The 63,459-nt window shown below is 38.7% G+C and overlaps 1 long non-coding RNA gene across 1 annotated transcript; it reads right to left on the bottom strand.

Annotated features, from left to right (window-relative positions):
- Positions 1 to 11,618: 11,618 nt before the first annotated feature.
- LOC139705792 (uncharacterized) lies at positions 11,619 to 43,403 on the bottom strand. The gene is made up of 2 exons (XR_011707625.1): positions 42,948 to 43,403; positions 11,619 to 12,747 (listed from the first exon to the last, which is right to left on the bottom strand). It is a non-coding gene; the product is annotated as an uncharacterized lncRNA (long non-coding RNA).
- Positions 43,404 to 63,459: the final 20,056 nt, after the last annotated feature.

Raw genomic sequence — 63,459 nt, forward strand, 5'->3', positions numbered from 1 at the left:
AAACAGATGATTATCTGAAGTTTGTGATTTTATGCTAATCTGGAGGAGAGAAGTTGCTGGAATGTCAATAGATGGAGAATCAACTACAGACCTCCACAAGTGTCATTAGGCTAGAAGTTTGATTCGACACAGCTGAAATGCCTGTTTCCGCTCTATGAGGCCAAAGTGTCAGCCTGACATCCAGTTCATAATGTACTTTGAACACATACCACTTTATCAGAGCTTTGTGATTAGTCACATGCCTTGAACAAGGACATTGCATGAGAAATGTGGCCTCAGGGATGGTGGCTGATTATTTCCGGGTTGCTTATTAGTAAAGCTGATGCTAATCTGAATCCACTTTTCCATGGAAGAGTGTAAAAAGGAGTACTGGATTTGGTCAGTACCTCCGACCATATCAAAACTCTAAAATACACATAGTATGTAGGTCACCAGGAAGTGAGGTGTGGAGTACCTCTGCTTGAGGCCACCAGTTCCTGGGTCTATGTCCTGGACCAAAGGAGGTATTCAAACAAATGGTATTGTGGGTTGATTTACTAGCTGTGAAATTATGGAGCTAGACCATAATTAACTTGAGACAATTACCACCTCTCCTCTTAAACCAATTTTATATGAAAGCTATTATTACTAGTCATTTGCATTACTCCAGAAGCTAATGTAAATACAATAAAGTCATGATAAATTCTTTTGAAAGGTTCCTTCTTGATGATTTGAATATGCACACATCACTTCATTTACTGAGATTACCACTGGGGCATCCCTTTTTCTTCTAAAATGTGTAGGACAGATCTTAAGATGAAGATGCTGGGTCTTGAAAACCAGCATTCTTTCACAAACCACCAATCAGATCCTATCAGGCTTTTGCTAATGCAGCATGAACTGATAGAGGCTGGCGGCAGGGGTGCCCTCGACGCCCCTCCTCTTCATGAATTCTCCAACTCCCCTCCTTCTTTCATAATTTATTTGAAATACATTGCACCCATTTCAAAATATACAGTTTGGTGACATTTGACCAGTGTATATACCAATATGATTACCATTCCAGTCAGGTACGAAATTGTCTTATTGCCCTAGGTAGCATGGTGGCACACAACTCGGTTAGTTTTGAGAATCTCTTCCTGACTCTCCTGATCCTCCATAGCACACGAGTGCGGGCTCCTTACTCCAACGGCACAGGGCGCGGCAGAAATGCCTCGGGTTTCCAAAGACCTTGTTGAGGAGCGGCCAGGGCTCGGGAGGTGAAAGCCTTGCCCCCGCCCACCTGAGGTTGAGGGTGTCTGCAGCCTGGAACTCTGAAATCCAGTTGGTGCCCACTAGGCTGTGCTGCTTGGGTCCTCTCTCTTTACCTTCAGCTAGTGGGGTCAAAGCACGGAATAATCCCTTGACTAGATGCTTGCATCTCACATCTTGGTTGCAAGACAACCAGACCCCGGTACAAAGTCCACTCTGCCACGGGAGAACAGTGAGTCTGTGGGCAAGATACTTCACCTTGAAGAGCCTCGGATTCCTATAGAATGAGAATAAAAATACCTACTTCCAACAGTGTTAAAACGAGTAAGTAGACATTTTAAAAAGGCATTTATAAACTGAGCTCGGTGGTTCATGCCTATAATCCCAGAAGTTTGAGGTAGGTAGATCGAGAGTTCAAAGCCAGCCTCAGCAAAAATGAGGTGCTAGGCAACTCAGCGAGACGCTGTCTCTAAATAAAATACAAAATAGCGTTGAGGATAGTGGTCGAGTACCCCTGAGTTCAATCCTCGGCCCCCCAAAGGTATTTATATGTTAGTGTCAAATGAGAAACAAATATCCCCCCTCCTTCCCCTCCATACTGGGAATTGACCAAGGGGTGCTTTACCATTGAGCTACATCCCCAGCCATTTTTATTTTTTGAGACACAGCCTTGAGATGGGCTGACCTCAAATTTCTCAGCCTCTGGAATAGTGAAAATTACAGGCCAATCATACTGGGGGCAAATATCTCTTCTTACAGCAACACCTCCTTCATTTCTTTTCAGGACATGGCAAGACAGCTGCAGAGCTCAAGGTCTTCACCCTGGAGTTCAGGAGAAAACCAACTTCCCTTTCTTACAGCAACCATGTGAGTAGCACAAGCCTCCCCAGACCAGGGAAGCCTAATGGGCTAACATCCAGATGGAAAGTGCTGTGTGCAAACTCTCACCAAGTTGCAATTGCCCTGATCCTGGAGCAAGTGCTCCTTTGTCCAGCTTATTGGAGGCTTTGCCACTCTGAAAGAGAAGGTACAACAGGTGAGATGTTAAATAGCAAGGTGTTAAATAAACACACCCTATCCCCAAGCACAGCTTGGTTCTCAACAATGTTGGGAGCCGGGAACAGGAAAGTAACCTCTACTGTACTCTAGTTCAACTGGTTAAGTTTCTGGGTTTCCAACAAGATTCTGTCCTGTTACTACTGAGTTCATTAAGGCCACTAACTAGAGGAATCGTGGGTGTGCCTGGGGCAAAATCTGCCCCCTCCCTGAGCCTCTCTTTCTCTGCCTGGAAAATGGAGATTATAATCCCACCTATTTCATTCAGTTCTGAGGCTACAAAGCAAAAGTGCTTTGAAAATTGTAAAATGATGCATATTAATGTGAGCACTTAGATGCTACTTTATATTCTCTGATTTCTTATCGGTGTTAAAAAATAAAAGTCTCTGTCTCTACTTCCTTGCTACTAGTGATGGCCCATGGAAAAGTCTAGTTGAATTTCCACAAGGCTGAATTATGGATTAGGAGCACTGAGAAAAGATGGTATGATTGGTTCTATTTTTAAGGACCAGCTTATCCACAGCTCAGTGCTTACAGTGTGCAGATCTACTAAGTCATGCTATTGTATAGAAATAGTATTAGCTTCTATTTGTGTAGTGCTTGGAATTTTTCAAAACACTTTCATATGTATTATCCCACGGTGTCGTTAATTGTCTATGTATAGGTCTCCATCTCTCTGTTTTAGGACATCTGCTGTTTTAGGACACCTTGCTGTTTTCCTGTATCTTGCTCCTGGAAGAGACAGAAGCCCTGGGCTTCCAGGAGCCAGGTATGACCTTGGGCGATCTGCTGGACATGGCCTTAGGGGCAACAGTCACTGAGGAAATGATGACAGCCCTGAGCTGCCCAGTGGACCAATGGAGCAGACACAGATGGCGCTGTTCACAGGGAGGCAAGCATCTCTCCACGACCCCAGGCTACCATGCAGCTTTGGAAAGGACTCCCACTTTCCCAGAGCTCTGTGGCTCTCTAACAAACCAGTCCCTCAATAATCTTATTGTATGTTTTCAAAATAATTCTCAGTAATGCCCCAAGAATGTCTGAACTGCTGTGTGAACTCACTGGTTTGCATATTTTTCATCTTATTAGCAGGGACTCAGATGGACAAGGCCATAGGCAGGCTTCTGGACCAGGCATAAGGGCAGTCTCTGTGGCTGGTGAACTCACAGTGGCCTCCTGTTTTGTTCTGATTCTTCCCCACACAGTCCAGTCCCTTTCATAGCCACGTGCCCCCTTCATAGCCAATGTCAAGAAAGAAATAGCTTTGCTTCCAGTATAGGTTATGCATTAGAAAATGCCGCAAATTCTGATTCTGAATTTTCATGAAGCAAGATTTAGGAAAAAGAAAGCAGGAGTGGGGATGGTGCTGCCTTTGATGACCTGTTTGCCTGAGCTTGATGCTTCTGGGAAGGGAGCCCTCGGCTTCTGATTTCAGGATGACTGCTCACGACCCTCTTCTCATGCAGCTTGTCATTCATAAATCCCTGATATATCACAGGCACTGCCAGATTGATGTGGCCTGGACTAATCCTTCTGTGGAGATGCAAGGGAGGGTGAAAGCTAAGCCTTCATTAAAAATGAGATCTGATACTAGAAAATTAAGGCTTGGAATGGGCTATTTAGGAGTATTTTCAAGTATATGGATACATAGATTCAGGAGACACTGTTATCTTATTTTGTTCTGTGCAACTAATTCTACAGAGTCATAAAGAAGATACATATCAAACTTCATAGGTATAGGATAAGATGCTTCCCAATTCCTCCACCCAGGCTTTGGCTACATGTTGCCTCATATATTTTGATCACATTCCTCTCTGTGAATTGCTAGGCACATATGAGATGACACCAGAGTTGGGGTCCCACAACAAAGGACAAGGGTCCAAACTGGTACATAAATTTAAAAAAATCTTTCTTGAGTTTTTGCTTATGTCATCCAGTCACATATATTTATTCTTTTTTTGTTTGTTTGTTTGTTTGGTACCAGGGATTGAACCCAGAGATACTTTACCATTGAGCCACATCCCCAGCACCGCCCCCCCCCCTTTTTAAATCTTGAGACAGGGTCTCCCTAAGATACTTAGGGCCTCACCAAGTTGGTGAGGCTCGTCTCGAACTTGTGATTCTCTTGCCTCCCGAATTGCTGGGATTACAGGCATGCTCCACTGTGCCCAGCTTATTTATTCATTTTTCTAAATGAAAGTTTTTCTGAAATAGAAGGGAAACCAGTAGAGCAGGAGGGGAGGGAAGGAAGAGGTACTGGGAAATAAAAAATGACCAAATTCTGTTCAGTATATGTACAAATGTCACGATGAATTCTTGTATTATGTATAATTATAATGCATGGATAAAAATTCATTTATATTGAAAAAGAGATGCAAGGAAGTTGTTGCTTAGAAGAGCATAGGCAAAATTAGGTGTGGCCTTCATGGAAGAAGGGAAGGGACGGGGAACAGACCCACTATGAAATGGAGTAGGACCATTATTATGCAGGACCGTGGTTCCAGTAAGAACTCAAAAACATGAATTCACCATGGAAAAACAGAAAAAGAAATACAATGATAATAATAAATGGTTGCTGTTTCAAGTAAAAAAGAAAAGAAACCTTTCCTGATTGCTACTGAAGTTGAGTCCTTTCTCTGATCCCCTCTTAGATCTACATAAGAACTTTAACTACAAGTATCCTGCCTTTTCTTTTAGAACTTTTATCTCTTTGTCTTTGTTCTACCTTATGAATAATTTCTTCCAGTTTTTTGACTGTACTTAATCTGTTTAACCAATTATTTAAAGGTTTTTATTTCAATTATAACATTTTTTTATTTTTACATATTCTATTTGTTTTGCAAATTTGCAAGATCGTTACTTTTAGTCCTTTTCCCATTTATAATTTTAATATCCTCTGTTAATCCATTTTTTTCCAATTAAACACTCTTATTTTTGAGTGTGACTGATAACTATACTACCTAAGGTCATTTTGGTTTGATTCCTCTTTGTTTCTTGGATAGCCTCTATGGTGTCTGGACTGCTTGTGTGTGTTGAGAGTTTTGATGGTCAGACCATATTCTTTGTTGCTATCATGGAAATTTTTTGAGGCATGATTTGAAGGTGGTTTCCTTCAGTAAAGATCATGTTTGTTGAAGTGACTGAAACTTGTAACCAACTCAAAATAGTTTTTTTTGAGCTTGAATTTTTTTTTTAATAACAGACATAAATTTTGGACCACAAACTCCCGTGCAGGTCTGTTTGTGGTTATGAATTTTGGAATTTTCCCCCTTCCACCCAGCACAGTGGTCAAGAGGAATGTTTCCTTACTGCCTCTATCTGTGGGGTGGGTTTGCATCTAGTTCACTTTTCCCCTGAAGATGTTGCCCTTTGGGGTCCTGGCTTTACAGGGGACTCTCCTGAGAGACTTTACTTTGGTTGGGCTCTGGTCTTGGTCTCTTGTTCCCTTCACCTCATGGACCATCAAAATCGTGAAGAGGGCTACATTAAGAGCATTCTTTCCTTTCAGAATTCCCACATTCACATTGTTTACCTCTGATACACTCGCCTATCAACTCAGTGATGCATTTAAAACTAACTTTTAATTCTGATATTTTATTGAGCATTTTTAGTTGTATACAGTGGAGGAATGTTCAAAGAATTTAATTTGTCATACTGAAGCAAATGGGAGTCCTGTTATATCATTTATTGTTTTTTGTATAATTTAAGAATTTCATATTTTAAAGAATGACAATTTTAAGAAAAACTCCTAGAAGGAAATAGATACCTCCACCAGACCAAACAGGGTTAAGTTAGGGTGGCAAGATTATTGGTAAGTATTCCTTACCCTTATTTTTCTGTATTATACATAGAAAAAAATTAAAGTTAGTAACCAAATGAGTCTTTAGGATTACATCCTTTTTTCTTTTCTTTTGTGGTACTGGGGATTGAATCAATGGGTACTCTACCACTGTGCCACATCCCCAATCCTTTTTTAATATTTTATTTTGAAGCACACACATTCTCACTTAATTGCCCAGACTAGCCTCAAACTTGGATCCTCTTGCCTCAGCCTCTAAGATCATATTTTAAATAATCATTCATTTCCATAAACTGAATTGCCAAGTAATTCCAATTTAATTCAGCAAATTTAGAGAGGCAACATACCCTCCCCATGAAAAAGACCTAAGAAGTAGCTAACACCAAATATTACTAAATGTAGAAAAGCCACTATACAACTTTAAAATATATAAAGTGAGTTTATGTAGAATTTTTCCTGGAAGAGCTGAATACATATTTTTCCCTTAAGAACAGTAAGCAGGTGACTGAGGATGTAGCTTAGTGGTACAGCACTTGCCTAGCACATATGAGGCTCTGAATTTGATCCCCTGCACCATGAATACAAACAAACAAACAAACCCAATAATACAAAACAACAACAAAAACAATAAGTGATATTCATAGGAAAGACACCTGAGGAAAATAAATAATAGAATTCTTTTAAAATTTTTATTTTTTATAGTTGAAATGGACAGCATGCCTTTATTTATTTTGTATTACTTTTTAATGAGGGTCTAAGGATTGAATCCGGTGCCTCACATGTGCCAGGCAAGTGCTATGTCACTGAGCTATAGACCCAGCCCAATAATAGAATTCTTTAAAATCTCTTTTTGAATCTCTTAAATGCATAAAATGACTTTAGAGTGTTTTATAAGTAAATAATTCAAGTTCACATCTCATTAAGGACAGCATCTCAGTCTCCTGAATATTTGAGGATTAGCAAAACTTGATGGTAGCCAAGCCTATGGACAGCTCCCAGTAAAACCACAGGATAAGTGCTTTATGGTCCTTCTTCATGCTACTCCTGACCTTTTTATTCCACATTCTTTAATAAGAAACTATCAGACTTTCAAATTGCTACCTATGTGATAGGAAAAAAAAAATCTCACCATGGGTCTTTACTTACTACTTTGCCTTTTTAACAGTAGCATATTTCATTGCATGACAGTAAAATAATTTGTTTTTATTTAAATGACTTCTCTATTCATGGTTTATTATTTTCCTTTCAAGTTTTTTGTTATTATAAACAATGCTGCAGTGAACTTTTTCAGCATCTATATCTTTACACAATTAAATTCAATATTTTGCTACATGTTATTAAACTGTCTTAGAAAAATGTATTTGACCTTTGTTGTTATACAGTCTAACTTTGGGATAGATGGAAATTCTTAGTTTAGAGATAAATTATTTTCAAAAACTTCTAAATTGTTAAAGTTTGAAAACTATTTAGCTTGTATTTACAATTTTATTAGTTAGAAAGTCTTAACTAATTATATCTATAAATGTAACTTGCTTTTAGAAAAAAACATATAAACATGAAAGCCCAAACTTATAAGTTAGGGAGTAACTATTTGCATTACCAAATTATTATTTGCTTTATAAAATAGTACCAATTTAAATCAAAAGAACCTTAACAATATTTGAAATAAGGCCAGATTTGCAAAAATTCGACTTATATGACTTTTCCCGAATACATCAAGCACACATAGTGTGTGTATAGTTGAACATGATTTTATGAGTTCAAAGAGGGTTTTTTTTTGGGGGGGGGTGTTCAAGTTTCGTACAGTTTAAGAAATTTTTGAAAGTTGAACACAATTGTAATAATTATGTAATTTTTTTCTCTGAAACTCATTTTTATTATTACTAAAGCCTGTGCTTCCAAAGCAGAAAGATCCATTTCTCTTCCCTTGCTTTTTCCACTGCATGCCAGCCAACAGAGTGGCATATGGCACATAACATGCATAGTCAACCTCCCACCAGCATCTTTGCAGAACCAACAGTACATATTGAACCAAACCACACCTCATGTAAAAGACTTGTAACCATGCCTTACTCAGGAAAATGGTGGTAAGTGGGGGTGGAAGAGGGAGGCTTGATTGTTGGCCAGATAACTGAAAGGAATGGAAATACAGCATGGCTTATTCATTGGCTCTAACTCCCTTGCCAGACACATGAAATGACAATACTGTAGAGCTTAGAAAAATTGGGGCAACTCTGGGGCAGTGGGTGGCAGACAATGTATTAATGACAGCTTTCCAAGGTCCTTGAGTGGCAGATAAATGACGCAGATACACACTCCCCACATTTAACCAGCCCCCCAGTCTTGTCTAACAGAGAATTTTTATCTTTTGTTCTGATCACTCATGTTTTTTTTTTGAGCCCAGTTCTGAAATATACAGTATGCCATTTAAAAATATTTCAGGGGGCTAGGGATGTGGCTCAAGCGGTAGCGCGCTAGCTTGGCATGCGTGGGGCCCGGGTTCGATCCTCAGCACCACATACAAACAAAGATGTTGTGTCCACCGAAAAACTAAAAATAAATAAACAAATATTTTAAAAATTCTCTTTCTCTCTCTTTAAAAAAAAAAAAATTTCAGGTTTTTTTTTTTTTTTTTTTTTTTTTTTGGTAAGAAGAGTTCACCATAGAATACGTTCCGGAATTCCCACTTGCACTTTGACCATATTAGCATGTTGCCTTCAGAATGCAAGCCTAGGAGGAAGAAGGCCTGGAGTAGGCTGGGTCCTCTTGGCCCTTCCCATTTTCCTTTCCTCTTTCACCACTCCTGCAGGAGCTGCAGGCAGCTACTAGGCAGCTACCAGGTAGTCCCCAGGATGCCCTAGAGGACCAAAAGGAGGTGTTGCACAGGGGCATCTGGCACTTGCTGAGTTTATGGCCTCTGGACTAGAAAAGAATCAACCCATCTTATTTTATGAGGAGTGGGAAATTAAAGTAATTAAGTGAAAAAAGGACTGGATCAGGCATCAGAAGACCTGGGCTCACCCTTAGCTGGGCCACTATTTAGCCTTATGACCTTGGGCAGGAAACGTAATCTCTGTAGGTCAGAGTTTTCTCAGCATAACAGTGAGGTTTGAATAAAGTGGTTTAGGGAGTAAAACTGGGCTAAGCTATAGATTCTGAGTGTGTGTGTGTGGGGGGGGGCAGGGGGAATTGGCTGAACATATGCAACTGTGTGTGGTATAAAACCAAAGAAAAGTGGGTAACAGAAACTGAAGCCCAAAGGTCCCAAAGTGAAAGTAAGCAGCTGGAATAATCAGAAGGTAAAAGGCACTATGGCACTATGGGGCAGATTACCCCCAACACAGTAGTATAAACCAAAAACTAATTTGTCGGGGTATTTTTAAAGTTTTTGTGTACTGGGTACGGTGGGTCACTCCTGTAATACCATGTACTTGGGAGGCTGAGGCAGGAGGATCACAAGCTGGAGGTCAGCCTGGGCAACTTAGCAAGAGAGATCTTGTCTCAAAATAAAATTAAAAAGTGCTCGGGGTGGTAGCTCAGTGATAGATCACCCATGGGTTCAATTGCTAGTAAAGCAACAACAGAAAATTCTGTGTGCCATGAATTCAGTAAGGGCTCGGCTGATGCACCCTCACAGGGGTTTCCATGAGGCTGGAGGCAGATATGAGTGGAGATCATCTCAAAGTGCACATGAGCTGCATGTCCAAGATGGCCTTTCCATGGGCTGCTTATGGATGCTGGCTGTTTCTGGAAGCTCAATAGGTCTTCCCAACATGGCTCTTCCAGGGGGGAGCCACACATCTTGGGCTGACCAGCCTCCCCCAGAGCAAGCATCCCAGAAGGAAAGGAGCAGAAGCAGAAACAGCATGGCCTTTTCTGACTCAGCCTCAGGTCACACTTCTACCACTCCTGATCTCCATCACTCCTGACTGGAGTGGGGAGGTAGGGCCCCTTCTCTTGATGGGAGGGTGTGAGACAATAGTGGAGCCATGTTTTAAAATTGCCACAGGCAACTTCCCAGAGCACTCTGATTTTCTCAGTATCTTTGAAATAAATGTCTTGATAATATATATAATTTAATCAGCTTTCTGAGACAAGAGGCTTCCTGAGTAATCTGGTTTGCTGAGTCCTTGGGAGTTAAGTGTACTAAAAGAGTCACTGCACTTTTCAAGTAAATTATATGGCTCCAAATGGAGGATAACTTTAACCTCCACAGCTGTTTGATATGAATAAAGTTAGCTATGTAACCCCTCAGTGCAGGGAAAAGGTAAAGAACTGTTAAAAAAAAAAAAGAAAGAAAGAAAAAGAAAAAAAGAAATTCAAATAACCAGACTATGATTTCCAGGCTGATTTGAATGCTCCAGAAATAGGCCACTGTTCTCAGGGATCTGACATCTCCTATGTGGGAGATAAGTAAGCCATACAATGTGGGAGATAGAGACCCAAACTCACCAGGAGGGTCTCAGGGCCTGGGAAAACTTTCCAGAATTCCCCTCAGGCACCACATAGGCTGCCCAGACCCAAATGCTATTGATGCTGGTGGCTGGTCTCAAGCATGCCTCATATGCTCTTTGCTGGGTCTAATTTCAGAGATGATCTCTTCCCATCTTGTGCAGCAGCCATCAGACTCATTTTAGTTGCTGGGGATTAAGCAGTTTCTGAAGGTTGTTATCACTCCCCTTCAGTGGAGCATGTCTTCAAACACCTTCCTGGATAATTAGCATGGCCCAGTAATTGGGGAATCTCCACAGTGATTTTAAATTCACACACACACACACACACACACACACTCACACCCACACACAAGTGTGTCTCTTTGTGTTTGTTTTGTTTCTGCATTTTCAAAGCCCAGCGGTTCATGAGAGACAAGTAGAAGGACAAAATAAGAAGACATATGGTAGTGCTTAAATTATTCCCCCAAAGGGAAAGTGTCCAATATTAAATTATTCAGTCTTTCTACTATTCTGGGGTGGAGAAGAGGCATTTTGACCAAGAAAATCATAGTGTACCCACAATGCCCAGAGGAGACTGAATTATATTATCAACTTCCAAATACAGTCAGCAATATTTCACCAGAAAAGCTGCTTTGCAAAAATTAAACCTCTAATGTTTACACTGGGAAATACCTCTAGTTCTTCTCTGCCATCTTCACCAATCCTCCCCAGTCCACACTCACACACACACACACACGCACACACACACACACACCCTGCTTTAGTTTTTTTTTTTTTTTTTTTTCCAGGATCTTCTTTGTTTGGTTCACCTGTTTTCTTAACAGGCACACAGTAGAATTTCTCAAGATGTTCTAAGAACCTATGGATTCATCTGATATAAACCATGGAAAATGGCAGCAGAAAGGAAATCAATTAAACAATTTCTGGAAACCTCTTTTCATCTAAATTGATGACTACAGGAGACAGTTGGGGGTTGGGTTTCAGCTTCCTGTTGTTTTTACTCAGTGTCTGCCGCTCTGCTTTATTCATTCAACCCAGGCCTAGGCTTGTTACGTAAAGGTTTCATGGAAAGAGACAGCTTTGAGAAATGCTTTTTATTTTACTTTGAAAGACAGATGAAGTGTTCACATGGTGCAATATAAAAACAATATAAAAACGTATATGTCAAGAAATCTGTCCCCATCTACCACTTCCGCATCCACCTTAAGTTCAAAGCATTGTTAGTTTCTTGCATATCCTCTCAGGTTTGTCCTCCCAGGTTTGTGCTGATATAGCAAACACAAACAATTCCATATCTTCCTCTCTGCCCCACATTTTTTTTTTTTTTGTGTGTGTGTGTGTGTTACTGGGGATTGAACCCAGGGATACTATACACTGAGCTACACCCCCAGATTGTTTTATTTTTGAAACAGGGTCTTTCTCTAAGTTGCCCACACTGGCCTCAAACTTGTGATCCTCCTTCCTCAGCCTCCTGGATAACTTGGGATTACAACCTTGTGCCACTGCACCTGGCCCTTTCCCACTATTTTTGAGAAAGAACTTAGGAGAGAAGAAACTGGCCTCATTTGTCCTGGTAGTGGGAATACATGAGCAGAGAAAGCATCATGGCTGATCAACCTCTTGTAAGTATGGAATGGAAATGATTTCTTAGTTACTTAGATGCCCAGACTCATTATCTTGGTCAAACTTATTTTTTGAGACTCTTCTTCTTTTTTTTTTTTTTTTCCTTTTTTGGTATCAAGGATTGAATTTAGGGGCACTTTACCACTGAGCCATATCCTCAGCTCTTTTTTGTATTTTATTTAGAGACAGGGTTTCACTGAGTTGCTTAGTGCTTTGCTTTTGCTGAGGCTGGCTTTGAACCCATGATCCTCCTGCCTCAGCCTCCTGAGCTGCTGGGATTGCAGGCGTGCGCCACCGCGCCTGGCTCAGACTCTTCATTCTTTAAACTTTTAATATCTTTGTTGTCTGCAAAAGCAAAGTTTTAAATAATTCGGGTAGCTCCTCTTTTTTTGCCCTCAAACAAAAACCTGTGTGCATGTCAGCTTTAAGAAAAGAGCAAAACCATGACAATGATTGTGGTGCTGGTCCCTTCCAGAGTTCCCTTCACCCACATCTGACTGTTAGCATGTTGGCTCTTCCAGTTGGGGTGCTTCCCATGGCCTGAGGGAAGAACATTCATTTCCTTTAGCTTTTCTCATCTTGTACCTGCAAAAATAGAGAAAAAGAAGGCCTTAGAAATATAGTTATGCATCACTGAACTAAGGGGATTTTCTGGGAAATGCAGCATTGGGTGACTTTGTTCTCATGCAAACATCACAAGACTTTCCTTACACAAGTCTAGATGTAGCCTACCACACAGCCAGGTTATATGGTGTGTCTGTTTGTGTATAGTACAGCCTATTGCTCTAAGGCCACAATGAACAAAACAACCTGAGCTTAGCTTAAGCACAAGAGAAAATGAGACAATCAAGACCTGCGGTAAACATGAGATGGAGGAGGCAGCTGCTGTGTAACAAGACATCCTGTTTGACAGTGAATGTATTTTTGTAAGAAGGAGTTCATTCTAAAATAGCAATTATCATATAGTAAATACATAAGCCAGTAATATAGCTGTTTGTTATCACCAAGTATCATGGATGGTACCTAATTCTATGTGCTGTGTGGAAGTCTGACCCACTGTGCAGTAGGTGTGTTTACACCACCATCACCACAAAGTTAATGTGATGCATTGCACAGTGAGTAACACCACCACGTCACGAGGGCTGTGCCACCACTCGGCCATGGTAATCTTTCAGCTCCAGTTAGTCCTTTGGGACCACTGTGCCTGTGCATGTGGTCCACTGTAGACCAAAAAATCTTTGTGCAGCACATGACTGTATCTGACCTTCTAACCACTGGAAGCTCAGATAGATTTCAGACACTCTCAGAATGTGTATGTAGGCAGACAACTGTCGCAGGGCACTGTGTGGGGGCTATGTCAGACCCCAGAAACAATACAATCATTTTAAATTTGTATTCTGTAAATGAACAGACAACTTGTCTTTCAAACAAGTTGGAACAAAATAACAGCACAATTTGTTGTCATTTTTGCATGGTGTTTTATGCCAGATGCATAAAAGGTGAACTAAATTGTGAATGACATATAGAATAAACTACTGCCTGAATGCATATTTTAACAATTGCTTTACACTGTAGATGCTTTCCTAAAGTGTTACATGATAGGTAAGCTTGTGAAAATCAAATAAAATTTGATTAAATATTTAAAGAAATTCTTGAAGTGACCTATTTATTTTAATATTATATTCTATTTTTCTTATTTAAAAAAAAGAAATGCTTGAAAATTATAAGATTTTTTTATCATTAAAAAAATTCAGTAAAAATAATCCTCCTTCCACACCATCTGATGTTGTTAGGCCTATTATACCACAACTATTATACCACAGAAGTTTCTTATGTTTTCTACAGAAATATTTTGCATATTATAATATGTCAATGTCTCTGTTTTGAAAGCACAGAAGGTAGAAAACCCTCCTTTGCTTCGTCTTAGTCCACAATAGCACCTGCATTCTTCCCTCACCTTTCCCAAGGCTGCCCAATAGCTCATGGGAAGCAAGCCCATTTATTCAGCCAAGTCCTCTCTATGTGACAGCTCATGAAGTGAACACAAGTTCTTTGCAGAGTAAAATAACTTCCAGTACTTCTCTCTTTATAAATTAATTTTGTCATACCTGAGTGTTGTTCAGCTCTCCCTGGTGACATGCCTGGTGACATTTAGCCATCTTAGCCTCCTGGATGCCCAGCTCTATCCCCTTGACTCAGAGAGACCACCAAGCTCCACCAGGGGTCCCCTTCCCTGCTTTGCAGCCTGGAAACTCTCCAGGCAACCCGCTGGGGCCACTCTAAGTTGACCTCACTGGTTTCCCTCTCAGTAGTCTCTGTCCTGTCTTCCCAAGCCCACAATCTGAAAGCCACTCTTTCGTACATCATGCCCAGTGTTTCAGTTGCTTCAGGCAGGATAAACCTACTTCGTGTTACTCCTTCTCAGCCAGAAGGAGAAGTGTCATATTTTTTAAACACCAAAGTGTTTCCTAAACTTGGATGTATACAATAATCTGAGAAACTCATTGAAAATAAAGATACCTGGGCTTCCACCCAGAAATTCTGATTTGCCAGGGCTGCCTGGGAATCTGTATTTTTAACTTTAGCCGTAAGCAATACTGATTCAGGCCTGCCATGGACTGCCCTGTTATTTGGGAACCACTGTTTTAAAGGATGATTATGTTTATTTGTGAGCTATCCTCAGATGATACCACCATATGGACACTTTGTTTTCCAGATGATCAAAATAAAAATAAATGGTACGATCAGTTCCTTGCCAGGCTTAAATTACTGGGTTTTGGGAAACAACACTTCCACCTCTGATGGGAGTGTAAAGAGGCCAGAGCTCTGTTCTAAAGGGGCAGCTCTGCTCAGCACGTGACCCCACAGATGCCAAGAGCTTGAAGGCAGGTTGGGGAGTAAGTTGGAAGGGGCAGGTTTACTTGTCCATACAGAGAGGGCACCAATCCCAGCAGCTTCAGCTTAGTTAAACTCATTTTGGGAAATATTTTTGGCTCATGTGGTTTCATGTTTTAGAGTTCCATTTTTAAGCACTGGGTCCATCCAAACCCACTCAAGCTGAGCTGAAGCATCCAGGGAAGATGCTGAGTTTCACACAGCTCTCTGCTGAGTCTGTAAAAATTTCGCAGATTTGTCCAAACTGCTTTGTTGAGAAACCAAAACAAAAATCACTAATCCCAGTGGGGGTTTGTAGGGTCCTGTGGTTTTGATCCAAAGTGATAGCAAAAATAGTGGTCAGTCATGTGACTTACAAGCCAAAAGTTTTCATTATGAAAACTGAAAGAAATCTACAAGCTTAGTTTTAAAATATACTCCCAAGAGACAAACCAGAAAAAAAAAATCATCTTAGTTTTGGCCCTGGAAACACAGACTAAGGAGACAGGTCCAAACCAAATGTTGTCAGGGCTCACTATGTTTTAAAGCCAAAGCAGAATTTTATTCCACTGGGGTGACACTGTTTATTAACACTGTTGCAATCAGATTGTCTAGAAAGTTCAGGAGTGCTAGGGGCCTTCTCTTGTTTGTTCTCTGAACAGAACCAGATTGCAGTCCAAGAAAATGAGTACCAACAACATAAATTATGAGATTTTTACTGTAACTTCCTTTCCCAAGGATATGTAGACAATACAGTGTGAAATATTTTTCTATACCTTAATGTAAAATTTTATTCATTAATTGTCAGATCATGTTACAATAATGATTCTTTAAGTTATAGGACACACAAACATAGTCTGGAGAATTTGTGGTATCTGCATATTCTTGTTTGTCACTATGTAACAAATATAAAGACTTAAAACAACAGCTCTTTTATTGCATTTCCTGCTTTCACAGGACAAGAATTCCGGCAGGGCTCAGCTGAGTGATTCTTCTGCTTCATGTGATTGACTAGGGTCACCCACTAGTATTCAGCTGGTGGCTGATCTCATCTGGTGGATAGAAGACAACTAGACTCGAATGCTGGGCAGTTTGGAAGGGCAGATATAAAGCTAACTCAGTGAGCTTTGCTGTCTCCATGAAATCTCAGGGTCTCTCGTGGCCCAGAGTTCCCAGAGACCAAAGGGTAGGCCTGCAATGGGCATAGCATCCCTCCAGTTTCAAGGGTCAGAGAAACAGATCCTGCCTCTTGATAGAAGGAACATCAAAGGATTTGTGGTTAGCTTTCATCCACCACAACACAAATGCCTGAGTTCTGCTCCCCAAAATTCTGATTTTCTAATTGTGTGGTAAAGTACAAGATCTGCATTTTAGAAAACACCCAATAAGATTGTAGCCTCATAGTTTACTTAGAAAAATGTGTTTACAATTAATCTATTAAACATTGACTGATCATGTGTCATGTACCAGAGTTATGTTAGATTCTGTGGAGAACAGAAAGGAGGGGTGAAGAAAAGATCCCTGTCCTGATGGTGCTTGTGCCTCACTGGAGCCAGGTGTGGTGGTGGAACTGAATGCCAGGAGCACCTTCAGGGGAGCAGAGGGGCAGGGAAAGGGGTGAGTGCAGCCAGGGTGACTGAGGCAAGCCTGAGGCTGAGCTTTGGAAACCAGATTGAAGGGTGTGTTGGAGTGAGTGGGAAGTCAGAATTAAAGGGGAAAAGGAAACTGGTCTTTCTAAAAGTTCCAGCCAAAGTGGTGCTGGAGGTGAAGGAGCAGGAGACACAATGGGACCAGAACACATTTTTCAAAATGTACTCTTTCCTCCAGGCTTTTGTTAGGATCATCTCCCCTGGTGTCTTAGCTTGGGCTGCCATAACAAAATACCACAGACTGGTGGCTTTAAAAACAGACCTTTATTTTCTCACAGTTTAGAATCGGGAAAGTCCAAGATCAAGTTCCAGCAGGGTCAGTGTCTGTGGAGGATTCTTTCCTTAGTTTGCAGATGGCTACCTTCTTGTTGTGTCTTCACATGGCATTTCCATGGTGCATGCCCTCAGAGACAGAGAGAGGTAGACTCTTCCTCTTTTTTTAAGGCTCCTAATCCCATTCTAAGGGACCCACCCTCATGACCTCATCTAACCCTAATCACCTCCCACAGGTTCCTCCTCCAAACATCATCACATTGAAGGCTGGGGTTTCAACATATGACTTTGGCTGGAGGGACACAAATGTTTAGTCCATATACCTGGTCTCTTATTCCTTCCCCACCCTGGCTTTCTGTCCAGGCCTGTGTTTTTTGTGGCTGATGCATCAGGCCACTCAGATCCAGCAGGAGGACAGCCAGTCAGTCCAGCAAAAACGCAGACTTTCAGCACAGCACATCCTCCCCTCCTGACTCCACATGCTCTAGCTCCGTCAACTAAATAGTTTCTGGGCCCCCATCTCCAAAACAGGCTGTGGATTGAGGGGAGGGAGAAGGAGGATCTGGGGGTGGCATGCATAAGGTTGGGAAGATCTCAGGAGCTGGGTCAAGCTATGAGGAATGTTAGTGAGAGGCTGTGAGCAAACTGTCAGAAACAATGCCAAGACCAATCATTAGAAAGATGAATGGGATTCAAGACAACAGTGAGAGAACCCTGTGATTTCTGAGTAGAACAGGTGGGGAGTGAGTGCTGGAATCAGGAGGGTCCAATTGGCCACCTGTAAAGAGGTATAGGTCCAGCATGCCCAGGAAGCTGAGTCTAGCTGCTCAAGAATGTCTTATTGAGCTGGACAGAGGCCCTCCACCCATGGACGACAATCTCTTCTGTCCAGATCATAGGCTGCTGCCTGTATGAAGCCTTCAAGTTTTGAAGCCCAGAATCAAGACTGAGCGTCAGGTCTGGCAGCCTTCAGGGATAGTGTCAGCATCCAGGCAGGAGCCTAGGCACAAACAAAAGGAAGTTCAGGGCTAAGTTCAGTCAGGAAACTGCTAGGCAAGGAGCCAGGGGACAGGCGGGGGGCAGGATGAGCAGCCATAGTCCCTACTGAACAGAGTGATCAAGGGGTCAGAGGATGCTCTGCAGACAGTAGTCAGGAAGATGCAGATATTCATGAGCAAGGCTGAGAAGATACGCCAGGAAGATAGGCCAAGATCCCAGTCCTTCTGGAGGAAGGGGAATGGGAAGCTGGTGGAGAACAGGATCGAGGACAAGCATCTCCAGTGGTCTCATTGCCAGTAAGAAAGCCTCTGGCGTACTTCCTGTTGGGGCTAGAACACTCTCAGATCAACTAAGGTTTCTGGTTTCATCCTAGGGACCGGATGGGAAGGGAATATTGAACCTCTGCTAGTTAAACAAAGGGGACCCTCTGGGCAGACACAGCCCGGACTTGGCAAGCAGTAGGTATTTCTATGAGAAGAAAAGGGCCCCCTCCACCTGGCAGATGCAGGATGCAGCCCCACCCCCAAGCTTAGCAACAGAGCAGAGTACAGTCTGGATTCAGCCCCCAGTGCCCCTCAGCCAGAGCCTTGGTGTAATGCAGAGTTTGTAACCACATGTGGTCACTCTGAAGTGAAGGCAGGAATGAGGGCCTATTTTGGTCCTGGAATACTTGGGACCAAATCTTAGTGTTTCAGCCATAATTCAGGAAAACTTTGGGTTTCTCTGAGTTCCCTCTTCTTCCTCAGATGCAGGTGCTATAAAATAGTCATCACCAGAGAGTATGAAAGGTTAACACTGGGCTAATCGCTTATACCAGGGTGAGTGAGTGAGACCTGTGGTCCTGGTGCATGAACACAGAGGTGCCACCCCAGCCTGTCTAGAAAGTGGCTGGCTTGAGCAGGGGGCAAACTGGAAAATGCTACCGAAAGGCATTGCTGCCAAAAACCCTGTTCCAGTTGGATGGCAAGCCATGCTCCACGCCCTGGCAACTAGAGAACAAAAACTTCTGTGCTTTTAAGATCAGGCAAACACCACCTTACTATGGAGTCACCTCTGAAGATTCCAGGACCCTTTCATTAGAAGGAAACATTATCCATTGGCCCTGCCAGTGGACTCAGCTCGCTTCTCCAGGAGAGATTCTTGCTCCTGACCAGCTGCTTTGCCATTCCAAGTAGCCCCTCCACTCCCTCATTTACCCTTACTCCTATCCTTAAGCAGCCACACTAGCCTTCTCATTGAGGATGTTGGTTCTAGCAAGAGACTCCTGCTCTGATTGCAGTTTCAGTCGGTCTGTTTCTGAAGGTCTAACCAGTTGAGTCTTATGCTAATCTTTTGTTTAATACTTTTTTGTTCAATGTTTTAGGATGTACCAGGTATAATGTTGGGGGTGGGATGCAAAGGATCATGACATGGTCCCTTCCTCAAAGAGTTTGCAGTATGCTGGGAGACACAAAATGTGAAGTAGCAGTAGTGGACAGTACTGCATACCCAGCATCCATTCCCTCCTTCTTCTTTCTGGCAGAACCTAACACTATTCTGGAATCCTCCTTTCTCCCCTCCTACAGCCTGCTTTGGGACTATTTGGTCAATGGAGCCAGAAGCAAGATGAGTCAGAAGCTGAGTTAAGAGGAAAGAGATGGGGCTGTGCTGTAAATCTACATTGTGACTGCACTAACTGGAAGTCCAAGGCTGGCATTGTGTGGCATGGCACTGTGGACTTGAGCAACACAGGTCAGTAGGACTAAGCAGAAAGTCCACGTATAGTCCTGGTTCACCCGTTTTTCACTGATATAAAATCTATTGTATGAATACTATATATATATATATTTTTTATGCTAATAATAAACATTATTTTTTCATACAAATAAATCAATTTATTCATTTCATCAGTGGACATCTAAGTCCTTTCTAGCTCCTTAAAAACTATGTTTCCTTAAGGGTAATGATTAGATTTTTGTGATTATAAACAATGCTGCTATACACATTCCTAAATAGGTCTTCTGATACACATGCCAATACCTTTAGATGTTAATACCAAATTGTCTTTCCTATGATGGCCTAAGTGCTGGGGAGCAGAATGTGAGTGTTCCATATCTGTGTTCACACTTGTTTTATGATATTAGTGAAATAAAAAATCTAGGGATTTACATTGCAAATTTGAATTTTTGAAATGTTCTGATTACTAATGAAATTAAGCATATTATTTTGCATGCTGGTCATTTGTGTTTCTGCCTCTGTGAAGGCTTTTTAACGCCCTTTGCCTGTTTTGAGATATTTACACTTTTTATTGACTTTTAGGGGTTTATTATATATTCTGGATAATAATCATTTGCCCGTTATGTTTGTTTCACATATCTTATTTTGTTATGTATATTTTCACTTTCTTTCTAACATCTCTCAATGAATAAAATATCATGTAAAGAGATTTATAAGTGTTTTCTTTGCAGTTAGCACTTTTAGGGGGCCTTTTTGAGTAAGGTCTCTCTTATCCTAAAGTCATTAAAATATGCTCTTCTATTTCCTGCTTGAAACGTTCAAGGTTTTGCTATTTAATTCACCTGGAATTAATTGTATGCATCGTGTGAGATAGGAATCCAATTTCACTTTTTTTTTCTCTTGTGAATAATCAATTATCCAATCTTTATTTATTGAATACCCTTTCTGGTATCTCCAATGATTGCAATGTTACCTCTGTCTTATAATAGGGTTCCATATTTATAGGTCAGTTTTCAGGTTTTCTATTTGTTCTATGGTCAATCTGTCTAGTCCTAAACCAATACTACTTTGTATGTTTTACCGTAACTTTATGAAACAGTTTTTTCTTCCTTTCTTCCTTTCCTCCCTCCTTCCCTCTCTTTCTTTCATACTGGGGATTGAACCCAGGTTGTTTTATCAAGGAACTACATCCCTACCTCTTTTTATTTTTGAGACAGGATATTGCTAAGTTAGTTGCTCAGTCTGGCCTCAAGCTTGTGATCCTCCTGCCTTAGCCTCTCAAGTTGCTGAGATTACAGATATGTACCACAATACTTGGTTTTAAAATTTTTTTTGATATGTAGAAGGTCAGATTCTCCAAACTTATTCTTTATGAGTGAATAGCTATCCTTAGGCTGTGTTCATCAATATATGTTAAGATTCAATTTTCTTTGAAAAACTCCTGGGATTTTTCAGTGAAATTATGAATCTGTAGATCAACTCGAGGACAACCGGTATCTTTATATTCTGAGTTTTCCTATCCATTGAAACACTGTATCTCTATTTATTTAGGTCTTTTTTGTGTTTTCATTATTTCAAAATTCAATTGCTGTGCACCAGACACGATTCCAAGGAGCAAAAACCTCTGCCCTAATGGAACATGCATTATGGTAGGAAAAAAGACAATAAAATAAATAAGTAGATTAAATAAGCAAAAAACAAAGGAGTGAAGGCAGTGAGGAAACTAGTTATGTGCCTGCTATGGCAGGAGCCTACTGGGCAGAGGGACACAAGATTCACGCAGGTTTATTCAAGCCTGTTTGAAGAGCTGTGAGGAGTCCTGCATGGCTGGAGAGGGGACAGGAGAGATCTGTTTGTAGTAGGACTGCCCTGGTCACTGTGCTGAGAACCACTGAAGGGGAGCCTGGGAGGAGGCAGGGAGGCCTTCTGAAGGCCCCAATAGTAATCCTGAGGAGACTGATGGAGGCTTGGACCAGAGTAGTAGCAATGTGGTAGCAATGGTGTGGCAAGCAGTGGCCATTGGAAAGTAGCACCACCAGGACTTGCCAACATTGTGAGATGTGAGAGAGAGGAGGCAAAGCTGCTTAGACCAGGAGACACACTTGAGCAGCAGGAAGGACATCACTGCCATTGACTGAGATGGGAAAGATGGGAGACAAATAGGTTGAAGGGAGAATGCCAGGAGCTTGGCCCAAGACATGCGTGTTCGAGATGTTGGTTAGATATCTCAGAGGTGATCTTCTGTAGCCCGATGGTTAGAGAAGATTGGAGTTCAGAAGGGAGATACATTTTTGCCTGTAGTTCTAGTTATTAGGGAAGCTAAAGCAGTAGGATGCCTTGGGCCTAGAAATTCAAAGTCAGCCTGGACAACAGAGTGAGACCCTGTCTCAAGAAGAAAAAAGGAAAAGTAAAAAATACATGACATGAAATTTAATATTTCGACCATTTTAAAGTGTAAATTCAGTGGCATTAAGTACATTGTTGTGTGACCATCACTACTATGTATCTCTAGAAATTTGTCATCATCCCAACTAAAATTCCACACCCATTAACATATCCTTGTTCCTCCTTCCCCCAGCCACTAGCAACCTCCCTTCTACTTTTCCTCTTTATAAATTTGACTATCCTAAGTACCTCATATAAGTGAAATCATATACTACTTGCCCTGGTGATTGACTTATTTCACTTAACATAAGGTTCCTTCAAGCTGTAGCATGCATCAAAATTTTACTCCTCTTACAAGCCAAATAAGGGTTGGAGTTGTGGCTCAGTGGTAGAGCGTTTGCCTAGCATGTGTGAGGCACTGGATTCGATTCTCAGCACCACATAAAAATAAATAAGGGTCCACCAACAACTAATAAAATATTTTTAAAAAGCCAAACAATACTCCATTAAATATATGTTTATATATACTTATGTATGTGTGTGTATATGTATATATACATATACACACACACATATACATACACATACCACATTTTGTTTATCCATTCATCTGATTTTTTTGGGGGGGCCTACTGGGGATTTAACTTAGTAATGCTTTACCATCAAGCCACATCTCCAATCCTTCTATTTTTTATTTTGAGACAGGGTCTTGCTAAGTAGCTTAGGGCCTCATTAAGTTGCTGAGACTGGCCTTGAATTTGTAATCCTCCTGCCTCGGCCTCCCAAGTCTCCATGATTACAGATGTGCACCATTACACCTGGCTATCATTCATCTGTTGATAGACATTGGGATTGTTCCACTTTTTGGCAACTGTGAATAATGATGCTATGAATGTGAGTACACAAATACATATTTAAGTCCCTCCTTTCAAATTTTTACACACAGAAGTGGAATTGCTCGATCATATCATGACTGTGTGTTCATGGATCCATTCTGAAGACCCAGGAGAGGAGCATCCCAGAGAGAACAGGACAAGAATGGAACAGAGAAACAGAGAATAAATGTAGGGCATTAGTAGGGCTCAGTGGAAATTTAGCAACCTTGAATTTAAAGTGAAATTCTTCAGCATGTTTGTGTGTGTGTGTGTGTGTGTGTGTGTGTGTGTGTTTCCCCAGCCACAATCATACAGATATACAAATACAGGTACAGGTTGGAAAAGATGTTGGATATAACCATGATTTTGGTTTAGTCAGATCAGTGTGTTAAAGGAATTGAGGATATGCATGTAATTCTGAGTGGTTATAATTTTTCTTCTCTCTTTCTTTTCTTTTCTTTCTTTCTTGTTTTTTTGGCAGTTCTGTGAGTTGAACTATTCAGGGAGGGATACTCCATCACTGATCCTCAGCTCTTCTTTTAAAATTTTATTCTGAGACAGGGTCTCTCTGTGTTGCTCAGGCTGGCCTGGAACTTGTGATTCTCTTGCCTCAGCCTCCCAAGTGGCTAGGATTATAAGTGCGTCACTGTGGCTAGCTGTAGTTATTGATCTTGGAATATAAATTGGGTAAGGACTTCAAACACACAAAATTTTCCATATATTCTGGTAAAAGCTTTGTTGAATTAATTTCTAGTTTCTTCTTCCGTTTTTTTTTTTTTTTTTTTTTTTGTACTGGGGATTGAACCCAGGGGCACCTAACCACTGAGCAACATCCTCAGCTTTTCTTTTGTATTTTATTTAGAGACAGTGTCTTGCCAAGTTGCTTATGGCCTTGCTAAGTTGCTTAGGCTGGCTTTGAACTTGTGATCCTCCTGCCTCAGCCTCCTGAGCTGCTGCTGGGATTACAGGCGTGCACTAGTACACCTGGCTATTTCTAGCTTCTTAATAAATGAAAAATTTTAAAAATATGCTTTCCAACTATTTGCTGCTGGAATATAGAAATAAAATTGTTTTTATAACACAATCATATTTCAAAACAACCTGAAAGCCTCTCTTAGGAACCTCAATAATTTGCATATAGGTTGCTTTGGGTTCTCTTTTAGGTGGCCACACCCTCCAGAAGTATTGTCCATAATGTTTCTCGTTTTTTCAGTTCTGGTGCTTTTCTTTCTCTATATGCCTTGCCTTGTCAGCTAGTAATTTCAGTATAATGTCAAATACAAAGGCGGTGAAAAGTGACTTTTATTATCATTAATGGATGCCGTCATTAATAAAGATGTTAACTCTAAGTTTTTATCAAGTAAATAAAGGTCATAATAGTTGGTTGAGAGTTTTCATCATGATTAAATATTGAAAATTTTCAAATACCTATTCTATGTCTGCTGAGATAATCATACAGTTTTTCTCTAATTATTGGTTACTGGGTAGATTAATTTTATTAATTTTTAAAATATTAAATGACTCATCAATTCTTTAGATAATCCCAACTTGGTCATGATATACATTTTTACATAACTAGAATCTCTAAATATTCACAATATCAGAAAATAGAGATTATATTCAATTTTCAGACAGAAAACTAAGATAGAGAAACAAGGAATATATGTAAGTTTTATACCCAGCAGGTGGCAGGACAGGGATTCAACTCTGGCCTGCCTGATTGTAAACTTATGCTAGCTTCCATCAGTTTTTCCTCCTTGAGAGCAAAGGCCCAGACTTTCTTATATGTCCCAAATGTCCAAGGCAGTATACATACTTTTGCCCATTTGAGAATTTGTACTGAATTAATACTGAATGTATGTTTCAAGACCCTGTATCCTTTAGAAATTTCTTAGTTGGAAAACCCAAAACCAAAACATCACTTCCCTACCAACTTAGTTCATCATAGGTATTGGTCACAAAATAATGTAAATGTAAACAGAAGAGGGACTAGGGATGTAGCTCAGTGGTAGAACACTTGTCTAGCATGTGTGGGGCCCTGGGTTCAATCCTCAGAACCATAAAAATAATGAATGCTCTTCCCTATGCCACCATATAACAGCTATCCTATTAAAACAAAAACAAAACAGAAGAAAACGTCTATAAAAGTGGACCTAACTACTAAGTGATTCCTTATTTTTAAATTCTTGAACTTTTTCATCACATTGAAATGGATAAAAACAAGGTCAGCACAAGACAGAAAATAAAAATAAAGAAAAAGTCTTTTGATTTGTACAGCATTTTCCTTGGTCCATGTTTTCACTAGTGTATTCATGCTCAAGCCTTCCTTAGAGCTTCTTCATTTCTTCAGTAAAAGAAGTAGTATTTCCGGAGCAGACACATGATAGGGAGATTAGGAATCAGTCTCCCCACTCAGAAAAGTTGCCCTGCAGGGGAACAGGAGGGAAGCTGCTCTTGGACAACTCTTCAGTCTCCCCACTCAGAAAAGAAGCATGAATGCATAAGACACATCTGAGTGTGGGGACAGGCAAAAGACCAGGCCCCAGGGTTCCAGGGCAGGGGAATGCCCTTCATTCTGCAGGAGGACCCTGCGATGTAGCCCTGGGTATAAACAAGGGCGGGAGACACTCTGCATCAAACTTTTGCCAAAATAGGAAAAAGGAATCAACAGCTGTAGCCAAATAATATTTCACTGCAAGTAGAAAAACAGGCAGAAAAAACTACCCTGTCACCTCTTCTGTGAAAAGCAAAAATAAAGTTGTATTTCATCCTTAGTTTTCCACCTTGTGGGCAAAAATAAAAGGAAAATTACTTCTGGGCAATCTTGCACGTATTACAGAATAATGAGCCATTTTAGGCAGTTGAACAAGAAGCAGGACAACGAATGTTCTCTGCAGAGTGTAGTCGTGTTGTTTCCAGAAGTGAATCTTACCAAGAAACCAAAAGGGAGCTGGTGACATACACCAGCACTGGCCAGTCACATTTATCATGAGCAGACAGTTGGAGGCTCCGGTGTAAAGTGGAAGCTTAGCACTTGGAGGCTGATATGACTCACACTGGCACCCTCACTGCCACGTGGCTCTCTACCTACAGCATCAAGGCCACACGTTTCACACCAACTCCCCTCCCTTGCCTTGTAACTGGATTTACTGAACAATCCAATGAACTATTCCATAAAGTCAGCTATTAAGATGGTTCCAAACATCACTAAACCAATCAGCTTTCAAGGCAAGCTTATAATTGCACAGATGTGGTCCCTCTGTATCTCTGTTAGCTGGATTCTAAGATGACCCCCAAGATCCCTTTCTTTGGTGTGTACGCCCTATATCCTCCTTCAATGTGAGAGGTATCTTTGACTACAACGGGGTACCACTCTCATAATTATGCTATATCATATGAAAGAAGGGATTCATAGATGTAATCAAGATGCCTAAATAGTTGGTTTCTACTTACTTGAAGGACAGATTATCCGGGATGGGCCGTACTTACAAGAGGTCAGAGAAATGCAAAGTGAGAGAGATTTATCCTCTGGTGTTGTGGAAGCAAACAAACATGTTGTGAGCTTCTTATAGAGCAGGGAATGTGGCAAGAACCTGATGACAGCCTCTGGGAACTAAGAGTGGCCCCAGCTAACAGCTAGCCAGAAGTAGGTAGAGGGAATTCAACAACTGCAAGGAAATGAATTCTCCCAACCACCAGTGAGATTGGAAAAGGAACCTCAACCTCACTTAGGACAACTGATTTCAGCCTGGTGAGTCTCTCAGCAGAAGACCAAGCTCACGCATATCCAGATTTCTGATCCATGGGATAATAAATGTATGTTGTTTTAAGCCACTAAGTTTGGGGATACTTCTTAATGCAACAATATAAAAGTAATAAATCTATACTCAAGCCTGAATTTTGATTAAAATACCCTAGTCTGAGTTCTGAGATGTAGAAAGGACTTATTAGTATGGCAGAAGCAGTTAATGAGCTTATCTATAAGTTGGAAAAAGGTGTCTCTATTGTTTCAGTGGAGGGCATGTGGTGGCCATTTATGCTGTTCATCAAGGATTTTCAGTTCTTATGGATAAAAAAATGTGGTGTATATATACACATTGGATTGCTCAGCCATAAAGAAGAATGAAATTATGGCATTTTCCAGTAAATAGATGGAACTGGAGACTCTCATGCTAATTGAAATAAGCCAATCTCCAAAAACCAAATGCCAAATGTTCTCTCTGATATGAGGATGCTAATATACAATAAGAGGTTGGGAAAGGAAGAATAGAAGTACTTTGGATTAGACAAAGGAGAATGAAGGGAATGGAGGGGGTAATGGGAATAGGAAAAAACAGTAGAATGAATCAGACATAACTTTCTTTCCTATGTTCATATATGAATACGTGACCAGTGTAAATCCACATCTGTACAACCAAAAGAATGGGAAGTTATACTCTATGTATGTACAATATGTCAAAAGACACTCTACTGTCATGTATAACTAAAAAGAACAAATAAAAAAAAGAAAGAAAAAAGTATTTTCAGTGCTTCTCCTCTCTGGAAAATTACGGCCCTTTATTATCTGTTGCTCTTGGTAATCCTGATTGCATGGACCATGTGCATCACATTGGTCAATGCAATTGGGAGCAGAAGTGATACATATCAGTTCTGAGCCAGAGAGTTTGATCGGTACATGACTCTCCAGAGCTCGTTATCCTTCTGCTAGTAGTATACAGCAATGTTCCTGATAGCTTGGTTATTAAAGTAAGGTATATGGGGCAGATTTCATCCTCTGACTAATGATAGATCTTTAATGTGAGTAAAAAATTACTTTTTTTGATTTTTAAGGCCCTACTATTTTATGGTTGGTTGTTACTGCAGCATAAGTTAGCCCATGCTGACTTAAATGGGGAATTACTGAACAACGAAGCCCAAAAGGACAGCCAAAGACACAGAAACAAGAAAATCAAGAGGATAAGAGGATATATAACATCTTTCATGTTTTTGTGTACCTAAATGATTCTCTCTCATTATAAAAAACAAATGAAAGCCTCAAGTAAGTGAAAGCAGAAGAGAAAAACGTAAAAATGTCATTCATTACTCGTCTACATTGAAAAGCCAGACAGTCACAGGTGCTGGTCATGTCTGAGAAGAACAAAACTAGCAGAGTGGTTGGCTCTTTGTCCTGCAGGGGAACAGGAGGGAAGCTGCTCTTGGACAACTCTTCTCAGGACAAATGCCATCCTGTTTTCGGAGTTTCCACACTCCTTTAATTGCGAGAGCCTGGAAGAGAGAGTCTTCATAGCATGCTGAATGATATTGCCAAAGATAACTTAGAGGGAGTGTGTCTACCTAGCAGAGACAAACAGACAACACAAACAAAAGTTCTGATGAAAAATAAAGTACTATCATAGCAGAGAAGAGATGTGCTGTAAAACCCTGATATTCAAAGGGACAGAAGTAGCTCTGGATGAATAGAAAGACTGAGTTAAGTGATCAGTTGGATAGGTTTTAGGACCCTTGGGAAACAGTTGAATGGGTGCTGTGGCAAACACTCAACTTAGATCTTAAAGATAAGAAGTTCTGGTGAAACGTTCTGTGGTAAATTAACAGAAATTCCATTCTAGCAGGTTTGGATTTTTGAAGATAAAAATACCACTGGCTCTGCAAATGATGGGAGACTTACAGCAGACATGTATAAATTAAGCTAACCCTATGTATATCTTCTCAAAGTGTTATTCTGTTCAGACACATCAATAATGCATAGCCAAGGAGACAGATTGAACAGTGAAACAGGCCTCCTGACTCCAGCATCTGGTAATTCTTGACCAATTATACTAGAACTGAATGGATTCCATTCTCAGGGAGCCAAATTTGATTAAAAAAAAAAAGATAACAGAACCAAGACCTAGAAATGGACACTCTGACTTGTAGAGTATTTTTCAATTTGAATATATTGGCTGTGTCTATGTAGTAAGAGGAAATGGAATACTGCAGCCCTGACTAATTCAGGCCATAAGTTTATATTTACAATGAAAACATAAAGTAATTATGACAAAATACGTTGTTAAATTGAATCACCTATGGTAATTGCTTCAATTCCCTCACCCCACCTTTTTCTATAGATGTGTAGTCATAGCCTTTGGGAATGATGAGGATATTGTGGATGCCAGAATATCGTCCCAAGGGACACACTTCTAGTAATAGTCCAAAAGCTACTCTAGCTGCAAAATACTTGCCTACTAGTCATATGCTCTCCTCATTCCAATGCTAGGTGACGTGACCAGCATATGGCTACTATAGGCAAGCTGGTTACTGTATTTTTCAAGTTCTATCTTGATTTCTCTGGACCTTAATTTATCTGGAAGATAAGAATGAAGTATAGCATTCTCGAAAGCAATGTCATCTTGCTCTCACAATCAGTATTCACAACAGAGAGACAGCAGTTTAGGGTGCATTTAAATGTAACTAACTGCATCAAATTTAACAGATTAATTCACAAAGAGATACTGGAACAGGCAAGTGATGATTTCGTGCTCTGCCCAAAATTATAAGAGGGGGGCACAAATGAGATAATTTAGGTCTTTTTAAAGAGTCATTTCCTTTCAAAAACCTGTTATCCCCCCCTACCCTGGCTTCTCAGCTTTTCTTCTAAATAGCATTGCTGACGCTTTATTAGTTAATCAATAAGACATGATACAGAGTATGGTTATCATAAAATAATCATACCCTGGAGCATTTTGAGGCATGAGCCACTTGTCTCTAATCAGATTGGGTTGAGATTACCTTTGGATAACCACACTCCTGGGAACAGTCTCATTTCTATTATGAGTACATTTTATAATAGGGAAAAATGTACATTTCTGCAGGGGAAAATGAAGTTGGCAGTGTATACCTAACAATCATTTCAGTTGAGCTGAGAAACATTTCTCTTTTTGAACCACGTCAAACTCTGCTTCATCTATTCAAGTAATGTCAGAGAAAAGAGGCACCACACACTCGGTGTGGGGAATCCAGTACAATAGAAGCTGTATTTTACTTTGGCATTGCAAGCTTCAAATTATATGCAAACATTCAAAAAGGGCATCTGAAACTTGGCATGCATGTTTATAAATGGCACACTTTGAATCTGGAGTGGGCTTAGGTGTGTAGGTTACAATACAGGATGATCTCCCATGTAAAAATGGAACAAAGCCTTTCTCTAACTTCCCACAGAGCAAGATGTTCATTTCTGCTTCAATTATAATCCTAGGCACACTGGAGATTCCATTAAGAGCAATTTCCATCTCTTCCTCCTTATCCTGACTAGCCAAAAATTTTAATCAAATTACATATATTAGAAAGTTAAAGACAGAAAAGCCTGGTGAGCCATGAGATACACTATACAACAGTGGCTTAGAATGGTGGAAAAACCCATTGATGAACCCACTGTAGGCTCCAAAGATGATTATAAATGCTTAGAGCTCTAGGTTCTAATCCTATTTTTATTTATGTTTTTACACATAGGTAAATTTATATCCAGGGACTTTTAACATGGGATAAATGATGAAAGAAAAAAAAAGATGGTGAGATAACATATGCTAATTGCTCTGTGATGGAAGTAATATTTGTAACTAATAATGAAGGAGAAAAGAAAACCCAATGATATTATTGCCATATTGGTAGAATCAGATGCCTAATACTCTTTGTGCTGTTCTTGTTAGTTACATAACTCTCATAATAAAATAAAATTATTTCAGGTTGGTTTTTTGGAATGAAAGGAGAGAAGGTAAGAAAAAGAGAAACAGTCTTATTTTATGGATTTATTACATTAGAATTAAATTTAGTCTCTATATGGCAATACTGCATTTGATTAATGATACCCCCTTGCAATGCCAGTTATTTCAAGAGTCTCAGAATGTCTGTCTTGGGTCCAACAAATGCTTAATACTTCCTACTATTTCATTTCCTCAGAATTCTACTTGATCTTTGCAAAACAGCGAGGGCAGCTGGGCTCCTGGCTTGAAAGAAATGAAGCCTGGCCAGAAAGAAACCAAGCAAAGATTTGTATTAGTCATTTAAAAATTCAACTCACACAACTAGATGGAAGCATCCAGTTTTAGTTATTCAGAGAGCAGAAAGGCTCCCTATCTCAGATTCCCCCAAGTTGGGAGATTACTTGTGTTTCATACTTAAAAGTCACATTTTGCCTTGCGCAGAACAGCCCAAAGGCAGCCAGAGCCAATGTGAACTGTCCAGCCACCTCACACCTCCCAGGATGAAAGCCCTCCAGCGCTGTGTAGGTGGAGCTGGAGTAATAGGGCCTGAGAAACTCTTTGAGAAGCAGTGAGAGCCTGGTTGGCCATTCTCTTGACTGATTGGGGCTCCAAGGGGACTCTTTCTACTATCTTAACATCCCTGTTCTGTCATTCCCTACAGCCTCAACTGTGACATCACCACTTGACCAGACAGCTTTCTTCAAGATCTTTGCATGGTAAGGGGATGGGCTTCACCAACATCCTCCTTGATGGTTGATTCTTGTCAATCACCCTGCTCTTAAAATTCCTTCCTATTTACAGGACAGTTCATTATCAGTTTCTTACATTCTGCTGATCTTTCTCTACTTCTGTAGGTCCTCTTTCTTCCTTAAATATTAAACAGCTTCCCCAAACCAAGAGAGTCTTTTGCCCTTTGTTTTCATCTCTGTATAATGTATCCTCTCTCATACCAACTGTCAAACCCACAAGTCCCACTTGACTTTTCACCTGTTATTAGCTTATCACCTTCCACCAACACTCAAAACTGACTTACTGTGGTATGCAGAAAGAAGATGGCACCCATGAATGCCTCCAGCCTGGTGTCTGTATCTTTATGTAACCCTCTCTTCTTAACTGTGAGAAGAACCTGTGGCTTGCGTCAAACCAACAGAATATAGCAAAGGTGAAGGGATTTAGCAAATGTGATTTAAGGATCCTAATCAGTTGATTTTGAGTTGGGTGGGCCTGACCTATTCAGATGAGCCCTTTAACACTGGGTATAGGCATTCCCTAAAATAAGAGATTTGAAGCAAGGCACTCTCCTGTTGAATTTTTTTTTGGGGGGGGTACTAAGGATTTAATTCAGGGTTGCTTTACCACAGGCTACATCTCCAGACCTTTTTGTTGTTGTTTTTAGTTGAACATGACAGTAGAGTATATTTTGACATAGTTATACAAAAAAGGGAATATATCTTATTCAATTAGGAGCCCAGACTTGTGGTTGTGCATGATGTGGGGATTCACTATGGTATATTCATATATGTACATAGGAAAGTTAAGTCAGATTCATTCCACTGTATTTCCTATTCCTGTATCCTCTGCTCCCTTTGCTTCATTTCCCTTTTGTCTAATCTACTGAACTTCTAGTCTTCCCTGCCCCCTGTTGTTATCATCTACATATTAGTGAGAACATTCGACCTTTGTTTTTTTGGGGGATTGGCTTATTTTGCTTAGCATAATAGTCTCCAGATCCATCAATTCACTTACTGGCATAAGTCATAAAGTCATTCTTTTTATGGCTGAGTAATATTCCATTGTGTATTTGTACCATGTTTTCTTTATCTATTCATTTGTTGAAGGACACCTAGGTTTGTTCCATAGCTTAGCTACTGTGAATTGAGCTGGTATAAACATTGATGTGGCTGTGTCATTATAGTATGCTGATTTTAAGTCCTTTGTGTATATACTAAGGAGTGGGATAACTAGGTCAAATCATCTCCAGCCCCCTTTATTTTTAAATTTGAGACAGGGTCTTGCTAAGTTTCCCAGGCTGATCTCCAATTTGTAATCCTTCTGCCTCCTCCTCCCAACTCACTGGGGTTATAGTTGGGTGCCACCATGCTCAGCCTCTGTTTTAAAAAAGCAAATAACCATATTGTGAACTGGCCATGGATAAGACAGCCTCTAGAAGCTGACAGCCTTAGTCCTTTAACTGCAAGGAACTGAGTTCTGCCAAGAATCCAGGTGAGCTTACAAGATCCCAAGTTCCAGATGAGAGTATCAGCCTGTGAAATCCTGAGCAAAGGACACAGCTTAGCTGTACCTGACCTCCTGACCCACAGAAATCCTGGTGGTAATTTGTTTTGCAGCAATAGAAACTTACCCTCCCAACTGCTTTATTGTTATAATTTTGTGTTCAAAGTGTGAAACTTACCTCATTCCCTTTATTAGGTACCAAAATCTATCATTTTTTCTTGACCAATATCTATTGAATTATTCAAACGACATCCCTCTATTTTATTCAAATCATTAATTCAGCAAAGATTTGTATCCAGCTCTGGGTATGCAATGATGAGGCCAGAATGATTCCTGCCCTTATGCAAAGTAAAGTGGCCAAAATGAACATTGAATATATAATTGTAGGGGGTGCTGAAGTTCTCTAAGGAACTTGGACCTCATGTGGTTGGAGGGGAGTCCTCACCACCTCAAGGCTGAGTTGTGCCAGCCTCCTACTTTGTCTCTTTCTCTTTCCTCCAGGCACAGAGTTACTGGGTTAGTCTTTCCCAAAGATACATTTTAATTTAAGGACATTTGCCTCTGTTTGAGGATTTTCAACAGCTCCCTATTACCTCACAGATATAATAAGCAAAATAGTAATAAGGTTGTGGGCAGTGTCATTTGTGCCTTATATACTAGTAACAAGAGAAGTTTGAAGACTTGAATGACGCCACAGTAGTGGTGAGTTCCTGTGAGCCAACTCTGAATTGTCTTTTCACACTGTTGCTATCTCCTTGATATTTTAAACTGTTTGTAAAAAATTATTTTTCTAATTATGAGTATGGAGCTTACAAATGTATTACATAAATTGATACAGTTCCCCAAAAGAAAACCAATTAACCCATTTTGGCCCTTATCTCTGGAAAATTTTGACTAGTCTACATGCTTAAAGCTAATCTAAGATCAATATTTGGTTCATGTCTACTCCACAAGACTATGACTGTAAAATGAGAGTCACATTTAGGTTTATATCTAAATGACAATAACTCTGAAACCCCCATCTGCCAAAGAAAAATAAAGCAGTTGTAGATTGCTTTTGGTACTCCACCTGGCTCCCTCTTCTAGGCCATACACTTATAACTATGGTTTGCAATTTAACAAGACAGAGATTCCCTTTTCTCCAAAGAATTTGCCCTGGAGTCTCTTATTAGGAAAGCTATTCCCACCTACAAATCTTGTGGGGAGAAACACTAGTCAAGACTGGCTGACACATGGAATACAAGGACTGACCACCTGCCTCAGGTAGGACCAATTCTGTGACGCAGTCCATCCTCCAGAACTGTTGTGTGGGACCCAACAGAAGCTGACCTCCAGCAAGACCTTGTTTGTGGGTAGCTTTCTTCCCCTCCCCTTTGCTGCTTCCCTCATCCCCTTCTCTTGGGAACATCCCTCAAATCAATCACTTGAACAGGAATTTCCATCCTGGGATCTGCTTTTAAGGAACCAACCCCTGAACAATCCTTCAAAGAATCCCTTGTTTGTTTCTGTGAGCCACTAAGAGAGTCTCACATGTGCCTACCACCAGTCTGTCATGGTGGACTCCTGTGGCATGCTTCACCTTTCCCTTTTTGATTCAGATGTCCTTGCCACCACCCAGGAATCTAGCTAAATGAACCCCATGTGGTTTCTGTGGAAGGCTCACACTCTGAGAACAACCATGTCCATGCCAGGGATGCTATTTTTTGGATGTTCCTCAGGTTGCCAGTCTTCAAGATGTCACAGTTGGCTCGACTTCCATGAAGAATTGGAAGAATGGCCTCCCCCTTCACTTTCTGGGCACTTGGCAACAGACCTGCTAGTGCCCAGTTTCTGAGGGTCTGCTTTGTGGCCTTTATTTCTCTAGTGCTGAGGGATTCGGCCCATTTCTAGGGACACATGGCAAAGTCAATGTCATTCTTTTAAAATCTTTTTGTAGTCCATGCCCTCAACTAAACACCTCCCTCCTGTGCCAGCTGGAAGCAGAAGTCCCATGGAGTGCAAGGGCGTGTGGGAAGGAAGCGCGGTCTGTGCTAGTCTTCTGGTACCTAGCTCAGTCAGCCAGAATTTTTTTTTTTAATTTGGCTTTTATTTTAAGCCTGTATCAAGGAAACCTCCTTCCTGAAACTATTTTGGATAGAGAACTTCCGTAAAGAAGAACAGATACAACCTGTTTCTGAGAAACTCTCATTTTGTGAAAGTTAATGCACTTAGATACACATGAAGAAACTTTTAAAATATAATTCTTCTAAATCTTACAAAGTTTGTTTGGTTTTATATAAGGAACTTCTAGAATAAAATCCCAGGCAATTTTCATTCTCTTTATGAAAGACTTAAAATTTACAATGGTATTTCTTACTTTTGAGCATATGGCAAAGTTGATTTTTATGGGTAACAACTCTATAGCTATTATCAAGATTTCTGCCTGTAACATTTTGCTACACTTGCTTTACCATGTATTTACATATCTTTGTCTATCCATCTGTCCATCAATGATGGCATTGTAATTATTTTTTAAAAGATATTTTATACTTTGATTTATAACAAAAATATCCCGTATATGGGAGTCTAAATGAAAACAAATTATACTGAATGTTATCTCTTCAATAGCAAAAATACCAGAGACATAATATGGTCTTAAGAAGTGATACTTGACAGAGTGGCCTGGCAAGGAGATCTTAAATTATTTTTTTTAAAAAACGCTAGTTTTGGGGCTGAGTCTGTAGCTCAGTGGTAGAGCACCTGCCTTGCATATGTGAGGCCCTGGGTTTGATCCTCAGCACCACATAAAAATGAATAAATAAAGATATTGTGTCCATCTGCAACTAAATAAATATTTTTAAAAAAAGCCCCACTAGTTTTGGGTGAATATTGTTCTAACACAGTGGGTAAAGCAGTGGTGAATTAAATCACATGGAAAATTGAATTGACTACCAGGCAAAGGTTTAAGTAATAATTCTCTAAAGCCCTGATCTACTCAGTCCTTGATGTGGGAAACTATTTTTATTTAATCAGTAAATAAATTGTCTGTTCATTAACACTTGAGTATAAAGTCAGAAGCTAAAGTTCAGTTACAATATTAATGCACTGAATAGAACCATATATTTCTGCACAATGATTTACAAAGCTCTCAATCACCTCTCTAACATTTACACTGATACCACTGATTTACTTACTTACTTAATTCCATCTGTGATGCCATTTTCACCATGGGTACAGGAGTACTCTACTACTGAGCTACAATTTCTAGCTCTTTTTGAGACAGGGGCATTAAGTTGCCTAGGCTGCCCTGGAACCTGTGACCTTCCTGCCTCAGCTTCCTGAATAGCTGAGAGTACAAGTATGCACCACATCACCCTAATGGATAATAGAGATTCCTGAAGGAGAAAATAAAACAAGGCAATAATACAAATATTAAAAACCATAATTTAGAAAAAATTTCCTAAAATAAACAAATATTTGAAACTACATTTAAAATCCATAGTCTTTAAATAAAAAGAAAAAACTCTGAGCATCTGACCTAAGATGAAAAAAAAATTAGATGACAGACCATTTTGACACCAATTATTTATGGCAGGAGAAAATGGAAGTCACATATTTAATACACTCCAGAAAGGAAAAAGCCAAAGTTTTATACCTAGCAAGCCATATCTTTCACATATACAAACTATTGTCAGTAAGTGAGAACTGAAGGATGTCATTCCTGTGAGTGTTTCTTCAAGGAATCCACTAGAGAATGCGCTTTGGACAATGAAATAACTCAGATACCTATAGAAGGATTGGTAGTGATCATTAAATATATAATTATTTGTAGAACTAAGACTAAAGATTAAAAGGTAATAATATGCTCTGACAATGTAGATATAGTACAGCACAAAAAATGAAGGGGTAGAAAAAGGGAAAGCATATGCAAAAATCAAAAAAGAATTTGAACTGCTTTTAGTAAAAATAATTGCTGGTGATAATATTAGAATTGTTACTCTGAGATTATTGCACATGCTGTTGGGATAAAACAAATGAATTATTATATGATATTCTAATTCTCTCATCCCTTGTGTCTATGAGAACCAAGATTCATGGTGTAGAAAAAAGGAGATACAGAGGAAGCTAAGTAAAAGCTCTATAATCATGAATTTGAATTGAACATAGTAGCATGCATTTAAAAAATATATATATATATATATATCTCCTGCTTCCATGAAAATCCTAGAAACAATGACCAATCCCCCAGATGGTGGTCTCAAAATATAATTTTCTACTGAAGGAAACCAGAGCTTCTAGAAGAAATGACTGAGGCAAGAAGTATTTTAAGATAAATCAGAAACATATCATACCAGAGTGTAAGTACACTAACAAGTAACTAAAAAGTGTCTAAAAGATTCAGGAGACAACCTAAAGAGGCTCCTGCTGGACTAAAATGTAACACTTTGAGCTTCAATAAGGACAGGAACTGCAATAAGTTGAAACCCATCAGGTCTGTATAAAGTCATCTGTTTATAATGGTATTTAAAAAAATTATCTACTTCAGAGGATGACAAGGAATAAATTTATCATCTGAAAAACCTTTAAAGAATAATCAAGGATTTATCTTGTCTTTCCTACATGGATTGTACTACTGAGTTACCAAACTATAGATGAAAAGAAGCGTTTCTTTAAAAAACTTTTCTAGCTAATAAATGCAAATGAAACAACTGAAATATTTCAGTATTTCACCTTTTTTTCCAACCCCTTGAGTTAATACCTCTGGTCAATGATGACATTACAAAAGACAGACAAGCCCCTACCACCTTATTGAAGCACCTGAGTTCAATCAAGTGTCTAGATCCAATTTGCAGGAAATGCAGGAGACAGGATCATGTTTAACTGTGCCTTGAACAAAATCTTAGACTGTTGGAAATACTAGAAAAATGCCCAAGTTCTTCAACAAACTAATTGTAGAGGAAATTAAAAGACTTGTTAAAAACTTGGGCAAGACTACACTATAAAGTCTAAGGGTGCACACTTGAGGAAAAACATCACTAAGAAACAAAAGGAAGAGTTTACTATAAGTCAGAGAGTAGCTAATTCTGGAGGCAGATTTTTTTGACTCTGATGATGATTAAAAGGGTAATGATAATAACTCCTTAAACTATGAGATGAGACAGAATGAGATGATACAGGATGAAATAAGATGAGGTGAGAAAAAAATGAGGTAAGATGGGATGAGAGTGAGTTTGAGATTGTGATTTCGATTGGAATAATTTTGAAATAAAGATAAATTGAGGAAGAGGAAGAAGGGACATGAAAATAAATAAAAGAAGTAGTTGACAACATTGAAGAGTTATAGTATTTTGGTAAATGCAGAGATTGAGCAGATAATTATAATGGTGTTGACAACAATGATTAGCATACATTGAGCATTTATTGTATGTCAGGCACTGAGCTCAGCACTTTAACTGCATTATCTCCTATAATCCTCACAAAGCCCTCTGGGATGAGCTCAATTAGATGCATGCTTCTTCTTTATCCCCTAGGCAGACAGTTCTAAGGTGCATTTTTTAAAACTCTTCAGAGTCTCATGAACCCTGTAGCAGAGGCCAACTCCATAACAGTACCTTGGACTAGCTTTCCTCTGTTCTGCAATTGCTCACTTTAACTCCCTGGAATTTTCCCCCAAACCATCAGTATACAAGTCTTTGTCTCTGCTCTTGGGGGAATAAAAGAGGTATCAATTGGGTTGCATGCTGCCAAGAGGAATCTGGATGATCAGTTTCAGTGAAGTAATGCGGGCAGAAGGTCAGAGGTTGGAGAAAACAGAAGATGAGGAAATGGAGACAGCCAACTGCATTTACTCTTTCAGAGGTCCAAATTCTTGGACAGTTGACCTCTCAGTTTCTCTCTCTCTCTCTCTCCTCTCCCTTTAAAGAGAGAGAGAGAGAGAGAGAGAGAGAGAGAGAGAAGAGAGAGAGAGAGGGAGAGAGAGAGAGAGAGAGAGAGAGAGAGAGAGAGAACGAACTTTTAATATTTATTTTTCAGTTTTTGGCAGACACAGCATCTTTGTATGTGGTGCTGAGGATCGAACTTGGGCTGCAAGCATGCCAGGCGAGCTCGCTACCACTTGAGCCACATCCCCAGCCCTCTCTCTTTTTAAAATAAATTATGTTTGCCAGTGACTGGGGAGAAGAGAAATGAGCCCCTAGCTAGGAATGGTATGTAGGGCCAAGGACAAAGAGACAGCAGATGACAGGAATGATGAGTGTCTAGCATAAGAGAAGAAACTCGCAGGAAATGGGGAGTTGAGGGGAGAGTGGTAGTGTAGGATCTTGAGCCTCAGTGTAGGGTTGGCTTCCAGACTGACTAGGGACTCCTCATTTATAGAATTGGAAGGAAGGCAGAGTACAAACAGGTATGAATGTGGGTAGGTTTGATGGTTTAGATGGTGAGAGGAAAAAAAAAAAGGAATTCGTGACAGTTGCTTCTATTTTTCTCAAGGAGTTATGTTTTAAGGTCAAAAGCTGAGGAAGGGCAATAGGGACAAAGCAAGTTTGAGCAATAAAGGGAAGTAAAATAATTTTGGAAACTGAGAACACAAATATTTTGAGCAAGTGATTGCTAAATGGTACTGAGCACCCATTTATTTATTTTACTGGAAAGGCTGCTAACTAATTTCTGCTCCATTTTGGGGGCAGGTAGCTTTTATCTAGGTATTAGTTATTTCAAAACAAAACAAACAAAAACCCCTCATTGTTAACAACCTAATGAATTGGAAAGACTACAATGAAGAAAAGTAACATAGAGCTAGCTTCTCAGACCAAAAGCAAGTTGTTAATGAGGGCCAGTTGAAGGATGATTGCTGAAAGGAGGGAGGCCCAAGGGGGAACATTAATTTGGGTCACAAAATTAGCTAAATGTTGTCAATGTACATCAAAAAACTTTTGCTGGGAGCTGGGGGGTTTATCTCAGTTGTAGAGCACATGCTTTATATGAGCAAGGGCCTGGGTTCAATCCCTAACACCACCAACAACAACAAAATAAAAAATTCTTGCTTCTAATGCACAGGTGACTTTTCAAAAGCAGTACACTTTAGAATATGTATGTTTCCTCAAACAATTAATTAAATAGAAAGATACTATTCCTCCTATCAGCAGCTCAGTTGGCTTCCCAAACTGAGAGCCCAAGCAGAGAAACCTCTAAATACCGCACTGAGCAATGACATCACTCTTTCCCTAGTTACCCAACGTGGAGGCAGAAATGAATCAGCTGGATATAAATGCAATATCTAATGGGGTGGGAGTGCTAAAACTTTTTATGGCCATGGGATCTGTCATCCCTGTAACTTAAAATGTGGTCACTCAAAACATGTAACAAAAAATGTTATGGAGCCTGTCAACGTCTTGCTTATTAGGGTGCTGGAAAAATATGTTCTATATTCATTTATTTTGGTGGAAGCTGTAAGCTTCCTAAACTTAGGAAAACTAAATTAGGGTTTTGTGGATATGTCAACACCAAAATAGGCACATTATTTTGTATCTTACAAGAGCTAGTCTACAACAAGTATCTAGTAAATATCACAAGATTTTAAAATATGTATGTTTGTTTACATAATATACATGGTTCATTCCCTTCAGCTAAATTATACCCTCTCATGCAGACACCCTAAGAAGCTGAAACAATCCTGTTCCTACCTTGATATGAAACTCATTGTCACTTTTTTCTTTGTGCTTATCATCATAGGTAACCACCAAGTAGTCTGGGTTTTTTTGTTTTAAGTGATTTGTCTTTGACAATTGTCATTATAACTTTTTGGAGCAAACATAATAAAAAAACCAGAATGATTATTCCCATTTTACAGCTGGCAAAACTAAAGAATATAAAGTTTAAATGTTCTATGCAAATTCGTCTTTTATAGTTGAAAATATTTTTCAGACTGTTTTTTCAGACTGGATGTAAAATGAGAGGCCTGCGACTGGTGCCTTACCCTCACGTCTAGGGTCTGGGGTGTTGTATTTGAGTGCTAAGCTTGGTATATAGTAACTAGGAGAGAAAACACACGGTTAATGGCTAATGGACACAGTACCAAGGTAACCACTCATCATGCCTGAACAAAGGATATTCTCTACCAGAAACGCAGAACTGTTCCTGAGCTAGTATGTTGGAGTGTTGGGCCCACATTTTCTTCTAGTATGCACAGGGTTTCTGGTCTAATTTCTAGGTGTTTGATCCACTTTGAGTTGAGTTTTGTGCAGGGTGAGACAGGAGTTAAATTTCATTCTACTACATACGAATTTCCAATTTTCCCACAGGAATGGGGTCCCAATTAGACTAAGATAAATATGAATGATTATATAAAAATGGATCCTACTGTCATGTATAACTAAAAAGAACCAATACAAAAATTTAAAAAAAAATTCAAGAGCAACCAAAAAAATTGTAGAAAAGGATTTTCAGCAATTCTGCAAAAACTCTCAGTTTTTCAGTGTTTAACAATGTTATTACCTCTTTTGGAAAATAATTTTTCTAGTCTTTGGTTTACCTAGTAATAAGTTTTCAATTATTTTTTTGGAGGTTTTCTTTTTAATTTGAATAATATCTTTCTTAGCTATCTTTTCAGTTCATGATTCCTAAATAAAAGTTTACTCTTTTTTTTGAATTTTAGGATAATATACTATGGTTATTAATCTAATAAAAGTCCATGTAGATGTGCAGCCTGTATTTCTTTTCACTTTTAAAAAATTATAAGATGGCAAATAAATTGATTGAGAACCAATTGGTTAAAAAAATAGATCAACTGATAGGATCAGTTTTAGGCACAATATCTTCAGGCATGAGTTTCCATTAATTTTTTAATATATGTCTCTTATTTTTAGTTTTTCTAGATTACACATTTAAAATAATTTATCATGTTTAATTTTGCTAAATTTGCAGATTTTACAACAGTTTAAATGTTCAAGCAGCTTTAATAGCCTTGTCATAAACATCATCTTTCTTTTTGACTCTCATGCTACTATCCTTTGCACCATTTTGAATTCTGGTTGAAGATGCTCGTTTATCTTGTTAGATCTAAATAATGATTGTTTTATGACTTCCTGACTTTTCCATTTTAGGTATTATTATCTTAATTTCCCAATAAAGAAGATAAGGATTTAGTTATCATTTACTTCCTCTGCACAAATTCACACTTTGAATCTCTAAACTTAGCTCTAAAACAGTTTTGGTTAGATCACTATTCAGTGCTTACATGAGTTAGGTGCTAGCCCCTCCTGCACTATATAATATACTATGATTATTTTTCCTTCCTTATGTTTTTTTTTTTTATTGAACCCAAGGCACATAGATTTAGATTAATTATAACAATTATTCATGACACCTATTTATCACTGGTCTATGCATAGCTTTCTTTTATTTCCTTATTGAATTAGCTGTTTTAAATAATGCAATTAGCACCCTTGAACTGGCACCTAAAATGAAAGTTAGACTTGTAAATAACCTTTATCTAACCATCTTCTCACTGACAACCTATCCATCCTTCTACCTCTCTTTACCTAAACGAACCATAGTCCCTAAATCTTGTTTTTGTCATATCCTTACTTTCTTCTTTATATAACTTTATAGAGATGAACAAAGCTAGCAGATTATAAACAAAGCTAGTTTGGGGGTTCACTTTAATGGCAATTTTTGTAACTGGAATTATTTCATGGAGAATAAGTTGAAATTCTAGACAAAGTTTTTTTTTTTTTTTTTCTGTTTGAAATTATCAGAGATAACAAAACAGAGAAGAATTATAAGATTGTGAACAGGAAGAAGAAAAAAACTCAGAGAGGCAAAGTAGGCATTCAGAGCTGTATTTTCCTTAGCCATCTGCAGATTTGGAAGAGGTGACTAAATAGCTGAGCAAAGCTTTTGACAGACTCATAAGACCAACAGGACAAAATTGGAGTTCAGTGCCCCAGGGAGGAAGGGTGTAGGATATCTGCTAGGTTTTAGACTGAGATCATTAATAGCTAAATCCTAGGAGTAAAAAGTGAAGGAGAAGTAGACTAGTCCTCATAAATATTGAAGCCTACCTGAAAATTCCTCAGTCCTCTAGGAAATTAAGATGATTCAATATTGCCAATGCTTTTAGCAGTCAACAGGAATCAAACTTGCATATTCACTGTAATAAGATGAGCTCTTCTTAGACCTCAGGGAATCTCTACAAGATTTCATGATATGCTTGATACGACCAAAAATAAGAAAACATGATGAAAAACCCAGAGAACAAAAGATAGCAGAGGTTCAAGATAATGGAGTTATCAGACATATACTTTAAAATAATTATATTTGCTATGCTCAAAGAAATAAGAGACAAGAAGGAAAATTTGGTAAAGAACTGGGAGCTATAAGAAAGAGCAGGGCTGGGGATACAGCTCAGTTGATAAAGTGCTTGCCTCGCATGCACAAGGCCCTGGGTTCAATCCCCAGCACCACCAGGAAAAAAAAAAAAAACACCCAGAAAAAGACTGAAATTCTAGAACAAGACCCCCAAGAGTAAATGAAAGATTAAACATAGTTGAAAGGAGAATTAGTTAACTGAAAGTTACTTGGATAAAAACATACTAAATGAAGCAAGAAAAAGAATAAAAAGTAATATTTTCTATTATGCCTTGCCTTGATAGTTTTTTTTGTTTGTTTGTTTTTAGAGGACACAGGAGGGGAGAAAGAAAATTGAACAGAAGTAATATTTGAATTTTCCTAAAAATGCTTAAGTATATAAAGCCAGAGATTCAAGATTCAAATCACAAAAAGGATAAACACACCCCCTCTAGACACATTATACTGTGATTACTTAACTCTGAGAGCAAAGAGAAACAGAAAAAAGTCAGAAAAAGACAAGATCATGCAGGCCTGTAATCCTAGCTGCTTGGGACGCTGAGGCAGGAGGATCGAGGATTCAAAGCCAGCGTCAGAAACAGCAAGGTACTAAGCAAATTGGTGAGACCCTGTCTCTATATAAAATACAAAATAGGGCTGGGGATGTGGCTCAGTGGTTGAGTCCTCCTAAATTCAATCCCTGGTAGCCCCCCGCCCCCCCAAAAAGACAAGACTTCCTTCAAAGAAACATCCAGTAAAACAGCATTAGTGGAAACTAGAAGACAATAAAACAATATTTTAAAGTGCAAAAGGAAAATAAGTCCCTTTTAGGTACAGTGGAGTACACCTGTAATCCCAGCCACTTGGGAGACTGAGGTGGGAGGATTCCAAGTTCAAGGTCAGCCTCAGTAATTTAGGGAGAAACTGTCTCAAAATAAAATATAAAAGGGACTTGGGATGTAGGAGCTCAGTAGTAAAGTGCCCCCTACGTTCAATCCCCAGTACTCAGGGAAAAAAAAAAAAAAATTCCCAACCTAGAATTCTAGTTCCAAAGCTAACCAAAGCAATGCTTTAAAATTGTGGGACATATGTTTTCAAACAAAAACCGAGAATGAAAGGATGTTCAACAATCAGAAGGAAAATAATTCCAGGTAGAAATCTACGAACATAGAAAGGAATGCAGAGCAAAAAAAAAAGATAAATATGTGGGTAAAACAAGTAAAAATTATATATAGGAAACAAGAGAAATAATGTTTTCTGGCATTAAAACAGAGAAAATTAGAATACATGGGAATGATAAAAGAAATTTAGGTGTTTTGAAGTCTTTAAATTGTTCCAGAAGAGATTAAAAAACATTAACTTAAAGCAGGGTGAAGTGGCATTTGCCTGTATCCCCAGCTACTTGGGAATTCAAGGCAGGAGGATGAGTTGAGTTCAACACCCCTGTGTCAAAAAAAAAAAAAAAAAAAGTTAGGTTTTTATACTTCAAGAATAAAGTTACAATCTCCATAATACCAGTCATAAATGATTTTTAACTGCTTTTTAAATTTACTATTAAGTACATCACACTATGTAATATTTTGAATTTCTTTATTTTTCTGGTACTGGGTATTGAACCCAGGGGTTCTTAACCACTAAGCCACATTCCCAGCCCTTTTTATTTTTTGAGACAGGGACTTGCTAAGTTGCTGAGGCTGGCACTGAACTTTGATCCTCCTGTCTTAGCCTCCAGAGCTGCTAGGATTATAAGCATGCACCACTATGCCTGGCTTCATTTTAAACTTATGCTATAATAACTAAGATTCTTCCGTATATTTATTTGTTTTGACTGTTGCAAACTATTGAAGTTTATTTATCCACTCTCCACCAATGGGAAGCTTTTCAGTTCTTTCCAGGTTTTTACTGAATGGTGTTTTAAGACTTTTCTTGTTCATATCTCATCATTCATATTAAAAACTTTCCGTGTCCACAAAGAAGGGTTATAGAGTAGGTTTTTCTTCTACTTTGGAAGGTTAATGACAAAACATAAAAAATTCTAACAGCAATGTGTAAAAGATTTTATGGATCTACAAGTCCAATATTTGCTATTACTTGGTCTTTTAAAATTTTACCAATGAAAATGACTATATTATTGTGGTCTTGATTTTCATTTTCCTGATAACCAATAATGTTGAACTTCTTCTCTATGGTTAGGATATGGTTTGAGTGTGTTCAACAAAGGTCCATGTGCCAGAAGCGTGGTCCCCAGCATGATGATGATGAGAAGTGGTGGAAGCTTTAAGGGATGGGGCTTAATGGAAGGCGATCATGTCATTGGTCCCTTGGAAGTGATTAATGTAGTTCTCATGGAAACCTGGTTAGTTCCCATGAAAATGTTGTTATAAAAAGACTGTGTCTAGGGTTAGAAATGTGGCTTAGTAATAGAACATTTGCCTAGTATGTATGAAGCTCTGGGTTCAATCTTCAGAGCTATAAAATAAAATAAAACAAAACAAAATAAGTGAGCCTGGTTCCAGAATCTAACTTCCTGTCTCACCATGTGAACTCTTTCCCACATTCTCTGCCATTGTGATGCCATTCAACCCTGAGGACCTCACCAGAGATTTAACAGATGGGGTCGCCTGACCTTGGACTTTTAGCCTCCAGAACTATGAGCTAAATGAATCCCTTTTCTTATAAAGTATCCAGCCTCAAGTGTTTTGGTTTATTAATAGAACATGAGTACAATCTCTTTTTATGTTTATTGGCTAGTTGTGATTTTTGTCTTGTATGAAAAAAATATAAATACCTTTATTACATGGTGCTAAGGATCAAACCCAGAGCCTGCTCATGCCAAGCACATGCTATACCACCACTGAGCTGTATCCCTAGCCCTGCAAAATACTTCATGATGCTTGTCTATTTTTCATTGTTTGTGGTCTTATTGATTTTTAAAAGTTCATCATATAATCTTGATATTTTTGTCATTTATGTATATTTTGAGCATCTCCTTCAAGATCCTAATTTGTCTTTTTACTTGTTTTAAGGTCTTTTAGTGAGTAAAAATTCTTAATTAAATTAATAAGCTGAATTATACTGTTTAGTTTTCTGTGAAGTTAATGATGTTCTTTTTGTAGATTTGCTAACTTTTGTAGGATTTGTCAGTAATTTAATCCAAGTCCTTCCCAAAGTGTGCACATTTCCTATTAAGATAATTAAATTAGGCATTCGATCAATTTCATCTTCCTGACAATTCCTTCCTGGAGCTCTGTGACCCATTTCTTCCTAGATGTATTCTCTAGGTCCTGTTGTTATGGGAAGACCTCTCTTATACCAGTTCTGCTTGGGTCCTAGGTCTTCCTCTTTTTGGGTTACTTCCTTGTTTGTAGTTTCCTGAGAAAGGAAGCAAGGAAGATATATTTTAACATTTTGTCTCCAAAGCTTGAATGGGCACATTATGGAAATGAAAAATAATTTTTCTTTAGAAATTTGAAGGCATTGTATTATTGTCTTATAGCTTCTACCATTATATTTTGAGAAATTTGGGTGCCATTCTGGGTTTTTTGTTTGTTTTTTGGTAGTGGGAATCGAACTCAGGGGAACTTTGCCACTGTAGAGGTACATCTCTAGCCCTTTTAAAATTTTTTATCCAGAGACCAGGTCTTGCTAAGTTATTAAGGCTGGCCACAAACTTGTGATCTTCCTATCTCAAGCTTCCCGAGTAGCTGGGGTTACAGGCTTGCACCACCACATCTGGCTGCCTTTCTGATTCTTGATCCTGTTTTGAAACTCATTTCCCAACCTCTCTGGATATCATAGGATTATCTCTTTGTCCCTAGTCATGATATGATATGATATTGTGTGGGTCTATTTCAGACTACTGTGCTGGCTGACATGCCTTTTACGTCTAAGATATTTTCTTAAATTACTTTTTTGTAGTTTCTCTTTTTCTATTTTCTGCTCCCCCCCCCCGCCCCCGCCGGAATTCCTATGACTTAGTTATCAAAACTTCTGGAGAGGTCTACTTCTTTTTTTCCCCCTCTCCTATTTTATATATATATATGTTTTCTTAGCTTCTCTATCTATCTTCCACTTTATCTAAACTGCATTCATATTTGCTATCACAGAATACTAATGATGGTTCACATTTTGGGAAGTGCCTTTGTTTCTTCCAAGTGTGTTTGGGTCTCAGTCATATCAGAGGCTTTCTGTACCTTTCTGGTGTTCCTGGCTCTTTTGCTTAAACCAAAAATTGTCCACCAGAAAAGCTGATTAGGAACTCTGCACAATGCATGCAATCTTCACTGTAGGGCAATCTAGCTGAGTTCATTTTTTGGGGGATTCCCACTGTCAAGATCTTAGTTCAGTCTCTTGGGAAGTTCCTGATGTCAGTATCTTACTTCTTTCTATTTTTCTGCTAGGAGCATGTTGGTTTGACAGCTAGCAGTCTGGGAGCTGAGAGGGTCAGGGGCAGTGGCTGTGCAAAGTGGGAAAGGGATAAAAGAATAATTGCTTCATTAACACACTGTCAGAGAAGCCTTAACCTCATCTTCACCCTCACTTTCCAGAGGTACCTGGGTCTTGGGGGAATTTTGTAATGTAAATCAAGTTTCCCTTCAGCTTTCCTAGCCCTCTGCAGCCTGCTGTCAGTACCTGTGTGCTTTCCAACCTCCACAATTTTGAAGTGTTATCCTCTTTCCTAGTCTCCATAAAGGTTAGCTTTTTAAAGGATTGTCATATCAATTCAACAAGCATATACTGAGCACTTATTATGTGGCAGGTTCACAGAATCATTACAACTTAATGCATTTGTGGGATTTTGACTGTTTTCAAATGCTGAACTGGAATCATAGTTATTTCTCAAGCCTCTGTTTTCTCCTTGTAACCACTGGGCTACTTTCTCCAGCTCCAATGTCCTTTATTTATTCTTTTTCTCCAGGGTACCATTAATTCTTTTCTCATCTTCTATCAACTGGGAATATCTTTTTCTTTCTTTTTTAAAATATTTATTTTTTAGTTGTAGTTGGACACAATACTTTTATTTGTTTTTATGTGGTGCTGAGGATTGAACCCAGGGCCTCGAGTTTGCTAGGCGAACACACTACCACTGAGCCACAACGCCAGCCCTCATCTTTTTCTTTTAGATTTAAGCACATAACCTATTTCTGAATTGTGCCTTCCTTCTACTTAAAAATGCCTCCTTCACCAATTCGCAATAGACAGAGAGGACTTTAAACTCCAGCTAGTAAGAAAAATTTCTGCCAATTGTATTCAAGCTGAAAATGGAGCATCCTCCCCAGTCTGACTGGGCAGTGCCATGATTCTTCCTATGTCACAGACCTGGCAAGAGTGATTCAGAGCTATCACATATTAAAATGATTATTATTTACTAGACTCCACTACATAGCAGACAGGGATTTTCACACCTGTTAGGCAGCATTGCTTTCTGGAGACACAGTATCTGTATTCCAATCCCTCTAGTGATCAGCTGTATGACCCTGGATGAAATATTTCTTTATGCTGTTTCCTCTTTTGTAAAACAAGTAAGATAATAGTATGGATCTCAAATGACAGCTTTTTCATCTCTAAATGAAGATAATAGTGGTAAGTTCTTCAAAAGACCATTTTGAAGATCATATGACTTATGTCAGGGCCTCAGTTAATCCCTGGGGCACAATGGGCATCATATATTTTCTATCTTCATGATTATATTATCATTATTTTATCATCATGCCATTCAACAGATGAGGAAAGAAAAGTTCAAAGAAATTAACTGACTCTGTCCATGACTAGACAGTAAGTGAACAGCAGAATTAGAAGGTAAACTCAGGCAATTCTGATAACACCTTTTTCACAGTATCAGTATAGTACATGTCCTTTTAAAAATGCAGTTTTTTAGTCCTAATGATTAAATTTTTATTATTTACCAATTATTCATGGATAACATGGAATTTAAGTTGAATAAAACACACTTAGTTGGCAATAGGGTTTCACAAGTGGATGAGAAGAGACAGTGAGGAGGCTGCCCATGCATGGGGCAGTCTAATATGGGTCTCAACCTGGGCGGGATGAAGAGGGTATCCATGTGGGGTGAGGGGAGGAAGGAGCAGCTGCAGTAGAGCCCAAGGAGGATAACGAGGACATTTGTGCAGGGAAGTGGACAGCAGTAGTGAAAAATATTTGTTACCTACAGGAACCTTCATTAATTAAGGAAATACATGAAAGATAATGGGAGACGAGTTTCTCATTGTCAGAGTAGCGAGTTACAAATACAGAAAGAATGAAAATGAAAATCAACTCTGTGGTATTGAATTGGAATTGAGGGTATTTATTGGTTAAAGAAATGAACATAGTAGTTTGCAAAATTCCCACAAAGAACGCTCCGAGCTCAGGTGGCTTTAGGGTAAATTTTCCGGAACATCTAAGGAAGAAATAATAAAAATTCCATTCAATCCTGCCAAGAAATAGAGGAGAAAATACTTCCCAACTAATTGTCTGTGGCCAACATTACTACGGTACCAAAAATCATACAAAGATATTACAACAAAAAATAACTAAAAACCAATATTCCCCATGAACATTTATGCAAAATTCTAAACAAAGTACCTTATCAAATCTAACAAGATGTTAAGAAGATATCATCATGCAAGTGGGTCTTATCCCAGGAGGGCATAGTCAGCTTAGCATTAGAAAATTAGCCAATGGAATTCATTATGCTAACAAACTGAAAGACAAAAACTTAGAATCATCTCAATTGAGGTAGAAAAGGCATTTGACCAAACCCAGCAGAGATTCTTCTCCACCCCATCAGGGACAACCTCCATTGAAAATCATGTTTCAGAGGGAAGAACATGGACAACTCTCTATTCTATTCTTGAAGGTATTAAAAACTGGGTCTCCACTGTCATTCTTGCTACCTGCTGCTCTAGCCTATATTCTAACTTGATGACCTCTTACTAATCACTTAACTTCGTGTTTCCCAAATTCTGTTCCTTGGAACACTAGCATTCCTTGAAACAAAAGCTGTACTTGGAACCTCAAGATGAACAAAACCTGAAGAGTTCTAACTCCTCCACAGGGAAGAAAACATATCCAAGATCTTTTTCTTTCATGGTAATTTCAACCATTGCTGTCATTGCTGTTCCATCAGGGCAAATTATTCTATACTTGCTGCTAAAAGCATTTTATTTTGACTCACCTGTCCATTCTCGCTTATATATTATAAAATAAGTTATGGGAGCTGAAAAATATCACGGTGAGAGCAGTCTGGAAAAACATTGTGGAAAGGTAGATGTCTCTGGATCTAGCCTGCTGCCAGTTTAATCTTTAGACACCAGTTGTACATGAGACTCCTCTGCCTGAATAACTTCTTACCCCCACCATGGAAACTGGCAACTTTTCCTAGATATAATTCCAATTTTTTGATTTCAATATCTTCTATATTCATAAAAGAATCAAAAGCCTTTACCCCAGAAATATTGTCAAGAAATATTTTAAAACCACAAAAGACATCAGTCAAAAAGACACTTTAGGCAGTTCTGTAGAAACACTTTAAGGGTCTTCTCTCTGTATCCAACCAATAGAAAGTCATGCAGCTAAAAGAAAATTTCTTCTGGTGTTTGCTAACACAGTATTTCTTTCTATAAGCATGGAAAACATTAAAGAGAATTGTGTCCTGTGAGAGGTGAGTCTATAAAGAAGCTGGGCACAGGGTCATAAAACTACCACAGAAAAACAAAATTAAAGGGAAATCTAGCAAAGCGTGCTCCTTTTGTGTGTTCAGGGCATAAGAGACTTGTGCTTTGTGCAAAGACCTGCACATCTGGGAAGCAAATAGTTTAAATAAGATAGTAATATATATAAGAGCACCTTTTGAAAATTACAATCCCCAAGGAAAATAAATCATAAGAATCTTCTCACTGCAAAAAAAGAACACATTTGTTAGAACAAAGGCATAAAATGAATAGTGGTGTGGGTAATATGTTGAATTCACAAAAAGTAGTCTTCTTTTCCAGCCTGATTCTGTCTAAGAAAAATTTCAATTAAAGTACCTTTTCCTCAACACTTGAAATAGTTGTTGAATGACTTGTAAAGTATTCATGTTAACTGCATTAGGCCAGTGGTCATTTGGTGTACACAGGAACAAGACTTCAGCTAACTCAGAATAGTGTGATAAACATTTTGATTATTCCTGTGAAGCTTTTGAACAAAGCCCCCCAAAACAGGAAGATACTGAAATTAACTTATGGCCATAAGGCCAAAATGTGCACAGCAACTTAACTTATAGCAAAATCAGGCCATGCTTTGAAGCACATACAGGTCTATCAGAAATAATCATCTCATCTCTCAGCATATTATCTATTTTGTCTTCCATGTCCAAAGGAGATCAAATGGCCCAGATTTTAATTTAAATAGGCCTCACAAATACACTAATATTCCCCATTCTTAGGACATGTACAAAGGAGTAAGGCAGTAAAAACAAACAAACAAACAAAAAACAAAACTGAGGAGAAAACATAGAATTATATTGATTCATTCAAATTATTATTTTCTCTTTCAGGAAAGCAGCTTTCAAAACAGAACAAGTATTAAGCTAAACTAAATCACCTTTGCCACCTGCTTAAGATTAAGGAACAGTTAAAGTTCTGGCTATCTGAGAAATTGTACTTATTTGTACAAATAATTTTACTCCAAAGTATCAAAGCAATGGGACTTCACATCTGGCTAGCATTGCAATGACCCCTGGGAAGTACATAAAATAAATGGAAGATACAGTTTCTGCCCTCTATGGACTTTTCATGCTGTGTTAGAATTCTAGAAATGAAATCAGAGATGGTTTAAAACTAAATATAGATTTTCTTAATGAAATGTACTTGTAGACATTAATCTTAAGCAATGGTACAACTGTCGATACTCTACTTTTTATTTATCGGCATGAAAATGGCCATCTCTGTGTCAGACAGCACCTGCTACCTTAGAATAGACAAAAAAAACCATTAGATTACTACCTCCTTCTCTTTTTCCTATGAGTGGCAGTTAAAAGGAATATTTACTCTTAGAGCTATTCATAGACTGTGCATGTTATTGCTTTCTTGTATGTAACACTTCATATAAAAACACCTTTAAAAACTTACAAGGGTTAGTATGCTAAGCATTACGTACATACATGTATTACACACACATACATAATCATAGTCTAATAGGCTTGTGAGAAAAAAAGAACAGTGATTCTATATTAGACTTATTATCTTCTGTTGAATACATATTAAGTGTTCAAATGTACTTAAAAATTAAAGAGGGTTTCAAAGTGCATCAAAAGTGCTATACTGTGTCATGAGTATTTGAGAGTTTCAAAGATTTATGGGTTTTTGGCTGGTGGTGGAATTGCATGTATGTATCCTTATTCTCTCTCCTCTCTTTGTTTCTCTCTCTCAATTGATACAACTTGCTGATGTTAATGATGCAGAAGCAGTACTTGAGACAAAGGGGCATGTTCCTGTCCTTACAGCTGCAACAGAGCAGCAACTCTACTTTGACCTTATACCTAATAGCCTGTCTTTAACTTTCCTGCTTCCACTAACCTTGTTGATTCTAATTTTAGAAAAAGTCTGCTTCTCTGAAATAAAAATAAACAAACCTTAACTAACCCAGCCACATCCACCTATAATTTATTTGACTTAAGCTTTAATCAACCTACTTTTCCTCCATGTCCCTGAATTAGTTGGGTACTAGGTTATTGTGTCATCAAATTATCTCCCTTCCGTCTGCCCTGGATGAAAACCTATAACATTTAATTACTGAAAATACAATATCCTTAAAGTCTCTTTTGGTCATGATCCTAATACAAATCTTGGTCAACAGACAGACAATATCAAGCTATAACATATAATACCAGCAAAAAACTGGATTGGGGCTGGGTTGTGGCTCTGCGGTAGAGCACTCGTCTAGCACCTTCGAGGCCCTGGGTTTAATCCTCAGCACCACTTAAAAATACATGAAATAAAGGTATTGTGTCCAACTAAAAAATAAATATTAAAAAAATCTTGAGTTAAAAAGCCATGCAGTTTTCAACTAAACTTTCTCTCTGAAGATTTTCCCTGAAGAATATCATGAGATCCTAGGTTACAGCTGTGTGCCTTCCTTTACACTCCTCAGGGATCATTATGATCAAAGAAAGAGAAGACCAAAGTAAGAACAGGATCTAGAGCTTACATATTATTAACATATTAGTGTATGGTTTTTGTTTGTTTATTTTGGTACTAGTTATTGAGCCTGTGGGTGCTTTACTACCAAGTTACCTCCCCATTTTATTTTATTTTGAAATAGGGTCTCACTAAGTTGCCCAGCTGGCCTTGAACTTGAAATCTTCCTGCCTCAGCCACCTGATCTGCTGGCCCCACCACATCTGGCCAGTATAGATGGTTTTAATTGAACACTTAACCACAAATTAAGTAAAAGTTTTAAAATTAGTGAAATACTTATGGTAAGAGGCTTACTTGTTAATTCATGAAAGTCAAGATCATACCTATTCAGATAATTGCAGCCATCTAGTAGCTCCAATTGTAATTTTAACCATCTAGTAGCTTCAATTGTAATTTTATTTGCTTTAATTTACCTATCTCAAGATACATATAACAAAGTCATTATTTTATTGAGTTACACTATTAGTTTTAAATTTTTATAAGCCAGCATATAGTTATTTGCATAATGCTAAGTTCTGAAAAAGGGTATCAAGCATGTAAATTCACTATGTATGAGTAAACAATTGTTGCTATGCTTAAAATCACACTTTCCTCAGTTTCTGGACAGCTAGGGATTGCTTACATAAATAAATAATAAGCTGTGTATACACAGAAAATAAAATTTTAAATACTTATCTATGTGTCAAATAGTGTTCCTTAGATAAGGCAAATGGACAATTTTCACTCAATGCACATAATACCCCCTCTCTAGATGTTAATGCTGTATTTGATTATAACTCAAAGTAGGAAATCTAAAATAATTGCCCAAAGCATAACAAAAGTCATCCAGGTAGACTACAGTTTCACAAAAACTAAGTGCTTAAGAAGCTCTCAGTATCTGAAATTGGAATAGAAGTCTTAGATATAATACTTTTGATATCAGGAAAAAGTATTAATAAATAACAACAACAACAACAAAAAAATACAGTCATCTCTTTTATATGTGTGGTCCTTGATGTCTTGTTGCCTTTGGTGATGGAATCCTCTTTTTTGTGTTTGCGATCCTGCTCAGGCTCATACTCCAAGAAGTCTCTGCTCATCAAGTGAATAAAGAGGATGAGGAAGTTGGACAGCCAAAAACATCCCACCAAGAGCAGGATCGGATTGCAAAGGAGGAAAAGCCATAACTGTGTTCTCCTGCAAGCACGAATTGACAGCTTTGTCCAAATCACTAGTTCTCATATCATGTCATCGCACCTGGGGAGTAAAACAACTCCTAATGCCTATGTACTAGCCCTAGAAATAGTGATTTAATGTTCTGGGATTTGGAATTTTAGAGATAGCCAGATGATTCTAATGTGTAGAAAAGTTTGGGAACAACTGGCTTATATTCTTTCATATTTTTGCCAACATGGGTTCAAATCAACTTTAGCATGTTTCCAAATCAGTCTCATGCCATTATAAAAAGACTAAGGAAGGACTATTTGTTCTGGAATATTCCCATAACTGAAAATCCATGGAGGTAAACCAAGATTCTAAGCAAAACTACAATGTAACTGAATTATTCATCATTGTCAAAAGGAGAATGAAAAGTAGGAACAAAGGCATGAATAAGCTGAGTTTTATTATGTATCTTCAAGACAATAATTAGTATGCATTCTTTTCAAAGCCATGCCATCCAAAAACCAGACTGAAGAATTAGAGAAGAACATAGCCTACACAATCTGTGCTTAAGTAATGATCTGGATTTGTATCACCTAGTCCAGCTTTTGACTTCACTAGATGCAGTAGGGGCAGTTGTTGGAGGAAGGAATAAGAATTGGGCGCTACACATAAACTTCATTAATGTTCTTGTTGGAAGGAATCAAAATGACCCAGAGGCAGCCAAGTTGAATTACAGGTTTGATGTACATATGAGATACAAGTCAATCGGACATCAGCATTATTTTACACCAGTCTCAAGGCTCAACATGGAGACCTGGTAATCCTTTTTTTCACAGTAAGATCCAGATGTGTTGCCTTGTGCCGCCTCCTCTTGCAAAGGATGTAAGCTTTCCAGATTGAAGAAGAAAATAGTTTTAAAAGTTAAGTGTCAGTTTATCCAAAGCAAATAATGAGAATACTAGATACCTTTGTCCCTTAAAAAAGGAGAAACGAAAAAATATGCCCCACCTACAATAGGGAGCAGATTGAAACTGTGGAAAACATACCTTTTCATGTCAGGGATTCACAATAAGAACATGTAACTTCACTCTGATACACAGAGTTAGTGTGTTTAAGCACTCGATATAATGTTCATTTGAAATTATAATGACCTGATCATAATGAAGATATGTGGATGTCAACAGCCAAGCTTTTCCACTTCATGACACAATACAATCTGATGTCAGTTGAAAACTCTACCAATGGTTTTACTTGCCTACATGGGGTAAATATATCTAAGAAGATTGTAGTGTGAGTGAACTATAGCCAGGGGACTAAAAAGAAATAGTGGAAAGCAGCATTTCTGCTTCACTTTCAAAGGTTTCTGTGGTTTAATGAAATAGAATGGGTTCTACACATCAGTACAACTAATTCTCAAAATGTTCCAAGTCCTACTGAAATCCGACAGCAAATCACCAAACACAGAGACTTAACAGTAGCTATGTTCTTGATTATTTTCAACTCATCCAGAAAGATGTGCTCTTTTAGCAAGTGACACAGCAATCTGGTTTTCATTTCAAGTGCCAACAACAACCAGTTGTTTATTCTGAGGCCCTAAACTTAACATGTCTGAAACTGACCTGTGCATCTCCCTGTCTTTTGCATTGCATCTCCTCATTGGCTGCCAGGTGACAGGCTTCCACCTGCACCTGCACTGAGCCAGAATCTGGGAGTCAGTGCCAGCTCCTTCCTTTGTGCCTTATCCTTGTGCATCTGGAATAGCAAATCAATCTGCCTCTCAACTCTCCCTTTGCCAAGACCATAGGTCTGTCTCATTGTCATGTCTAGACTGTTGCAGCTACTGTCTGGTTATTCTCTGTCAACACTCCCCCTAGCCCTGTGGAGTTTCTTCCTGCCCTATTACTCAAAAACATATCATCTCCTTGTATTCTCCAAAAATTGTGGGCCTTAATTCCTTGGGCCAGAATGTTTACTCCCCCATGTTCCTGCTGACTAGTTTTTATATTTAGCTTAAGCATTTTCTCTGTCAAATATTTTCTGACTTCATCAGGCTGAGTTAGGGAGTTTCCTCGTATGAGCTTCTTACATCACCTTGTAACTCTATTGGAGCATTTGCTACAATGTTGGATTTTTTTTTTTTTTTAAACATGTTGATGTCTCTCCTTATCTATGAAGGCAGGGTGAGCTCCATATCCTGCTTAGCCTCATAGTTCCTACACTGGGCACTCAGAAAGTGTCTTAATAAATTGATCTTACTAAATCTGTGATTCTTTTACCTACCTGAATTTATAGGACTCTAAAAAATACTGACATCCAGACCCTAGACTAATTCAAACTGCACTTCTGGGGTAAATTCCAGGTACCCACTAGGTGACTCTAATGTGCAGCCAGGGCTGAAAAATACTGTGTAGAACATTTATCTTAAATTGCTAAAGCTGTATCAACAAAAAGGGAAGTTTGAGGGTCTTTTTTGATTTTTTAAAAAGAGGATATTGTATTGTTTATTTATGGGTAACAAACTGCCCTCCAATTGAGCAGCTTAAAGCATCCAACACTTATCTCAGTCTTTTGGTTAAGAATCTGGACACAGCTTGGCTGAGTTCCCTGGCCAGGATCTCATAAGTGTGCACGTACAGTGTTGGCTGGGGGCTGAGGTCATCTCTAGGCTTGGCAGCGGAGGAGAGTGGGCATTCAGGCTCACTCATATGGCTATTGGCAGGATTCAGTTTCTCATTGGCTGTTGGCCAGGTCTCTTTAATTCCCCTGCCTTTCACCAGGACAGTGTGTATCAAAGTGAACATTTCAGAGAATAAGAAGGTAGACAAGGGTAAAGAAGAGTTTTTTTTTTTTTTTTTTTTGGTATTGGGGATTAAACTCAGGATGCATTACCATAGAGCTACAGGCCCAGCCCTTTTTAGTTTTTTATTTTGAGACAATGTCTCACTAAGATGCTGAAGCTGACCTAGAACCTGTGATCCTATTGTCTCAGTTTCCAGAATTGCTGGGATTACAGACATGGACCACTGTGCCCAGCAAGGGAAATCAAATTTTTTGTTAACTAATCCTGGAAGTGAGATCCCATACACTTTTGCCACAGTTTATTCATCAAGACCATGTTAGTGGGTCTAGTTCAAACTCACTATGAAGAGGTAATACAAAGGTACAAATGCCAGGAAGTGGGTGTCACTGGTAGCCATTTTGAAGCTTCCTATCACAGGCATTTAATGATAACTTGGTTTCAAAACTACCTTAATGGAATCCCAACTGGATGGTCTTAACCTTAGGAGTATGCACATTAGTGTTTACCTTGTAAAACTGATGTAATAAGCTCGAAAGAGATGTACTTACTAATAATACATTTATATTGTTTAATTAGCTAACTATAGGTGCATTAATTTAAGGCTGTTTAGACAAGATAACATCAAGACAGGTCAGTTTTTGTAACAGTAGCCTTCACAGGGTCTTATGAATTAGGTCAATGTGCTTTTCAAAGATTAAAATTTCTCTGTTTTTATTTTCCTAATATTTTGTTAGTTATATGAGTTCATAGAAAATAGGCCAAGCACTTTAAGGACTCAAAACAAAATTTGTTTTTAGCAAAGAGCAGGTAACAGAAAATCTAAAAGTAAAATACCAAGTAAAATAGGCAAGTTAATACACTGATATTAAATTTTGATAAGTCTGAGCTATATCCCCAGACTTATTTTGAGACAGGGTCTTGCTAAGTTGCTGAGGCTGGCCTCAAATTCGTGATCCTCCTGTCTCACCCTTCCAAGTTGCTGAGATTACAGGCATGTATCACCATGCCTGGCCAATGTACTGATAAAAATAATCAATTATAAGTTTACCTGTCATGCTAGAGGTAAAGACAATGTATTTGGCAACACTGAATATTGATGTCAACTTTGATTTAAGCCTTCCTCAAAGATGCTATCACTATAAAAGGCTCCATTCATCTTTAGACTGCTTACCATTTATTGCTACGATGGTAAATTAAAGTTGCTTATTTAGAAACAGTACACAAAATACTAAATGCAAAAAAGAAACCATTATGAAGACACAAATGACAAACTCTGGAATCCTGATGTTGACAGCACATTCACAGAAAATCCTAAATTCTGAATCTCTACTGCAACTACAAAATGCCATCTCCTAACCGTCAATTCAGTCTTGGTATAGAGAGCACCAGCTTTCCAGATTCAGAGGACTGCCTTAATAGCACTTTTTCCCTTGAATCATTTCTTAATTATTTGGCAAAAATACTTGTAGCTTATAAAAGCTGGTATGATTTTAAAGGGTATGTGGTCATAATGCAAGGTTATAAAAAGATGTAACTGAGAATTGTGCTTTAAGTAGTTTATGCATGGGTGGATATGACTTACGAACAATCTATCATAGTTTGCTTTTAAAAAGATTAAACAGCACCATTGGGGGAAATCTGCCCTTTCTTTCAGCTGAGGTGGCAATTCTTAGAGACATGATTATGATCACTAAGACCTGAAAGATAAAGTCACGACCAGCTACTATTACCTAACATAAACAATTCTGTGTCAGACACTGTTCGTTACAGAAGACCTGAAGATTAAAGCTAGTAACCTAATGATTGCTGAATCTCTACATCCCTTTAAGAAGCCCCTGAGCTATCCTGTGCTCATGGACTATGCATGGTTGTTTTGAGACTTAAGTTGGAATTTATTACTTAGCAGATGACATTTCATCAATTGAAGACAACTGAAAACAGAGGGTCACCTAAAAATTTAGTAAGCTTTCTTTTCATAGTAGGATGAGTTAGCATTCTAAAATTCCTTCGTTATCTAGCCTTGAGCAAATAAATATATATTTGAAACATACTGAGACTAATGACAGTCTGCTTTCTCTTTTGAGGGAGTTACCAATTATGTCAAAGGAAAAAACTAGAATTAGTGTTGAAGTGGGATTGACAGAATCAGTCCAAAACTGTGGTGTTTAATAGATTGAAACAAAACAAATATAGATATTTATGTATCTGTCTGAAGGAGTACAAGCAGTGACAAAACCAGCAGCAATGAGCAAACCTGGCACTCAAATCTTGGTTCCTGGACATAATTTTTCCATGGAAAGGAAACAGGGCTCTTAGAGAAATGGTTCGGGGAGAGGAGGTACTAATGAGCCTGGAACATCTTGTTTACCAAGGACTAAGAAAGGATTCAAAGAATGACCAGGGCACAAGGACACAGGCATCCTGGTGCTTCCACTGGTCAAATCTGGAACAGTTAAAACATTAAAATAACAATGGATTTTAATCAGTTGACTAAGAAACCATGAGTTCATTTTGTAAGAACTGATAAAATGAATGAGGAAGAAGGGGTAACACTTTCTTTTGGAAGAATGTCAACTAGTAAACATTGCTGAAATGATGGAGTTAGAAATCAGTCACTCACACATAGCTTGGTCAATGGGGACATAATTCTCTGCGGCAGATGGCATTGCCCTGCTGCAGATTCCCAGGGGCCTGTATTGATTCTTCCACTGGACTTGCCAAGAATTCCACACTGCATCTTCCCCCCCCACCCAGCCCACTGACAACCTGGAGTCTTCTGGGTCATATGGGCCAAGTGTCAGGGAAACATGCACTGAAGCCTGGCACTGTTAGAGCTTTTTCCTTCTCTGGGCCCCATTCAGAGCTGGCAGCTTTCCATATCATTTGGTATGTAAGCTGCAGCATCACTTTCTAGTTGTAGAATGCATAGCCTCCAGAACCAAAAGAGGCCTACAACTGCTATACTTCCTTATTGGTGGTAGAGGATGCAAGATTCAGCAACTGGTCTTTCACTTTGGAGAAGATATAGTGATACTCCCCTGAGCACTGGATCTCAAAAAAGTTTACTTAAGTGGTAGAATTTTAAGTGTTTATCTCCCATACACTGGGGTACTTATATCTTATGAAGGCCTTCAGCATGGTAGCCATCTTCTGCTCATCCTGTCCAATCAATATTATGCTGTCAATAAAATGGATCAGTGTGGAGCTCTAAGTGATACTGAGATGATTCAGATTTCTTCACATTCTATTATGTTTGAGGGTAGGAAAGTTAACAAAGCCCTGATACAAAATTCAGTCTAAATGGATATTGTTTTTTTGAAATTAACTATTTTTGGATCCTCTTTTCAAAATGGAATGGAATGATTTGCCAAATCAATGATGGCATACTTCATACACAAGGCTTTACTAATATACTCTAGCAATCAAGTCCAGCATGGAGGCTGGGATCAGGGTTATTTCTTCGTTAAGTCAGCAATACTCTATAAGTCATTCTCTAGGATCCATCCAGTATCTTTAGGAACCAGCTTGGCAAATTAATGAGGGGATTGGGACTACCATACCTCTGTCCTTCAGTTCTTTTTTTTTTTTTTTAAGAGAGAGAGAGAGAGAATTTTTTAATATTTATTTTATTTTTTTAGTTTTCGGCAGGCACAATATCTTTGTTTGTATGGGTGTTGAGGATGGAACCCGGGCGGCACGCATGCCAGGCAAGTGTGCTACAGCTTGAGCCACATCCCCAGCCCGTCCTTCAGTTCTTAAACTAATCTCTGTTGTCCCCAAGAAATAATTTTGCATCTGATCTTTTATCTTGGAAGGAGCAAGAGGCAGTTTCAGTGTTACATCTGGCTTTCCCCACTATGACAGCTTTTAATCCACAGGCCCAAGCACCCTTAAAATCTAATCCCAGGATTACTCCACTGGTTCTTCCCAGTACCAGTCAGTGTCTCAATTGGGTTATGCTGGATTTAATCCTAGTTATTGTCTTGGCAGCCAGGAAAGTAAAGGTTGAGAAAAAGACTACTGTCTTGTGACACCAGCCTTCTTCATCTTCCAACATAGCTAACATGCTAGGTGGACCACAGGGTCAGAGGAAGTCACAGGGGTATCCATTCAGATGACCCCATCCAATGTTTAGGATCTTAGGTTTCTCCACCCTTATATTAACAGAACTGCCTGAACTAAATATTCAACAATCAAACATATCTGGAGTTCTGTGCCTCTCAACAATTCTTTTCTTTAGTTGTAGATGGACATAATACCTTTATTTTTATGTGGTTCATCTCCCATAGTGTACTTATATCTTGAGGATCAAACCCAGTACCTCACACATGCTAGGTAAGCACTCTACCACTGAACTACAACCCCAGCCCAGTTCTTTAGTTGCAGTTTAACTGGGGTTTGTCCTTCCACTACAAGTGATAAAGGCCTCTTTACAAGTTACCACAAAGCCTCTCACACTTGAAGACATTAACTGCTTAACAGCTGTTTCTCATTTTCCTTTTGCAGTAACAATACAAGTTAGCAGTAGTCAACTGTCCTTGTAAGCATTATTCCTCCCATATTTTTTCAAATATCTGTATCTTCATATTTACCACAGTATTTCCCTCCACTAGAACACTGTCCAGGTAAACACTAGTAAAATTAAGCTACAACCTTATGCCAGGGACTATAAATGTCCCGCCTACCAACAGCATGGCACCTCTTTAGTCTGCCAGGTGATGGGCCTGTTCCAATTTTATTACCTAAAAACTAGGTGACAACATGGGATTAAATGTGCAAGTTTTAACATTTTTTATGTGGTGCTGATGATGGAACCCAGTGCCTCATGGTGAGGCAAGCTCTCTATCACTGAGCCACAACCCCAGCCCTAATTAAATGTGCAAGATTTTTATGAGAGGATGGGGTAGCAGTTGGTAAAGACTGGGTAGACATCACATTACACTGCAAGCCTGACCCCAGTGTAAGACAGATAGGAAGGAAGGTTGGGTGGAAGTGTCCTTGACTGCCACATACAGCTAGAAAGACTTGACAAAGCAAATGGGGAGCCCTTCAGTCTAAGTTGGCTAGCAGAGGAATCTTGTGTCTTCTAGAAACAGAACTGACTGGGTATCTCTGTTTTGCTTTGTCATTGAGCTGTGAAAGAACAATCTTGGCACAAATGCAGGGACAGATTTCAGAGCACAGTAGATGGGGTCCTTGGTCAATAAAGCTTTCAGTAGTTGGGGATCTGAAGTGTATTCTCAAAGCACCATACCATCCTAGTAAGCTGCAAGGCTGGATTCAAACTAGGTAGTTTGGTTCCAAATTTAGAACCACTGCTGCAAAAAGCATCTCTTAGAACTGCAGAGATTTGAAATAAATGATCTCAATCATGCTTAAGGTTTATATAGAAGTTAGACCAGACTGGTAAAAATCATTAGATTCCTTTAAGGAGTTTGTACTTCATTCTATAGACAGTGAGGGAGGGACACCTCACAGATTAGTGTATAAGAATATATTCCATATGCATTATATATACACAAATGAATAATCTATAGATTCACATGTAGCTTTAGTTTCCTGTGGTATAAAAGGGCTGAGCAGATTTGAAAACAGATGCAACTAAAAATGATTCCTGGACTGCATATATGGTAAGATGGTCAGAAAATGGAGACAAAGCATTCATACCTTCTAGGGTATAAAGATTTGAAAGAAAAAAGCACCCAGACAAAGTCATTTTCCAACATGATCTTTATAAAAATCTTACTTGGTATAAGGCAATTCAAACTTCATTTAATTTTTATTATTTTCTCACTAGTGCTGAAAATTATATTCTATTATTTTTGTGCAGAGGCACTCTTTCCACTTAGGCTGTGTGCATTTACAGATTGAATGAGGAATTTAACCACTACTTGTAATATTAATTCCATGAGAATCCTTGTAAGCTTCCAACAATCAACTTACAAATGCATTCTACAAATATCACTTTTTTATTTTTAAAAAAGGAGGCTACATGTTTATTCATCAATTGGTTAGATTTATAAGAAATAGATATTATTCACACTATTTTATGGATATGAGAACCCAGGCACAGAAATAGTAAATGATTTCCTTGGTCCATGT

Source organism: Marmota flaviventris, chromosome 5 (assembly GCF_047511675.1).
Source record: "Marmota flaviventris isolate mMarFla1 chromosome 5, mMarFla1.hap1, whole genome shotgun sequence".
Classification (NCBI taxonomy): domain Eukaryota; kingdom Metazoa; phylum Chordata; class Mammalia; order Rodentia; family Sciuridae; genus Marmota; species Marmota flaviventris.